At 40.8% G+C, this 59405-nt stretch overlaps 1 protein-coding gene across 24 annotated transcripts; it reads left to right on the top strand.

Moving 5' to 3' along the window:
• Window positions 1–1775: 1775 nt before the first annotated feature.
• On the top strand, window positions 1776–34915 carry LOC119155073 (activity dependent neuroprotector homeobox). Of its 24 annotated transcripts, none has more exons than XM_037403238.1 (10): window positions 1776–2136; window positions 3849–3923; window positions 4859–4908; window positions 7199–7321; window positions 10842–12503; window positions 13856–13901; window positions 15137–15443; window positions 27025–27137; window positions 28615–28707; window positions 30696–34915. In XM_037403238.1, the coding sequence occupies exons 6-10, from the start codon at window positions 13863–13865 to the stop codon at window positions 33834–33836; spliced, it is 3693 nt and encodes a 1230-aa protein (XP_037259135.1). In that variant the 5' UTR covers window positions 1776–2136; window positions 3849–3923; window positions 4859–4908; window positions 7199–7321; window positions 10842–12503; window positions 13856–13862; the 3' UTR covers window positions 33837–34915. The 24 variants fall into 24 exon arrangements, with proteins under 24 accessions (XP_037259135.1, XP_037259144.1, XP_037259140.1 ...); XM_037403239.1 differs by lacking the exon at window positions 1776–2136 and adding an exon at window positions 5459–5581 and having other exon boundaries at window positions 3329–3923; XM_037403245.1 differs by lacking the exon at window positions 1776–2136 and having other exon boundaries at window positions 3329–3923; window positions 10842–11517; window positions 12345–12503.
• The last annotated feature ends 24490 nt before the right edge of the window (window positions 34916–59405 follow it).

Raw genomic sequence — 59405 nt, forward strand, 5'->3', positions numbered from 1 at the left:
CATTTTGTTGCCATTTCCACTCAGGTGTAAAAGGACTCTTTCCCTGACTTACTGATTCTTAGCACCGCTAATGTGAAGACAGCATGAAAGTACCCGGTGAGATAAAGGCGTGATCTGCAGGCAGTGCCAAATGGTGTGCTTCCAAATTCTGCCAAACTACCTAGTCTTAAAGCAAGCTAACAAATACAATAAAATGTCACTAAATTCTTCATAAAAGCTATTTGTGTGAATTGTGAACGCAGCGGTGCACACATTTTCGGGCTATCAGTCACTTGAAAACGCAGGAGATCCTTCAGTTTTATGAAGTCTAAGTAATTTATGACAACTTTTCTATGCCTTTCTACTTCAGGTGATGATTCGGAACCACGCACTTAGTTAAGCCTTACAATACCAGGAAAAAAAGTGCCTTCACTTCTGGTTCACATGTCATCCTGAACCAGAAAGGTTTTGAACGCTGAGGATACAATTACACTTTCCTTTGTCCTTCTAGTGCTTGTGTATTTTTGAAGTAACAAAAGCCATCGTTCCCTTTCAGCTGCAGGATTTTTTACTGTGCTATAGAATTGGGCCCTGTTCGCTGAAGAGATCTCGAGCGTGTTTGTCTTGGCCCACAAGGAAGAGCCGCACGCGGAGCCTCGGCACAACCCAGACACGACTGCTCTGCAGCCACCCTCGCGCCGCCGACGGCCGCGTACCACACACGTGGGGCTGCGCGCGGGCACCAGGCTCACCGGGAATGCCACACGCGCTGGGCCCCTGCAGGCCTTCGGTGCATCGGGCCAAAATGGGAGAAATTCAGGTTTCGGTGAGCGGCGACGTGCAGAGTGGACCCGGCCTCGTCACCTCAGCAACCTCCCTCATTAGCCTCGTGGTGGCTTGTGCTACACCTGCAGGCCGCGGCCCCCACCAGCTGCTCACGGCAGCCGTCGCCTCATTCGAAGCCTCCCCGGCTCGGGCTGCAGAGGGGGCCAGTCCGGGCCGGGCGCGGAGGGGTGCCGGAGCCGGCCGCAGAGGGGGCCGGGGCGGGGCGCAGAGGGGTGCCGGGACACGCCGGGCCCGGGCCGCTCCCGGGCGGGCCGCCGCGACGGTTGAGGCGGCTCCGGCCCCTCGGGCTGCGCTGTCCATGGTGTGAGCGCGGTGTCCGCGGGGCGGGGCGGGGCGGGGCCGGGGCGCGGTCCCCGCGGGCTGCCGTTGCGCCGGTGGCCCCGCCCCGCCCCGGGGGCGGGCTGCGGCCCGGGCGGCGGCGCGGTGGGAGCGGGAGCGCCCGCCCTGAGGCGCCGCCGCTGCTCGCCGCGGCACGAGACCGTATGCTCGCGGCCGCGCGGTCACGTGCGCGGCCGCGCGGTCACGTGGGCGTGCGGCTCGCCAGGCGCGTGCCCCCGCCCCGGCGGCGGCGGCCCCTCAGGACAGGATGTAGTCCCGGCTGGGGGCGGCGGAGGGATAACCGGGCGGCGTCGCCTCCCTCTCCGGACCCAGCCGCAGGGCGCGGCGCCTCCTAGCGGGCCCGGGGTAGATCCCGCCGCCGCCGCCTCCGGCAGCTCCCTCCGTCCATCTCGCGAGAGCCACCCCCCCCGCCGCGCTCGGCGGGGTTATGTAACCCGCCCGCCCCTCGGCTGCCGGGGCGCGGCCCGCAGGGCGGGATGGGGGCCAGGCCAGCGGGAATCCACTGGGGCTCGGGCCCCCTCCCCCCCGGGGCGCGGCCCCCTCCCCTCCCGCCGGACAATGAGTCCCGTATGCTAATGAGAGTCTCGCGTCACTTCCGCTCTTTCTCGGCCGCCATCTTGGCCAGGGCAGGTTCTGGGCAGGAGGGACCCGGCTGTATTGTCTGCAGGGCGCCCAGGGAGCCCCCCCCCGCCCCGGAGCCCCACACCCCCCGCCCCGGGGACCGAGCCCAGTGAAGCCGCCGCCCCCGCCCCCCGGGACCAGCTCACCACAGGCCACCCCCCGCACACTCGCCCCCCTCCCTCCCCCCCGCCATCCAGCCCCCTTTGTCTCCCCCGCGCCGCCGCCGGCTCCGCTCCGCCCGCCCGCCCAGGGACCCGGGCGGCGCCAGGGAGGCAGCTCCGCGCACCCCCACCCCCAGCCCGCGGTGCCGGGGGAGCGCCCGCCCTCGCTGCTGAGGAGAGCCCCAGTCAGGTAGGTGTGTGCGTGAGTCCGCGGTCCGACCCGGGCGGGGGCAGCCCCCGCCCGCCCGCTCCCTCCCTCCGCCCGGAGGGGCCGCGGCCCCCGGCAGCCCTCGGCCCCCAGCCCGCCCCGAGGGGCAGGAGCCCCGCGCCTTGCCCGCCGCAGCCGGGCGGCTGCGGAGTTGGCAGGCGGGCCCCCCTCCCCCGGCCGCACACATGTTGAAGAGACTTGGCCGCCCTCGGGGAGGCCGGTGGCGCTCCGGCGGCTGCGGGCACCGCTGCGCCCCGGCCGCGCTCCCTCCTGCCCGGGGCCCGCGCGGCAGATGCGGTCCCAGCCTCCTCCCTCCCCCCCCCCCGTAGGGGGGACCGCACATGGATGTGTCCCGGGAGCGGCGGCGATGGCGAGGGCTGCGCTGGCGGTAAGGCGAAGCGAACGGGATGAAGAGTCGGCGAGCGGGTACAGCATCCCGGCGCTGCCCGCTGCGGCTGCCGGCCGCCGGGCCCGGTTGGCGCTGGAGCGAGCTCGGAGAGCGGCGCCGGCTGCCGGGCGATGAATGGGGAGCAGCCTCCCCCCGGCACCCGCCGTGGCTCTGCCCGCGGGAGGAGGCGCGATCTGCGGCCGCTACCCCGAGCCCAGCGCCGGCTGCGGGATGGAGCAGCGTTGACTCACCCATCCCTCCGCGCCCTACCCTGGGCTATAGTTACCGACACCCGTTTCTCAAAGGCGGGGGAATTGAAACCCCGAAGCCTCGCTCAGCCGCTGGGAGCTGCACCCCCCTGTCACGCACCCCCTTCACTCGGCGGCTGCAGCCCGGGGGCGGAAGAGGCGGGGGGGGTGGGGGGAGGGGGGGGAGCTTTCCAAAACAAGTGCCACGGCGTACGCGATGCTAGTGGTGCCCCCCTCGCCCCCCTCCTCCTGCCGTTAAATCGGTATTGTTGCTGCCGGTGTATGGCCGTGGAAGAAAAATACCAGCCCCCACCCAAAATGCACCGCAGCCCAGCCGGCGGCGCGGCGTGCGGGAGGGAGGCAGTAGGGGGCGCCCTCCCCGCGCCGGGCAGGGCTGCGGCGGGGGGGCGGCCGGGGGAGGGCCGGCGGCGCGGCCGCAAAGCGCCGTCTGCGGGGCCGCCCCCCGGGCAGCCCTGGCCCCCCGCGACCCCCGCCACCGGGCAGCCCGGGCCCGCCGGGGCTGGCACGGGGGCGGTGGGCGCGCATGGGGGCCCTGGAGCGGGTGCGCAGGGCTCTGCGCGGGGGTTCAGCACTTGTACCAAAACTTGGTTGTGGCTTGCGGTGCCATTTGCTTCATAAACTTGCATGGCTTTTCGCACACATGCGGAGCGCATGGCTGCAGCGGGGGAAACTTCTGGTGTGGGGCGTTGCTGAAGCATCGAGTGCTTTGTCTGGGGCCGTAGGCCAGAGTCCGGATAACTGGGCACTTCGGCGTTTTGATGTTCTTTGTTTATTGGGTGTATTTAAACCATTTGGTAGGTGTGAAAGAGGTTTTCATTCCTTTTAGAGAAATAACTTTTTTTTTTTAAAGGATGTTTTTACTAGCTACGCTTCTATTTTTACTACTATTTTCTATTTCTGTTTGGAGGTACAAGGTGTGAGAGATAATGGAGACGCATGATTCCTACCTGTCAGAGTAGCATGGACCAACCTTCAGTGGCTCCTGTGTAGCACAGCCCATATGTGCTGCAGGCCACCAGCATTGTTTCCTCTTGCAGGGTCTCAGCTACTTGGAAAAACTTTCACTTGGGGACTCTGGTGACTGTAATAATTACAAGTTGCCATCCTTCTAGGTGAGAAAGATGGATCATCCTGTTTAAAAATAAGAAAAGCATTCTTTTTTTCTTTTCATAACAAAACAAACCAAAGCTTGGTTCCTTTTTAGATGTGCATTTGCAGATGTTGGGCAGCAATTTGATGTCAGCAGATCAACATCTACCATGATGTGTGTTGAAATCTTAAAATGTGGAAAAAAAAAACAGAAGAGAAACATCCTGTTATTAATAAAATTGCACTTGGAGGCTGATGGGTTGTAACATGACTGTTACCTTTCCTGAAGATTGTTACAGCAAATACTTAAATAAACTTTAGTCAAAATTGAGGTGTCCTTTTTGACACGCGATGCATAACTTGTTCTCCAAAAGTAATACTAAGCAAAATAATTTTGTACTATTTTTTAATAGTAAGCAGCCCTTTACTAAAATTAGTATTATTTCTTAATTAACTTTTAAAAATGACTTTTTGGTATCTAATAGAAATGAGACGCTTCAGGTGCCTGGGGACAGCTCTCATAGTGCCTCATTATTAATTTATTATTTTTTTTAACTTGGAAGTGGTGGTCCATCAGACAGGTTTATAGAAAGTATCTCTGTAGGTTATGACTGTTTATGCTTCAAAGTATATTGTGTGGAACTACTAGAGCTTAAAAGTCATTAAGAGCTTGTGAGATCACTTGCGTTAAATTTTAGGAGGGAGTTACTTCGCTATGCAAGAGATGGGGAAGGTGAAAGGTGGCTGCCTTTGCCTGTGGGTTAGACAAGTGGTAAACAGTGTCTGCTGTTCAGAGTGCGTAGGAATGAAAAACCTTCACAGGAGAGGAACTTCCTGACTCTTTTGGAAAGTTCGTGCCTTAGTGTTAAGCATCAGCTGCACAAACAAAACATCTAGGAAGACTGTCTGTGCTCTTTAGAATGAGATTAATAACTTAATTTTTTTTCTGTATATGTAGGATAGAAGTTACCAGTTGTCAGAAGATGCCCATTAGCATTTTCAGAATTGGTATGTGTCACTTACAGTGGTATATTACAACAGCATTTTAATTAAGCTTTAATAGTATAAAGTATCATTTGCTAGGTACTTAGCAAACTAAACTCTACAGTTACTGAATTTGCTATTAAATTCTGGATGAATACACATACACATTTTCTGTGGAAGTGAGTTGCACTTCTGACACACTGCAGACTGAATAATAGAAGGTTATTCCCAACCCAGCTTTACTACTCCATAATAGTACTAAATACTGGAAGTAAATATTAAAATTTAAAGTAGCGTTCCTGGAATACAGAAACATATCAGAATCTTATCAGTAGTCAAAAGTCATGTAGTCAAAATGTGTATTTTACAGATTTTTATTAAAATGGCAGCTGATTTGATTGATGTAAAGAAATCAGAACAAATAATTTTGTGGGAGTAAAGACAGTGCTCATGGGTTAATGTATTCACTTGAAGGTGGCCACAAATAAGATTTAGCAGCTCGATAGGAAATCTGTTGGTGTTTTTTGTGTTTAAGGGTTCTGGTGGAGGGGGTTAATTTTTTTTTTTTTTCCAGAAAAGGGAGATTACCTTTGCTCCACTACGTGAAGTTGGTCTAAGAGAGACAAAATTTTATACACTGGGAATGAAGAAAACAGTATCAAATATGATGGGGATCATAGTCCAAGGTCTGTAGGAGGTGGGTGCCAGGAGAGGGGCAGTGAATAGCTATAGGACTGCAGTTGGTCACTGATTAGAGTGGTCCACAGGTGTGTGTCATTTGATCTGCTTTATTGACATGGGCAGAGATGGCATATTTTTAAAATTATTAGTACAGCTGAGTTTGTATATTAATAAAGCAGTTTGCTGGGATTTTTTGGAAGATGCATGTAACATGCTTGTTTTAAAAAGATAACACCTGACTATCTTGGCCTGCATCTAAACAAGCATTACAGTATTTTTTTGTTGTATTAAATTAAGATCTGCTCTGCGCTTGGATTTTTTTATATATACATAGGATTTTTTTATATATACATATATAGGGTATGTTTTTATTAACATAATTGTAACAGTATAATTGTTAATGTGGAGGCAGTCCTACTCATATAAATAAGTATTTTGATACAAGTGTATGTTTCCTAATGATAGTATAAGTGATGGAGATGAAATTAGAAGGTACTGGTCTAAGGATAATCTAATGTAAATGTCTGAATATGCATTGGAAGAAAAAACTCCTGATTATGGTATGTAAAAAAAAAAAAAAAAAAAAAAAAAGCCTATACCTTCTATGTATGTAGGTTTGTTTTGACTCACCTGACACATTTTGGCAAGAATGCTCTTGCTTTCTTAGTGAGGATGGCCAGGCTGACCTGCTCATTTTGAGCTTTCAGGAAGTACTTAGATCTGATACAAAAACTGAACACATGTTCTAGATTTGAATAAAGACATTTTTAAAGAGGGTGTAACTCTTACCTACCTGAGGGCCATATGCCTCAAGGAAATAGCTACATTGTTCAGCTTCGTTATAACTAGCTGGTGTTGAAAGGCAAACACGAGGCTTGAATTCAGTGTCTCATTCTTACTTCATATTAGTGCTTTTGAATGTGTATGATGGTTGATGGTTTTGAAGAAGAATGGAATAAATACTGGGTTTTTTTCTGCAGTGAGTCACTTTCAGTTACCATCATTTATATCCTTAGTTGTTTGGTTTTCTTTTTTTAAGGTGGCATTAAAGATTTGGATGAAAACTGATACTGGCTGTTGGGTCCTAAACCTGTGTGGGTGACTCTATGAACACATCACACCTGCAGGTTCTTGACTATCCACATGATGTGGCAAAACGTTTCATTTAAGATCTACTTCTCAAGGAATATCTAAAACAATTTAGGAGAAATAGAAACTAAGTAACTGTGTAAACAGCCTGTCTGCTGCAGTAATGCTCTTCAGCTCACATTTAAATAGGAAAGGGCATGCTCTCCAGCCTGGCTTCACTGTCTGATGTTTCCTCCCTACTCCCAGCTCCTCTTCTCTCTTTCAGCCCTCAGGCATTCTTTTTACCTCTCTTTACCTCTTCTGTGTATTGATTTCTGATGCGACTCTGGATCTGATAGTTCTTTGCTTGTGCTGCAGCTGGGTCAAAGAAGCTGTTAGTGATGCAGATTCATAGCAGCAACAGTAAGAGGGCAGATTGTCTCTTGAAATCTCAGTAGGCAAAATAATTGTCTTTAAATGCTTCTTTTCTCCCTAAAAAGTCAAACTTAAGGTTGTGATCTTTGTTTTGTTTTGTTTCCCCATTCCTGCTGCTGCTGCTATGAAGCCTTTTGAATATCGAAGGTTCCTGAGTCAGACCGAAGACAGCAGTAGCTGAGGTGGATTAACGCTGGAATGTAGTCAGGGACTGGAGCACTTGGGAGCTATGCTTAGACAGAAAGGGAAAGAGGTAAGAAATGTGAAGTGGTAAGACTGATTTTAAGCTCTTGTTTACAGACTTTACCCAATTGTGTAATGCCAACATTTGTGCCTAGCGTTCGTGAAGTGGTAAGGCAAAGGAAAAACAATTAGCGTCAGCCTACTTCACTATTTTTACACTTTTAATACTCAGATGCTAGCCAGTTGGCGAGATCCCTTCAATATCTAATATCTGCTATCCGAGAAAGCATGTATTGGCAGGGTTTTGGATGAGCTTGTAAAAGTATTTGTGTGCTCTCTTTTGTTTCGTTGATTTGTGCTGCCACTTATACCAGCATGCAAGCAATGCATTTTACTAGTTAGGACACGCTAAGGGATGCAGTTTCACTATTGGCTTAAATATATCTGTGTCTGTGCTGCCGCTGGAAGGGGTGGTATGAGCCACGCTTCCTGCCACCTTATTGTACCAGTCCTAGCACTTCTGTTTGGGCGAGTGAAGGAACTGCTCCTCCTGAAAAACACTCCTATTCAGTTGGATCAGGTCTCTGCCCTGGCTGTTGACACAGTGGTGATGTCAGGAAAACATGACGGAGAGAAGACAGGACTACCATTTTCACTTGCAGTCTAATCTGATTGCAGTCTCACAATCAGTGTGATCTGATCATAAATTATGTGTATATTGGTTACATGCTTTGTTCTTGCACGTTTTACAGAGTCTTCTAAGCCGCTTTGTTTATTATACAAATGGTTTTGTGCACTTTGGATTGATAATTTCAGATTTGTTCTTGATTTAATTTAAACGGTAACTGCTAATTCATGAAACTTGCTTATATTTCCAAAATGTTTTTTATTCTGGGATTGTTCATGTTTAGCTATAATCTAGATGAGGAATATTTTGGAATTGTGGAGCATATTCATGCAGCCTTTTTTCCTGATCATTGAAGTGTGGATATCATGGTGTAAGCTGATAATATCCTTTGTGCTTCAATGATCCCCAGTCTTGATTTCAAATTTCAGCAAGATGTGCGGGCTTTTATTACATTTCAAACTGAAATCTTTAAGAACAAGTGAACACAGCATATTCCGCATGTATAGTATGTATTGATTTCGCTGCACATACACGGATGTGTATAAACATTTATCTTTGGACATCTTGAACAGTCACAAAAGATATTATTTAAGATGGCAGTATGTGTGTAAGCCTACTTCTTGAGCTGCTAGTGCCTCTAATTTAAAGTTTCCTAGGCACTGAAGTATAGCATGCCCTAGAGAATGGATGCAATTTAAAACTGCATTTCAGAATGCAGTAAAGATTGCCTGTATTCATGTGGGTTTGATCATGTGTGTTGAAAAGATTGTTCTTTAGAAAATGTTCAAGTTTAGCTCGCAGCATTGTTTAACATACTTCAGCCGATGTCATCAAAATCAGAAAACCCAACAAATTCCCAGTGGAGTGTAGGGTAGCAGATTAGTAATAAAGAACAGAAATAAGGATTGTGGTTCCCAGAGCAATCGAAATTTGGCCATTTTGTATTTTATATTGGGGCATGGAAATTACGCAGTGTACAGAACTTTAACTACTAAATAGAAGTTGATAAGGAAATAGTTAATTCCCTTTCAGTTTTGCAGTTAGTGTACACACCCACCAGATGGAGCTTCTGGCATCAGTGGAAAATTCCAGAAATTGAGCAAGAATGAGAAGTGTGTGAATGACTTAGAAGATCCCTGTCTGCTGGATTGCAGAAGATACTTTTTTAACCTTTAGAAAAAAAAAAAAAAGAATGGGAGAGTAAGACCTATTAGCCTAACTGATTCCTTTCACTAGAACTGTCTTCCATTGAAGTTTTTCCTCTGATGGGAAGTTGCAGTTCTTAGTGCAAGAGTCACCAAGCTGAAGCTAAACAGTAAGCTCAAAAAAAAAAAGAGATAAAACAGTTTCATAAGCCCTTACTGAAAATTACATATAACCACTGAAATAGTATGTTAAAGTTTTTAGCCTAAGAATTTCCTCCAAAGGATTTTAAGTGTGGTTTGGTTTTTTTAGTACCGCATTTTAGATGGACTTACCTCCTCTCCTGAAGCAGTATTTACATAGAGTGTTCAAAGAAGTGGTGTGAAACTGTCCTTTTTGTTTGACGCACAACTTAAAATTTTCTTGGATGTAGCTGATCTACTCTCTGAAGTGATTTATAATTTTTGTGGGGTTTTTTTGTGGTTTTTTTTGACAAAAGGACTTTTAAGGAATCGACTATTTGATTGTGAGGAGTTGGAGTTCATGTGCACAGTGCTGCAAAAGCTTTACAATGCCGTGACCCCATAGTAAAATATATTCGTTGATTTCCTTTAGTTCCAGTAATCTTAGTTTTAAAACAATGTGTCGTTTTTTTTCCAGACAGATTGTTACAGCTTTTCTGGTCACTTTATACATTTTTAATGTGCCTAGTCCTGCTTTGGATATAGACACAACTTAAAGGACCATGGATATAGAAACAAGTGAAACGGCATGGGGGCTTGTGCTTGCTGATGTGCTAGCTTAAGGTTGAATTTAAGTGCTGTGTCCACCTTGGCAGCTGTGCAAGCAGAATTATCTAGATGGAGGTTGAGAGGTATTTGCTAGAAGTTAGCTGAAGACCATCATGTTACATGGGCAGAAGCTTGGTGCTGCAGATGGTTGAGCTGATAAGGCTGAGGAGGTGCTCTCTGTTTAAAATGTTGCCATGAGAATAGAGTGCGTGCTGTTACAAAACAGCCTCCATCCTAGGATTATAGCGGATTTGAAAAATGAGCCCTTAGTTGTCTGGCATTTCAGATGTGCTGTTACAACTGCAAATCTCATTACCTTCACAGGAGATGTGGGTGCACAGCCCTCTGAAAACCAGGCCAGAAAATGCTTAAATAAAGAGGAGAGAGAAGAGTTCAACCAAAGAAAGAGAAAATGTTTAATTTCCACCAGGGGTAGATGGGAGTAGACTCTTCATTCATTCAGTGCAGGGAGGGGAGATACCTAACTGCAACTCTTACCTTCTCAAGGAAGTCTTTGGTAGTTTTCAGCTCTTCCGACTTCTCTCTCTCCCTGATGTTTCTGCTCCTGGTGTTTTTTATATGCTTACACTTCCCTGAGGTACATTTCTGCTTCCTGACTACGTCAGCCTTGCTCAGCTGTCCTGGAATTTTCAGGTCCCAGAGTCCCAGCCTCTGCCTTGCTGCAGGGACAGGCCATCATTGTCCTCAAGTGAATATAGAATATTATACACAATCATGCTATCTAGCATCATTTAACCTGCATATGTGAGGAGGCTGCTTTTCTATTGCTGTGGGAACCATAGCTTCATTTTCTTGCGTATTTTTCTTGTATTTTAAGAGTTTTCATTCAGTGTTGTGCTGACAGCCTTCCTTGCAAATCTGTTTCGTGGCTGGCTTTTTAGAGCATGCTATTAAATGCAGTTAGCTGGGCAAATTGTTAAAAGTAGGCCTTGTTTTAAATGCGGTTGGAATAGGGAGATAAAAAGCACAGTACTGAGAAACTAACAATCTTGTTTCATTTTGTGCAGGAACATGCAGCTGCTGTCAGCTCTGATATATGCTATGTTGCGCAGTTATATGTAAACCAAGAACTTCTTCAACTTAAACTACTAGCAAAATAAGAGCTACAATAAAAGATTTTTGGATTATATAAAGTCAGAAAAATGCCAGATGCTTGGTGATTCTTGTCAGCAACACAATGCAGGGAAATGATACTCAGTCCTCAGGAGGCCCAGTATGGGATGAAGTACTTCCCTGTGCTCAGTATTCATATCTCCAGGCTGATACACTAATTTTCACTGGTCTGCTCTCAAGGCTGATTGGTGCTTATCCAGAAATGTGCTTTCTGCAATGAGGATTCAGTGGGAGAGAGGTAATTTGGACTTGATAGAGGCACAGGGGCGCAAATTCTACTTTCTAGTTAGAAAATAATCCTGTATGAAACAAAATAACCCATCATCCATTTGAAGACCAGTAGCCATTTCTTACTAAAGCATATGCAGTGTTCAGTTTTGCCTCAGTGTGAAATATTTTAATCATTTTCTCTTGCTGAACTTCTTAGAACATTTTAATACCTTCTGTTGAAACCATCCTCGCTGAAGAAAAACAATGTGTAGTTTTAAGTTGTGGAAGTTCTGTCTGATTAATCAACAGAGATTGAAATCTGACAATTTGAAACAGTAAACCCCCTTATTACTTGGAGAGGTAATTATAAATGACTCAACAAATTTTGCTTTCATAAACTTCAGATTTGGATGTGCCAGAATTCTTGATACTAATGTTATATCTTGTGTTTCCAGTCTGTTCAAGACTGAGTTTCTGCTCATGGGTGATGTGAGTTGAAGAGGTATCAGTCTTCCTACAGAAGCATAATCATTTACATGCCATTACCCAAAAGGGTTTGCTTCACATCCTCCTACTAGCAGCACTGCAACTGAAAATTTTAATCTGAATGCTTCCCAAATGAATGTATGTCCCTGGGGCTGTGGCTGATGGCCATGTCACCTGTTTGATCTCCCATAGTCTTGTAATTTAAGGTGGGACTGTGTTTGTATGGAAACCTTCTAGGAAAAATTATCTCTACAAAGAAGTGCTGTTGATATTTCACTAAGTGTACCTCATCTATACAGGGTGCAGCTATGCTGCTGGTTACTAATAGCTCAGATGAGGTGTAAATTAAGGGCCTTACCACTTCAGTCAAAAGGTTATATGAAGTATGAATAGGAGCTTTTGTCTGTGTATCCTGCTGGATTTCTGAATTGGGTAACTTAATTGAAATCTGAGCATTAAAATATTCCTCAGGTAGCATCACCCAGCGGAATCTGTTGTTTAAGCCACAAACCTGCTAAAACTTCCTGCAGCACTGTTAACTTGCTGGAGTGCATGCTACAGTAGCTCCATGTCAGTAAAGGTACCGTAAATGTGGTTTATAATTAGCTTTGGAGTCCTTCGCAATGAAACGTACGTTATAAATGTAAGATTGCCCTTATTACATTTCTTATCTCTTGTCTTTAACACTTTGTTTTGTACAGCAGGATATGATCCTTCTTCTATGTCCGGGCTTTGGCCTCACACAGTAGGTGTAATATAATCCCTGAGGTGGGCGTTCTGGAAGGAGAATTATTTTTGGAGGCTTTTGCATGAAACTTGTCCAATGAGTCTGAGACGCCCAAGCACCATTAATTTTGGAGGTAAATGCCTCATAATACGTACTGAATAGATTGGGAAGAGTTAAGATTTTCATTTGGCAAGGTATGGGCAAAAAATAGTTGAAAGGATAATTCTGACTGTTTACTTCTGACGTTTGGACATACTGAACTTAAAGGAACACCAACTTGAATTCTAGAAAAACTGGGGGGGTGGGGGGGTGGCTTTGAGCTCAATCAGTCTGGCAGCTCCACTACATATTAATTAATTTCCTGGTTAAATAAATTTTCCCCCTTTTTTGGTTTATTAAAACCAACAGAGGAAAAAGTGAAAGATTATTTTGGCTACAAGAGAAATGACAAGACTTCCTGCATTAATCTCTCATGCTGAAACTGGGGAAGAACCTATAACTTGTGATATGGAAGCTCAAAGATACGTAATTAAGTTGGATGTCCCTTTAAGTTATTTCTTGGAATCTGACATTTCTTATTTGAATCTCAATTGATACATTTAATTCTTGAAATTAAACTGAAAAGTTTTTCATTATATTTTCTATCATTTGTCTATAAATTGGTCTGTCAAAGTAGGCTGGGATATGTATAAAGGGAGGGGAGGGAGGAATACTGTTGTTAACAATGAAAAGATAAAGCCAGAGGGGGAAAAAAACTACCCAATAAAACAAAAAAAAACAGATGAAAGAAAATATAACAATTAGTCCCAAAAGAGCTTTTAAAAAATGACAGATTTTAAATGTTGGTACTTGGCTTCATGGGGAGGTGGGTGGGAGAATCATTTGCATGAAATATGATTTACTTAAATTTTATTAATGCTGTTGTTATTGGAATAAAATCAGGTTACTGATTAAAATTATAAGGATAATGTAAGTTTAAAAAGTTAAGTTTGCTCTAGTAAACAACAATATTGTAGTGCTGGCACACAGCCAATAGAGAAATTAAAACTATTTTAAAGATCTACAGTGTCTGGGTTGCACTGATGATGTTGATCCTGGATTCTCATTGCTTTCTGATTTTAATGGTAACTGTTACTGAGAAATATTTAATATTTAAAACGAGGCTGTCTCGTAGAGAGCTATCCTACACACTTTAATGAAGTAATTTTTAGCGTAATCTGAATTTTATGCACTAACTTGTTACCAAACTGCATGCATTTTTTTGATTGTGCTGTTTCACTCTGCTGTAGCCCTTCCCTTTTAGTATTATTATGGATATTAAGAAATGTGGGTTTGAATTATTGGAATGAAAACTATGGGATCATAATACATACCTAACAAAGGCAATGGACTAGAGTAGTGGGTTTAAGTATGTGGGGCGGTATATTGTATAGGAAAAAGGAACAGCTTTTAGAATAAGGGTTTGAAACATTGCTTTTTCTGTAGGAAAAAGATGGAGTATTGCATGCTGGGAACAAGTGCTTTCCATAAGGTAGCTAAACTTTAAAAGTACATTTGTTTCATTTTGTTTTAGGCTTTGCTTAAGTATTCTAATTTAGTAATTTTGTCCTTTCTGCAGTTTTCATTTTTAGTAGACCTCTGCAAAACTCTCTTCTAAACAAAAATTCAAAAACCAACTAAAAAAAAAACCCCAAACCTGGGCCACAACTGCAATGTTTGACATTTCTGAAATGTTGCTCAATGTGTACAGAAGACTATTTAAAGGATATTAGTATAAGTTCTTTCTGTGGTCTGTTTTGTTTTCCATGATTTCAAAATTGCAGATATTAACGCCAGTAAATTCAAAGATGCGAATGTGTTGGGTAGCTACAGAGAAATGACCGAAAGTAAACCAATTTGTAAAAGGTAGTCTTCCTTGACACCTCTTAAAATCAAAAAAACCCAAACCAACAAACAAAAAAACCCCACCCACCCACCCTCCCCAAATAAAACCAGCCACAAAACAACAAAACCAAAAAGCCCCACTCATCAGGAATGCTGTCGGCAAAACCTCCCAAGTAAACAGTCACATTCTCTTTTCCTTTGTTCTTGTGAATAGCAAGACATAACATACTTGGAGGAAGTCTGAGTAGATGAGTCAGGACTTACTAACTGCAGTTAAATGTTTTGGCCGGGTTTCCCAAGGAAACAAAGCTTATACAATTTTTCAGATTGTGGCTTGTCTCCTAATCCTCCCTGCCTCCTCCCAGCTAAGAAAAAAGCTGGCCATTTTCAACCAAATTTGGTAGAGATGGAGGTCTGAACAGATAAATAAGCACCTTTAAGTTTCATTAAACGTAGATGTCCAATAAGAGAAGAAACTGAGGTCTGAACATTCGCAAGTTTCCTTCACAACTCCCATCAGCCTGTTCCTTCAACTGGGCGCAGCCATGCCAAGTGGCTGCTAAAAAAAATATCTGTGGGAGGAGTTGCAAGGGGGAGGGGAAAGAAATCATCCTGCTTAGGCCTGGGATCTTAGGGGGTTGACTTTTCAACGCTGGTTGTGCGCCAGCTGCAGAGGTGCCAGCTAGGTGTTGTGCCTGGAGCTGAATATAGCAACTTGCCTGTCATTATTTAATATGGAGCTAGCAGAGGGTTATGAAGGAAAGAGAAGAAGCAGTAAATTACCTTGGCTCAGTATTTGAAGTATTCAGCTCCAAATGAAAGTTGTTGGTGCGACTGAGTGCATGTATAGTATATTATTCCATGGATACAATATTATTACAGGTACAGCAGCAGCTCATGATGCCCCGTAAAGCTTTTCTTTCCCAGAAAGAAAAGCAGGCTCGTGCCAGGGAAAGGGATATGTTAAAAAAGAGGAGGAGGCGACAAGACTATCTCAAAAGAAGCGTGGAGCCGCAGAAAAATGCAGAAACAATAAAATGGCACAGGGATGATGAGAAGAGGAGAGAAAATGAGCAAGTTAAGGACAAAGATATCAAGAAGCGGTGGAGACAGGATGAGAGAGAACGACGAAAGAATGTGGACGCTATGAATTGGCGCAGGGAAGATGAGAAGAGGGAAAATGAGCGAGGTAAGGACCAAGAAGGCCAAGAACCAGCAAAGAAAGGATGAGGAGGAGAGGGGGAGAGAATGACGAAAGGATGGACCTTTTGAAGCAGCAGAGGGATGATGAGGGGGAGAGGGGGAAAGAGATTAAGAACAGTTCCATTTTATAAGCATGTGCAGAAATAACAGAAAATATCGGTATCATTTAGTTTCAAATTTATAGGAAATCTCCTTTAATGAACTATAGTTCTTACAGAGCTAATTATTTTAATAAGACAAGATTGATCTGAGTATAGATGTATACAAACTCAAAGTCACAATGGGATAGAAAAGGCTGGGTTTACACATTGCTTATAAAATTGTCTGTTCTGCACACATGTTCGCAGTGAATACTTTTTCCATCAATACAGCTGATAATAACTGTGTTTCAGATCACCAAAAAGTTCAGGTTTTCACAGTCCTAAGGAGTAATGTGAATAAATGAGAGCATTAGGGAAGGAAGGGTCAACCAAATGTGTTCATAAAAAAGGTAAAACTGATGTTTTATGTTATTCTTTTTAATAACGTGCCCAAGAGATAGTTGTAATTGGATCCCCAGTCTTATTTGGAGGTGAATCTTTTAACAAAAGTTGTATGGAAGTGTAAATTTCACAGAATGTTTTTAGAAAGCAGTCAGTTTGAGATCCACTGTGTCATTCAGGATTTCTGTGTCATTCGATCTAAGGTGTTGGCATCAAATCAGTTGGCATCACAATTGATTTGATAAATTCAGCCAACACCTTGGCATCAAATCTAACAAAAAGTAGGTATTTACATTACAGTAGGAAGACTCCTAAAGTTGCATTTTTATTAAACTTTATATAGGATTTTTTTATCTGGAGCTATAATTTCTTTTTTCTGCAGTAGCCCTAAAACATTAGTTGTAGGCTACAGACCTGCAGTGGATTTATACTGGATGAGAGTCAAGTCCTTTGGAAGTCCTTCTAGTGGGACTGAGAAATTTGAGCCCTTAGAGTAAAATGGGTGGTGGTTCTGCACACATGATGATAGTTTGCTGCCCTCTTTACAGCTGGAGATGTCACAGCCCTTCTTGGAAGACTGGGCTTCTTTGCCTGCAGGGTGTTCACAGTAAACGTTGGGGAGAAGGGGCTGTTGCACTTAATCTTTGGTGAAATAGTGCCTCTTCTAAACGGTAGTAAAGAACTAGATGTCTGGAAATGAGAAACGGATTCAATTGTCTGCGTCTTTTGGATTTTCTGTGTTTAACATGTTTGGTTTAGGATTAAAGATCCATGCTTTTTTTTTTTTTACTCCATAAAAGTGTTTTGGCACCCCTTTTTGACTGATCAGTTAAGATGAGGCAGCCTAGAAAGACATAGCCGCACTAACAAAGAGTTGTGCAATTAATAACTGCTATGTGCCTGTGTACTGTGTGTAATGTGGCTGAATAATTTTATTAATCAACAAAACCAAAATGGTCAACATACTGAATATGCATCAAGCTTTTTTTTTTTTTTTTTTAGTGCTGATCCTTTCAACTGAGCCACAAAAAAACCCCTCTACAGTGTTTAAGGGGTAGGGTGAAGGGTAAATGTTGCTTAATATGAGTAACTATATTTCATTGTGAGGGGCAAATGCTCTCAAAATGAATTACCAGCTTTTCACCTCTATGTTCCTGTGAGGTTTTCATTATAGGTCTGGGAATCATGAGGTGGTAAAAAGATTGTGTGTCAAGAAAATTGATAAATGCATATAAAAAAAAAAAAAAAATGTTTCCAGGAGCCTCGTTTTTATTTGTGTAATGTTTTTCTTTCTTCTTCATTCCCAGTTTTCACTCAGTACTCACTAGGAAAGTTTAATTTTGTAGTTTTCCTTTTGTTGATTGACTGCTTTTTCTAACTATTCTTAGCTCTGTGAACTTAGATAAACTTAGAACTACATTCATAAAATTTCCAAAGGAAATAAATGGAATAGCCAGATAGTAACTTTCTGATTATTCCTCTAGCGTCATCAGCAATATTGACATCATACTTGTGTATATAAAAAAAAAAATTAAATTTAAAAAATCATGTATTCCACTGGCTTGGCTCCGCCAGCGGACAGGTATTTCAGAAGAATCAGTGGCCATTGTAAAGAGCATTAGGGTACCTACTTGTACAAGGGCCTACTTGTACAGCTTTGAGATGCTCAGATAAGAATGAAGTGGACTAGGGGGGTTTGTGTATAGCTTTTGGGGATTCCATAACTGTTTTTTACTTGCCATTTCACAGTGATGCTCTTTATAGACCTTGTTGAGCGAAGAAGTCTTCCTCAGTGAAACGTTTAGGATTGCCTACAATTCTGCACTTGCTTGTCATAGAAGGCTTTCTACAAACTGAGAGTGTGGTGGTTGAGAGATGGTGTAACTCAGTTAAGCATAAGGAGAAGACGACCTAGACTGGTGCTGTCTTGGCTCCTTTACACAGCAAGATTTTCCTCCAGATTATTTCTTTAGGTCTTTAAGCTATTTCTGGATGAAAACCACCATCTTACTAATGAGACACTGACATTAGGAATGTATTACACTTGCTGCTTGTTAGAACTGTAACAAAGCTCAAACATGAAACAGGCATAGTAAGCACTTTGAATAATGTTGTCCAAAAATGAATATAACATGATGAGGCAGATTTGTCATATTTGCTCAAGATTGTAGTTGAGAGAAAAAGACTGTCTTGCTCTGAAACTGATGCATCTTTCCCAGAATCAGAATAGCATTGTTACCTTGTGGGTCCTTCAAAGCTGTACACTGGAAGATCCTCTGTTTCATAGTTCTAGATGAAGTGGGCAGAGCCGAAGCAGTCTTAACATCTGTTATCTGCTGGTATCAAAGGTGGCAAGGCTACCTTTTGATGAGGTGCAAAATACAAAAGACCCACTGGAGAATTAAGATTTTAGTTATGCTAAAATAGAAACAGCTTTTGGGGTCTAAAGACAGGTGGAAGCTTTCTCTTTTTTTTACCACCTGTGATAATTTGACTGATAGGGGGGTTTTGCTGTTTTTCCCTCTTGTGTTCCTTACCCTCTTTCTCCTGGGCATACACCTTCCTGCAGGCTCACAGTGGTCACGTTGTGAGTACCGTGTGCCGTGTATGAGATCAGTATGTCCTTCATAAGGGAGGACCGTTTGAGAAAAATACGTAGCATAAGAAAATGTTAACTGTTGCAATATAGAACTTTAAAACAGGCATGCAATATTGTATTCTCCATTAATTAATTTTCCAAATAATGGCACAGTAACCTGTTTTTGTTTTCTCATCTTTTGACTCAGTTTCTAGGTGGTTCCAGTCCCTTGGTAACTGATGTGTTAGAGGGCTGAACTGCATGGCCATGTTAACTTGAAGTGCTTGAAGCTGGTGCAGTGAGGATAATTTATTTTTATTAAATGCTAAAGGTGGTTTAAAAATCACTTGGAGTAACGTAACAGGAGGATTTGTCAGACGGCAGGTTCTGGATGGTTTTTTTTAATACTGACTGCAACTGTTTCCATCTGGAATTTGACATCCTAGTAAGAGTAGCAAGTTGGTGAAGAGGTAATTTGGAGTTGAAAGTCACTGCAAGTCTTAACCTAAATACTATATCTGTTTTTTTTTTAAAAAAAGCGATACATTGAAGAATTTGGGGGTTGTCGAAACTTCTCTGACTCTGCAGTGGTTAATTTTTGGCCTAGACCTTGTTTCCTTTCTGCTCTTCTGTCATGCTATAAAAATTAAAGTCTTGATTTCCTGTGTCATAGATATTTGCAGTGTTAAGTTGCTAAAACTAAGCAGAAATTGTGGTTTTCCCTAATTTTTTTCATACTAATGCTTCGGAGAGCATTTCAAGGTGTCACAATTTAATCCTCTACTAGTATTTTCTTTTACCAGCTATGGCTAACAAAATTAGAAAATTGAGTAGACAGAGAAAAGCCATTTGTGGTGGAGCAATACTAACCTTGAAGTGAGGTCCCATTTTTCTACAGCAGTGAGCCCGAGTTGTTTGAAAACACTGAAGACAACTTTGATTTTTAACAAATGAGGGATAATGTTGTTGCCTCTCTTGGCAACTCTTGCCTCCTAAAATGTGGATATAATTATTAATTTATATCAGTCAGCCTGTATTATGTCCTGGCCCATTCCCGTTTCAGGATGTGATTCTGTCGAGTGAACTGACCTGCTGGTTCCTGTAGACTTCTCAAACTACAGAAGTCTTTGCAGTCATTTTGTCCCCTGATTTTGAGGTAGTAAGATGCACAAGTTGGAACTGTGCTTGAGATTAAATTCTTCCTGGGACTCTTTGAGCCTGTTGAAAGCCAAAGACAGTGCTTCAGTTCTGCCAAGCACGATACCACGTACACACTTGGTACACGGTATTGAGTTTTGTGAAGCCTATTAACTCCTGTGTGTCTGCTTACCCTGTGGATACTCCTTGCTTTTTCACAAAACCTTCCCTCCTGTTCCCCTTGAGATTTTTGGATGGAGGTCTGGAAGTGCTTCATTCAGGCCTTTTTGTTATCACGTGTGTGATAGGAAACTTGTCCTAGCTTTTTGTTCATGTTGTGCATAGTGGCCGTTACCCATAGCAGTGAAATAGGACTGCATGAAGTTTGTCTAAAATAGGTCTTTGCATCTCCAAAATGTGACTATGAAATGAAAACTGAAGTGCAGTGCTCCTAATTTAGTAATGATGTTCTGCTCTTATATAAGCTTGTCTTTTCTAGATTAGGCTACTGAATTACTCTAGGAATCAGTACCTGGCTGCAGACTAGACCTTTATGCTAGGTACTGCATAAATACAGAGCAAAAGAAGGTTCCAAATATTTCTTATATTAGTCTGCTTGCTTTACCGTTATTTTGTGATGAGTACAGTCATACCCTGTGTACAGCACACCAAAGATGAGTTGAGATCATCTCATTGAGTCAGTCTGTTTTCAGATTTTCTTGTAAATTAGTAACCCATTTCCTTAGGCACTTGAAGATACTGTGTGGATACTTCTAGCAAGGAGATTGTTGGTCTTGGTTTTAGATAATCATTTATTCTGTCCGCCCAGCACTGAAGTATAGATTGATGCGTACTCAACGTAAGAACAAGGGCTTCCCAGCGTATTTGTAGGTGGGACCCAAGTCTAGAAGTAGGAAACAGAAGGGCAGACACAAACTTAATTCTTACTGTGTGGAATCATGAATTTGAAAATAACTGGCTGACTTAAGAGGCAGATCTCATTATTGCTATTATAGTGAAGATAAAAAAAATGTTCAGGTTTATCTGTAGAATTATTTTTGCTGAACATATGTGGTCATCTTGACTTATTTTTCTGTGAATGTGTGTACAGATGCACATTCCCATACAAAGAAAAGGTCTATAATATATTAAATATGGGGGGGGGGGTGAGGCACTAGAACAGGCTGCCCAGAGTAGCTGTGGCTGCCCCGTCCCTGGAAGTGCTCAAGGCCAGGCTGGATGGGGCTGGGAGCAACTGGTCTAGCGGAAGGTGTCCCTGCCCATGGCTGGGGGTTCGAACCCAGTGATCTTTAGGGTCCCTTCCAACCCAAACCAGTCTATGATGATTTAATGAAATATCTAGCACTTGTGCAGGAGTGAATAGGATAGAGTAGAACCATACAGGAAAATAATAAAACTTATTTATGCCTTGGCTAATATAGAACAGAATACATGGAAGGACAGAATGTCCTGGTAAGTAGAATCCTGGGCTGGAATTGTCATTGACTGAGCGGTATCATCTTAGGATAAGTTAATTCCTACTTTATTTAAAAATAAAATGCTGATGAGCTTCTTTCGAAAGCTACTTTGAGATCTCAGAAGTTGTCTTGAGCCTATAATATTAGGTAAGTAGCACTTCAACGGTCAGGAATGGATAACTGATAGCTGTGTAAAGTTGTTCCTCCTAGTCTCCGCTGAAATGCAGTGTATTTAAGATGGTTCACTTTGGGCATTTCAGTAGAAAAAGAGTTTAATGCTGCTTCTCCTATTTTATAGAAGATAGAGTTGATCTCTGGCCCTTTATTACGGGCATCCTTTGCTGTGGGGGTTGCTGGATGTAGTGGTAGCTTCAGTGCCAGGTGAAAGCACTAGTGGGTTTTGTCAGTACTGGATGCTGCACTCCTTGGCATTGTGTTCTGTTAAAATAATTACTTTGATCACAGCTTCAGAGCTGTAAGAGTCAGCCCTGGCTGTGAAGAAGAGATGTTCCAGGTGTCCTTGCTTAAACAAACTTTGGTCAGATAAAGGATATACCTCATTTCAAGAATAGCATTAATGTCTACATGGTGATTTGAGATGCTTCTTAATTCCAACTCCTAATAGCCCCATTCAGGGATGTGCCAGCAGTGTGTTGTGTATATTGCAATTACAGTTCGAGTTACTTGTTTCTGTTTACTTAGTTCTATTTACTATTAAATGAATGGAGATGCTAAAAGCTCTTTTTGTAGTCACAGACTCTAATATCAGACTGTATCTGGCTCTCCCCTAATGATTAAATGGTCCAGAAACTTCCTAAATAAAATGAACTGTATTTGCTTAAGGATGGGGGGGGGGGGGGTGTTAAGATTAGGTGAGCTGGATTCAGCTCTCAAGCAGAATTTGCAAAGTAAGGTTGTTCTTCTGTTTTCAGATGTGAAGACCTAATATCCTCTATTCCAATGTGTTGTGGTAGGAGGATCTTGATAATTTCATGTCTTAAAGTGTTGAGTGTGAGGCAGGCAAAAGGGCAAAGGAAAGAAGGTGGTGCAGGAAGAATAAGGATCTTGTTTTCAGACAGTCCTAAATCACTTTCTTGATCACTTAGAGTTTATATATGTCATGGTATATTTGGCACGTCTAGGTATATTAGACACGGTAACTAAAAGAAAGCATTTGATTGTTTTGGCAAAGAAGTTGTTAGTGGCATTTTGTACTAAAATAAGCTATTTCATAATAAGCATTATTTTGAGACTTGTGGCTGGCTTTCAAGTTTACAAGTGATTATTGCCTAAAGACAAATGCTGTACTGACTCACTTTATAAGAAAAAAAAAATTGTTTCTTTTCAAGTAAAATGAGTATATTTTTTAAATGGGGGCTTTGGTTTTGAAGAAAACAGGACAGCTTGCTAAAAGCTTTAAAATGTAATGTTTTCATGCATTGATGTTTCTACAGTTGATATTAATAACAGGTTATTCTGGAATAAACTTAGTAGGACATTATCTCCTTGGATTTGAAGTTCACTTGAACATACTCATTCAGATCCTGAACATACTTGACTAGGCTGCTTCATGTAATTTTTGATGAAAAAACTGAGTATACCGGTAGCTACGAAGAAGCTACTAGAAGCAATAGTGAACCAACGCAACACAGAGAGCAAAGCTTATTCAGTTGCCTTTAGAGAAAAGGAATTAGTGGAGCCATGATTAATTTCTTGGCTGCATTAATATTTTTCACTCTGGCTCTACGAACTGCAGCAGCAAGGACTTTTAATAGATGGATGTTCTTGAGTTTTAAAAAAAAAAAATCTTGCTTGCTTTGAAAGCAAACTTGTGTTACTTTATTGTAACTCCGTGTTCAGAGCCATACTTTCAAATCCTGTTTAGGGAATAGAGGGAATAGAATGTTAAGGAAGTATATTTTCTTTCCAATTTGTGATCTGTGTTCAAGGATCTAAATCCACTTTGTGGTATTTTTTTTTTTTCCTATTAATGCAGTTCTAGTATCACACAAGTCAGATCTGTTTTAAGTCATGAAAAAAGTGACAGTGGGCTCAGCATTGAAAGCTATTTCATAGTGACTGGCCTAGAAGAAGAAACTGCAGGTTGGAGTTGCTTTTTCCATCTGGGACTGTTAAGCTTCACTTACTACTTCAACTACAGATCAAAAATAGAGAAAATGGTATGACTTGGAAATTGCAAATAGGACACAACTGTGATAAACCATTTGCATTAATCAATAGGCTAGTTAGGAATTGAAATTCTTAGGCAACAGTATTTTTTTCCCATTAGACTTTACCATCTTTTAAACTAATTTGTTACTAATACTTCACAAAATTGGCATTGCCGATGCTCAGCCCTGTTGTTAAATATTTTCAATTACTGTTGTCTTTAAAATGGACCTGGCTGAACTTTAAGCTGTATTAGACATTGGTTTTGCAATTGAAGCAAAATTGCAATCTTCAAATATCTTTGGTCAAAGAGATTTTAGTTCTGTTTTTTGAAGTAACTAAACTAATGGTAGTATTGCCCTGAAATACGTAAATGTACTTTTTCTGGTCTTCATTTTTTTTTCAATACAACAGTTTCTCAATACAAATTCCTGTTTGCAAGGTGAATATCTGTTACTATTTTCAAAAGCTTCTCCACCATTTATGTGCTTATACTTTGTCATAAATGGTATTATAATACAAATAACGGGATATAGCCTCTGCCCAGAGGTGCCTGCACAGTTGAACTGATACCATGGTGTGGGCAGGGATGGGTGGAAAAGCAGGTGGCACGTTAATGAAGTTACTTAATCAAAGCCTAATACACAGTCCAGAGTTACAAAATCTTACGTATGCTGAAAGTAATTTTCTTAAACTTCTCTTCAATGTGTGCCTTTAGAAATAGCTCTTAATGTAACAAAGAGGAAAGGGACATGTGGATAAATTCAGAATTAGATCAGAAAATCTGATGAAGAAACCATAAGCATGAATGCAGTTTTTCATAAACTGTAACAAGAAGTTAGAAACTCAGTTTCAAACCTTATTTCCTAGTCCTTTATGAGGATTAAGAACAATTCACTGGGCAGGAGTGGGCAGCGTTCTGAAAGGACAGCATGAATCACTCTGAACCATCACATTCACTCTTGCATAGAGAGAAAGAGTGTCTGAGGCCTGGATATTGTTTATAAATGCAGGTGAAGTATTTGATTATCAAAGAGTACAGATGAGAATGGATACAGCATAAAAAAAAGAGCAGTTCATGATTTCCCATCCAAAGTCCTAAGAGGCTTTAGAGGGAAGAGCTGGGAAGAGAGCAGTTTATTGCCATGCTCTGTTTAATCCTTGCCTTCTCTTGAGACAGCAAAGAATGCCTGTAGAAATGCTCTTTGTAGCTTGATTAGGGTTCATGTTATGAGTAAGTGAACCTACGTAGAAGGTATATTTCAATAGAAGGCTAATTCTTCATGTTTCTGAAGTGGGTTTGAGTTTCCCTAAAATGAAAGGTGCCAGATAAGATGCAGAACATAGATGCTTGTCATATGAACTTAATTCTAAATTTTTTCCAATTCTGATCCTTTTCACTGAGACCAGCGTGCTGAAACACCTCTGCAGTCACATAAATTCATAGACCTGCATTTAAGAGTTTTGTATGTGAAGAAATCAAGATGTTTTTGATTAAACTCTTAACAAGTGTTACTTGGAGGAAATTAATACAGAATATTGAAGTACTTTTTTTTTTTTCTTGACCATTGTTTGAAAATTACTATCACTAGTCACTTTATATGATGTGTCTAAGTAACTTCATTAATGCAGTTATAACTGAGTAATTTGGAATTCCTGAGATTTATAGACAAGGTGTAAACTTTTTTCTTTGGTTTAAGGATGTTAAAATGACACTATATTTGCTTTTGGTAATCTGTGATGGTGGCCAGCCTGATAAAAGTACCAAAATCCTTAATGATCAGCATTGCTTTGGTACTTCTGAAGATTTTCCTGTAGATCTTCATATAAACTCAGGCTTTTTTCCCCTTAGCTTCTAATTTATAGTTGTGGTATGAATCCTAAATGTCATGATAGCTTTCTACTCTTACCCAGTAGCTATTTCTGAATTCATTGAATTTGAGGAGACTAAAGCCTAGCAACACATGCTAGTAGCACTACTTGGTGATTGTGAAACTGGTTGAAGTGGTTTGTATTAGCACTGTTACATGCAGAACTTTTCATTTTGATTATTTCTGAAACTAAACAGCGTTGTTGGTGGGAATCATGCAATAGTAAGTTGTTAGTGACTGTCTGAAAGCATTACGTAGTAAAAGTTGGTAGGAGTATGAAAATAAGACTAGTGTGTAAACAGACAAGTAATACTTTAAGGAGTGTGCACGGTAGTGCATATAGAAGGGTTTGTTTTGCTTGGAGACACTTGGTTGGTTTAGTCACAATGCTTATCCTTTGTATTTTGAGAAAAATTCTTAGTAAGCTCTTTGTAGTTTAGCAGTTGCCCTTGATCTCATGATAAAGCAGAGAATTTTTGTCTAACAGATATTTAATGGCTGCAAACTTCCATTAACTCTGTATTCTAGACTTCTGCTTGAAAATGTTAAAAAATACTTTCAGGCTTCTAACAAAAAAAAAAAAAGTCCAGTTTTAGCTGATGTAGGTAGTCTTTGGCCATAACAGTGGATTAACTTGTTGCTACAAATCAAACCTTTTATTATCCAAACAAAGCAACATTTCTGAGTTGGCTTGTGGAAATAATGATCAAAAATGCAGCTTATATCTTCTGGGGGATATTCTTTATGCTACAGGCATTGGGCCATTAAAGCCTAGAGAACAAGATAAGAACTCTGACATTTTCTTGCTATTTAAGAAACTTCCTTCCCTTTTCCTTGAGAAAAGCCTACCTTTTTATTGCTGGCTCCACCTCCTCTCACTTCCAAAATAACTGTGCATTGTCAGGGACTTCACATTTCTGCCGTTTTGCACCTTCTTAAAGTGTAGGTGACTTGCTCAGCGACAGACCCATCATCAACCATAGCGGTAGCAGCATGCAGACAGAACTCCTCTATACACAAAATAAGACTAGGTTATTAGTGTTCGGAAGAAATCTTAGTGGTAATGCTTGAATCTGGGAATCCACATATCTTAACATTTCAGACTTCCTTTTAGCTGGAGAACCCTGATCATTAACAGACAGTTTAATTGGAATTAGCTGTCTGTGGGGAACTGAAAGGGAAGGTTGTCTTGTAGGCTGAAAATACCCAGCTACTGTACTCTTTCCAGTGATTTATGTCTCTGAAGAGCTCTAACCAAGCTTTCAGGTTCTATCTAAATAAAAGAATGCAAGCTTGTCAGCCATTTAAAGCTATAAATATATATAAAATATATATTTTTGATATATATAAATGGAGGAAATGGTATTAATTTCTTACCCTACCTACAACCGAATGCAAGAAACCTCTTTCTCACTGAAGAGATACTATTAAATCTATTACAAGACTGACACAAACCTTGAAGCTCAACTTAACAATTTTCAAATTAGTTAGGACACATGCACAAAAGATAAATTTAATTTTTAAGTACTTCAGTATAGGGGTAAATTTCATGTAAATACAAACACTCTTAAAAAAAAAAAGTTATTTCCAGATGCAGCTGATTACTCCTGCAATAGTTACTAGTTTGTTGCTTTAAATGCTCTCAAGTTTGTTAATATCTAGCTTTATGGCCAGCCTCATTTAAGAACAAATCAGACAGAAAATGTGCTAGTTTCGTAGTTAATGGTACAGCTCTGATACTGAGTTACATGGGTAAAATGAGACAGAAAATTGCTAATAATTAAAAGTGCAACATTCTGTCAGACCAAACACATTTGACTTAAACCTTTTCTCTTACTTTCTTTTTCAATAGAAACTATGTTCCAACTTCCTGTCAACAACCTTGGCAGTTTAAGAAAGGCCCGGAAAACTGTGAAAAAAATACTTAGTGACATTGGTTTGGAATACTGTAAAGAACATATAGAAGTAAGTATGATGCCTCCCAAGTGTCGTAGTTAGAGTTAATGCTCCAGAGTTAGTGGGACACTGAAGTCTTTGGTGTATGACTTTTTTGGGGTTTGGGGTTTTTTTGACCTGTTCCATGAAATGTTACATTTTTACTGTGAATTTCGAAGGAATCCCCTGTATCCTGTTCCCACACCACACGCTACTCTCGTCAGCTCCTAGAATGATTCCGGGATTCCATTTGAGCCTTGTTGTTCAGGCGTTTTTACCCCTGCGTTGCTTTTTAAGTTCCACACAAAGTAGGACAATAACTTGAGATAAAATGTACCTTTAAACACTTTTTAGAAGGTTTAGTGGAGACAAGATACACTTCAGGCTGTATGTGACTGACTTGATACATATTGAAGGTAGATTGTCCTTTGTTTATATTGGATTCTTACAAGTAGCACTTGCTAAGTGAACATTTAGGAATGAAGCAAGAACCAGGTGCGGTATAGGATGTTCTTGGGAGACGGAAGATGGTTCTGAGGTTTTCACGAAGTTTCTGTCAGTGCTAACAGTAGGTCATCAAGTTAGAATCACTTCTTCACCTGTGCTAGTTCCTAGAAGAGAAGGGTATTTGTGCTACTCCTCTGGATAAACTTCATAACTCATCTCAAAACTGCAGCTTTCTCTCCTGAACGCTAACTTTTGTACTGTCAACTCACGCAATTCAGCTCTTCGCCGTACTCTGCCAATTATGACTTGTTTGCTTTGGCTTTTCTGTTAGTGTCTCTTTAAAGAGCATTTGAGTGAGATGTGTAAGAGAAAGAAATGCCAGTCCTTCCTGGTGGAAAATTTGAGGGACAAGTATAATTTTTAAGGGTAAAATTCTGAACTGGGATAATGTTAACTTTCAGTATTCATTTCAGCGGAAATACTAATTATTGAGTCCTTATGTGCTGCTGATTTATATGCCAAAGATAAAATGCTAAAGTACTTCATAAGATAATTTTTTTTTAATAGGAATTGGGCTGCTTGACTTCATGCATGTAGTCAAACTTTCACTTTAATTTCACACAGAAATTCAGGTAATAAAACCCCCCAAAATCGAAACACACACACATATCCCTGCCCCACCCCCAAACCAAAACCAACCAAACAAAAACCCATACATCGAAGTTACAGCAACCGTGAGATCTTAAATGTTCAGCAGTAGCCGAGGAATACTTTTCTTCATGACTGCTTTTGAAAATGGGGCAGGGATGTAGTCACAGCCTTGGGTTAATTAGGAGGTTAAGTATTGAAAATAGTTCTTCAGGTGTTTTATGAGACTACTCACAACTTTTCACCTCCACAGAGGTGCATTTTAAATACCCACACTTCCTTGTATTAATAATATCTACTGTTTGTCAGCAGCACTTGAGGACTGCATGGATGCTTGCAAGAGTTGCTTAAGGGAGCAGTTGGTCTTTGGTTTTGATTCTCTGTACTCTCTTCCCGTCTTCCCCTTCTCCAGGATTTTAAGCAGTTTGAACCTAATGACTTTTATTTGAAAAACACTACATGGGAAGATGTAGGATTGTGGGACCCATCGCTTACAAAAAATCAGGTTGGTAATAGTTTATGTTGACTCGTCTGATTCTGAAGGTGGTTCATGCTAAAGGACGTTTTACAGATAGGCCAGGAGCTTTTCCTGCAGGTTTATTTCTTGATATTCCTTTGTTGTCAGTTTAAAGGACAGCAAAAAGGTGCACTCTTTTTAATTAAAAGTAATAATCCTGGCCTTTATCTTAGTAGTATGGATAACCAAATAGTGGAGAAGTGATTGGTCAAGAAATTTTACTTGCCTTTTGACAACTACATATTAGGAGCCCATCTGTTTTCAAGCTTAGCACAATTTCACCATCCTTCTCGTTGAAAGATCAACAGTTTTATACAGTTCATGATAAGCTTTTTTTACCTTTCATTATCTGTTTCATTACCTGTCTTCATCATTTCAGAAAAAGTTTAAATGACCACATCTAACTGCTGCTCTCTCTGCTATTGTTGTAGCTCTGTTAGCAGTCTGCCACATCTGAAGATTCTCATAATCTGACTATGAGATTTGGTTTAGGCACATACAGCTCCGTACAGAAGAATTAAGTGACACTGGAAGTCATACTTTGTAGATGTTCCTGAGCCAGTAGTAAAGGAAATTTTAATTGAGCTAGAAGTGGGGGGACGAGATAATACTTGGTTGTGATTAAACACATTTAAGGCAAGTCGTGTGTACTGCAGTAGCCTCTACTGATGGTACAGTATGGAGTAATGCCAGCACTGACAGAACAGTGAAAAGGTGACAGATTTCTTAGCAAAATAAGCCCTCCTTTAGCATCTCAAAGATCAGGTATTGCTCTTACAGGAAATGGGAACCTGTATTACGATGGATTCCTAGTGTAGTGTTAATCTAAAAATGCCCCTTTATTACTGTGTTCCATAAAATACACCAATGTTGTCCTTTTATTTTCTAGCTAATTCCAGAATAAAAATGTAACATAAAAGGAGACAGCTTTTGTTTAGTTTGTTTTGTTGTATCTTGTCTCCAGCCTACCAGATGTCTGAGGCTTCAGCAGGTGGACAGAAGCATATATTCCTACTTACTTACGCAGAGGGAGAGTACAATTCTCTAGCTACTAAAAATGATCTGTGTGTTGCTCGATGCACAAGACTTGTTTTGATGCTCATGATGAATGTAATTATTTGAATTTAATGGCTTACCTCTGAAATGCTAGATTGCGTGTGGCTGTCTTTAAGGTCAATGTAACTTTAGTTTCTGTTACAGCAGTTGACAAGAACTACATTGGCAACACGTTCTATTTAACAACGATAAAGGGTGCAGGGAAACTGCAATTGTGGAATCTTCAAATACCTCTTTTTCTTTATTTTTTTTTTTTCTCCTTCCCTCCTGACTCGATCGGTTTAAAAATCGGGTTTGTGTGTTGATCAGAAGGAAAAGGCTTGGTGGCTTTCAGGGCTTCTGTAGCCTTAGTATATGACTTGGTAAGCTTAAATTCATTTGTTCACCAAAAATAAGTTTTAAAAAGCATCTTTTATAATTAAGGTTTGTAAAGGATTAAGGCACTGAAATAGTTGGTTATATATCTGTCTTACCTATAAATGTTTGGCAGATTTTGATGGGAAGTAACTTGTCTCCTGGATACAGTCTCATTCTGCTCAAACAGTCGTGCTTGCCTTTTCCTCCTGGAATTGAGCTTACAGTGAATATTTTCACGTGGCTCAGCTGCAGGGAACGAGGCCTTTTTTTGACTGGTGGAGAAAGATCTTACAACTTAGCCTTGCCTGCTGAGTTAATGGTTAAACCCTTGAGGGACCTCTAAACTGGCACTTGCCACATGTGTATGTTCAGATGATAAAACTTTTTGGGGCCTGATCTGCAGGCCAAAAATGGGACAGAAGAAAATAACCTAAAGACCTGAGATTGTTGCAGGGGGTCTTGAGACTATTAGAAACGTTATTGTTTAGAGAAGATCATGGACGTTGTTATTCTAAAAACCTGCTTTTTCAATACTTAGTTTCTGCTTTGTTCTTTGTTTTAAGGACTATCGGACAAAGCCCTTTTGCTGCAGTGCGTGTCCATTTTCCTCAAAGTTCTTTTCAGCCTACAAAAGCCACTTCCGGAATGTTCACAGTGAAGACTTTGAAAATAGGATTCTCCTTAATTGTCCTTACTGTACTTTCAATGCGGACAAAAAGACTTTGGAAACGCACATTAAAATATTTCATGCTCCAAACGCCAATACACCGAGTGGAGGCATCAGCACTTTTAAAGATAAAAACAAACATGATAGCCTTAAACCTAAGCAGGCTGACAGTGTAGAACAAGCTGTTTATTACTGTAAGAAGTGCACTTACCGCGATCCTCTGTATGAAATAGTTAGAAAGCACATTTACAGGGAACATTTTCAGCATGTTGCTGCTCCTTACGTAGCAAAGGGAGGTGAAAAGTCACTCAATGGTGCAGTTCCGTTAAGTTCCAGTACCCGAGAGGAGGGTAGTATTCACTGCAAAAGATGCCTTTTTATGCCGAAATCATACGAAGCTTTAGTACAGCATGTTATCGAAGACCATGAACGTATAGGATATCAGGTAACAGCAATGATAGGTCACACTAATGTAGTGGTTCCAAGATCTAAACCTTTGATGCTAATAGCTCCAAAACCACAGGATAAAAAGCCTATGGGACTCCCTCAGAGGATGGGTCCCCTTTCCCCTGGAAGTGTTCGATCTCTTTCGTCCCAGCAGATGATGAACAGACTCACTATACCAAAGCCTACATTAAATTCCGCAGGAGTGAATATGATGTCAAATGTTCACCTACAACAGAACAATTACGGAGTCAAATCAGTACCGCCAAGTTACGTCGGTCAGCCAGGGGGAAGGCTAAACTTAAGTGGTAACGCACCAGTTTCTATTCCACAACAATCGCAGACAATGAAACAGTTTTCAGCAAGTGGAAATGGAAGGCCTTATACTCTTGGAGGGGAGCAGCGATCACAGGCCTCAGCCAGATACTCTCTTCAGTCTGCCAATTCATCTTCTCTTTCGTCAGCTCAGTTGAAACAGACGTCATTATCACAGTCACAGGCAGCTTCGAGAGTATTAGGTCAGTCTGGCTCCAAATCTCCTGTAGCTGCTACAGGTCCTTCCGCTGTCAATACATCATCCACACAGAAGTGGAAAATCTGTACAATCTGTAATGAGCTGTTTCCTGAAAATGTGTATAGTGTCCACTTTGAAAAGGAGCACAAGGCTGAAAAGGTGCCTGCAGTAGCTAACTATATAATGAAAATACACAATTTCACTAGCAAGTGTCTATACTGTAATCGCTATTTACCCACTGATACATTGCTTAATCATATGTTAATACATGGTCTGTCTTGTCCGTATTGCCGTTCAACCTTCAATGATGTGGAAAAGATGGCTGCTCATATGCGAATGGTTCACGTTGATGAAGAAATGGGACCTAAAACCGATTCCACTCTAACGTTTGATTTGACGTTGCAGCAGGGTAGTCACACGAACATACATCTTCTCGTAACAACCTACAACCTGAGAGATGCTCCTGCTGAATCTGTAGCTTACCATGCTCAGAATACCCCCCCGGTTCCTCCAAAACCACAGCCGAAAATCCAGGAGAAGTCTGACGTACCTGTAAAAAGTTCTCCACAAGCAGCAGTTCCCTACAAAAAAGATGTGGGGAAAACTCTCTGTCCTCTGTGCTTTTCAATCCTAAAAGGACCCATCTCTGATGCACTTGCACATCATCTACGGGAGAGGCATCAAGTAATTCAGACGGTTCATCCAGTCGAGAAAAAGCTAACCTACAAATGCATCCATTGCCTTGGTGTATATACTAGTAACATGACTGCCTCAACTATCACACTGCACCTTGTTCACTGCAGAGGTGTTGGGAAGACACAGAATGGCCAGGACAAAGGTACGTCGTCATCTCGGCTAAGCCAGTCTCCAGCTGTCGCGCCTGTGAAACGTACTTACGAACACATGGAATTCTCGCTAATGAAGAAGAGGAAAATGGATGACGATGACTCCCCCTCTGCCTTTGAGGAAAAGCCCGAAGAACCTGTAGTTCTAGCATTAGACCCCAAGGGTCATGAAGACGATTCCTATGAAGCCAGGAAAACATTTCTTACAAAATATTTTAATAAGCAACCATATCCCACTAGGAGAGAGATCGAAAAGCTGGCTGCCAGTTTGTGGCTATGGAAATCTGATATTGCGTCTCATTTCAGTAACAAAAGGAAGAAATGTGTTAGAGATTGTGAAAAATACAAACCTGGTGTGCTGCTTGGTTTCAATATGAAAGAGTTAAACAAAGTCAAACATGAAATGGATTTTGATGCTGAATGGCTGTTTGAAAACCACGACGAAAAGAATTCCAGAGTCAATGTTAGTAAGACTGTTGATAAAAAAATAAGCTTGGAAAAAGACAATGAAAGTTCCTCAGACAGCTATGAAAATATAGAAGAGGAGTACAATGAAAGTGGCAGTCCGTTTGGTCAGCACATTTCTGACATGGGTGGGAAAACCTCTTCTGATAGCATAGTGGAGAACCCGGAGGACAGCATATCCAAGGAAATCATTGAAGAAAGTACACTGCAGTCTCCAGAGAAGTCTGATCAAAAACAAGAGGAAAGTGCTAAGTACGAAGAGATTATTTCTGCTGAAGAACCAGCAAAACTGGTAGGTGATGTTTCAGATAGCGAAGGTGACCAGGATGATCAAGATGATGCTGTTGAATGGAAAGATGGAGCCTCACAGTCTGAAAGTGGGCCTGGTTCTCAGCAGGTTTCTGATTTTGAAGACAATACGTCAGAAGTAAAGCCAGAAGTGTGGACAGATGAATCCTCCCAAAGTGAAGATGCCGGCAGCAGTAAACCGACAGTTGAGACAAAAGAGGGTGGATCTGAAAGTGATGAAGAGCAGTCAAAGTGGAAGAATCGTTCCTATGGAAAAGTAGAAGAGTTTTGGTCTAAGGACCAGTCACAATGGAAAAATGCATCAGAGATTGAGGAGAGCTTGTCGAATCAGCAGATGGAATGGCAGAATAGCACAATTGACAGTGAGGATGGAGATCAGTTTGACAGCGTGACTGATGGAGTAGCAGAACCAATGCATAGCAGCTTAACTGGTGTAGAGCTGAGCAGCCAGCAAGCGTGAGCTGCTCGATGCGGAAGTGTCAGTGATGTGATCCAATCTACAGCTGTCTCAACACTTTCATTTCAGTATGACTGCTGAGCTTCGATTCTAATTGGTACTGCCTTTCGAGTGCTAGGGCATGGCGTGTGGTGGTCGTGGCCGCTGTTACTCCAGTGGTTATTTAAGGATGCTGTTGGCTAATCTTGCTTGAGAATACCTGCTGGGATGAGCACAGTAACTTAATGTGAAAACGGATAAGCTGGTGGCTCCAGAATGCACACAGAGAAAAGCAGAGGTTTATTTTATCTGCATTTTCAACATTTATTTCACTCTTGTACATGTTCAGTTGTATGTCTTTTTAAACATTACCCTTTTTCACATGGTAGTGTAGGGCCAACCATACAAGCTACCAGTTCAACGTGTATAGTAGACTATGGGGAAATTGATTTTTTTTCATGTATCATTCTGAATAGTTGAAATGTATATTTGTACAGTCTTTTAGACCTATTCAAGTGAAGCTTATGAAATTGTTCTTGTGTACCCATCATAGATTTGTTTCTCTTTTTTAGTGTTGCCCTGCTGTGTAATAAATGCTGTATCTAGTTTACCTAGCAAAAGCTTGAAACTGCTATAGTATGAATTTTGACAAACTTAGTTTTTGCACATAACCTTGTACAATCTCGAAACAGAGGCCAGCGACATAAAAAAATATATCTGGACTCTATTGTATTATAGAATTTTCTTGTTCTGAATATCCTTGACATTACAACTGATGACAAACGTATTTCAGAGCCATTTTCTGAAATCTTTTAAGCTAAAAAAGAAAAATCACATGCAAGAAACAAGTTTGCAGCTACTAATTTTGACACCTTTTAGATCTGTATAAAAGTGTATTGTGTTGAAGCAGCACACTGAGACAAAAGTGCTGTGTTTTGGATATTTAGTTTTATCTTTAGTTAACACCAACAAGGTGTTGTATTCATTTATACCATCTAATATATGACACACTGTTGTAGTATGTATAATTTTGTGATCTTTATTTCCCTTTGTATTCTTCATTTAAGCATCTAAATAAATTGCTGTATTGTGCTTAATGTAAATATTTGCTTTATTACATGCAAGTGCTACATTCCTGTTTGGTAAATCTCACCTTGCTCCATTCATTTCTTTTTTTTTTTTTTTTTTTTTTTTTTTTTTTTTTTCCTCCCTATCTTCTCCCCCCGTGTCCCCCCCCGTCCCCCCCATCTCTGCTGGGGCACATATGTTTAGTACTTTCTTACTGAATAGACTGATCTTCAAGGATATTGAAAATCCTACAAACTAAATTTGCCTGAATTTGCCTTTACTATTTAGCATTCTAGAACACTAATTTATAAATAGGATTGTAGTGCTTTGCTTGTTCTGCATCCTGGAGAAACAAGGTCTACGAATTACTTGCATTTTTCATCTTTTTGTACTGATACCAGTGAAGGTCACTTTCACATTTTAAAAAGTTATCTAGAACTGTGTCTCTCTGAAGCACTATGTATTGAGGGTAAATGATAGCAAAGGTATTTGAGTACTAACAGTTTAAAACATAAAGGAGCATGCCTTGCAAGCTACAGACTTGGTTTGGCTTTGAAGAAAAAGTAATTTGAATATTAAAAAAAATACTGTGATTTGGTCAAACCAGTCCTGCATTTTGGCAAGTGGGCAGTACAACAGACAATGGCTGCATAACCAGAAGTTCATTGAGATAATTTACTAAATCTAATTGTGACGGGAACAAAACTATTCTTAATCAGAACAATTAGTTCAATTTAGGCATATGTCTGCTTTTTGATACAAGGACTAAATTGACCTGTGAACCTTTCATTAATGTTGTAAAGGAGGGAATAGTTCTGTGTTCTTCAACATTTTAAAACAGCAAAACCCTTTCACAGAGATCTTGAGAAAACACTCGTATCTGCGTAGCAGCCTTGGGTAGGTATAAACCACACTTTGACTGACTAGTTTAACAAACAAGCCAGTATGTAAGCCACGGACAAGAATATGTGTGTGCTCTCATGTTCTGCAGCTAATTTGTGCTGCTGGTGCCCTTTGGAATGAGCATTTCTGGGTTTTGTTGAACAAATTATGTGTGTGAAGTAATGATTGAAGACAGCTACCTTTACATGAAGATAATTTATCTTGTTCTTTTCCCTGTGCACTCAAGTGGTAGAAGATACAGGAAAAAATATATTTTACATTTACAGCAGCAGAAGAGCTCCTAGTGTTTCTCTGCCTTAAAAGAAAACTTGAGCCTCAAGTCATTTGTTAGTCTGGAAAACCTGCTATCTGATTGAAAATAACTTTTCAGTCAGCCAGGTGAAACTTACAGATGTCAATGGGTTGGTAATCTTTTCTTTTTCCCAAAGCCAGGCTCTTGAAGTCCTAGAAAAGGTTATTCTTTTCTAAGAAAACTCGGTTACGTTCCTTTCTCCCTCTGTAGGCTGCTCTGTTTCGCAGGAGGCTACTGTCTGAAAAGTTAAGACATTTCAGAATTTGTTTCATGTCATTTCATCTAGGCTTTAAGGAGGTTTACAAATACATTTTTAAAAAACTTAAACAGTTTAATGGGAGTACAACCACATTTATCTGTTAAGCAGTGAAATAAAGGGTATCATCTTATGAATCTGCATTGTATTTGTCTCAGCATCTGGCGAGGTTAATTTAATTAGCGAACTCTGTAGTTAGAAGTCAAATTTCCCCATTCTGAGCTCAGTGGATAGTAAGACTATGAAATGCAAACTCTTAGAAGTGCTTCGTTTGCCAGAAATTTCCATGATAGGAAATACCATCTTGCATAGTGATTAAATTAAAGGTCTTGCACAAGAATAGTCTGTCTTACCAGGAGTATCAAGAAGGATTGAGGATGGTTGTTTTAAGTTTTGGCATAAACTTTCCAGTATTTGAAACAATGCTCTTCAATCTGGCTTTTCGCCTAGGCAAGAATTCCTGCCTAGATTTGAGGCTAACCACACATTCTTGAGGAAGTCAAAAAGCAGAGGAGGTAAATGGCGCAACAAAACTGGAGGAACCTTAAGCCCAATTTGTATAATCTTAACATATCGCACCATTATAATTTTATGAGATGGAAGTTAACCAAATTTTACATACGCTATTACAGTTCTGCGGCAGAATTTTAGAAACGTGCCAGCTGTGCTTGCACAGTAGCCAGCTCAAGATGACATGTAAATTGCGCTGCTGTATTCAGTAGGAGCTCCTGAAATCACACCTCTGCCCAGGCTTTGGCCAGCACAACAGAAAAGACAATTAAGATTCTTCTCTAAAGAATTTGTTTCAGCCAGTTTACCTGAATTGAAGCGAAGTGAAGCATGTTTTCCTTTTTAAATACACTAGCTGAAATCAAAAGGTTCTCACAGTTGCAAATGAAGTAGGAGGTTATTAGCATAGACGTTCTTTCTAGACTGAAGACAGCTTTATACAACAAAAACTCAAAGCTGGTGTGACCTGCAATTTGACTTTTGATGAATACTGGAGAGTGCAAGGACAGCGTGAGACACTTAAGGGTAGCTGCATTTTATATGCTACTTCATGGGTGTTCATACAGGCTTGGAATAACTTATTTTGAAGCACTGTTCATTGTGCTGCGCTGCAGCCAAGACGTAGTGGTTCAACAAGTATGCTTCTCCTCCTTTTAGTATGCTCTCCTCCCTCCATCTCCTCGCTCCTGGAAGCACTGTTGCAGCCAATAAGCTTTCCTCCAAACTAAACAGTTCTTTTCCCGCAGGGACAGGCAGACAGCTTTTGCCTCATTCCCAGTTTTCTATCCAGTGCATCATACGCTAAAGTCCCACTTGATCTCAGCATTTTCCTTTGGGTACTGTGACTTAACCCTTTATCTACACTGGGGTTTCTACTCAATCAAAGCCTTTTACATGATGTTGCAGAAATACCTGCATTGAAGTTTTATTTCACAAGCTCTTTATCTTACTGAATGCTCAAGTGACATTTAGTGCTACTACCATCCTCTGCTCAGCAGTAACGTTTCTGTAGCAAGAACTTGCCAATTAATATTTGACACTTTGACATGTATTTTCAAGACAGAAACCTGAATATTCACCCAGTATTTTTATAGGAGAATTCTATCATTCTGACCACCAAGAAATGAGTAGGTTTCAAATACCCACTAACACAGATACAGTGAACAGTTTGCCATTTTGTAGGACATATCTTTCATACACTGCTATGGTAATAAAACAAGTTTATTTCCATTTTTATCAGAACCAAAAGAATTCAGGAATATATTGTGTGTACTGTCTCTTCATTTCTGTTAATAAAGAAGCTGATATTTGGATAAACAGGTTGGTATAACTAAGAGTATTTTGTTCCTTTCATAACTAATTTGCCTGTCTGTAATACTAGCTCATTTGTAATAATCCGTTACAATAACCTGCATTGCAGGTGTAGACACCAACTAGGTCTGCTATTGCTTTATACTTTAATTCGACTCTTATCTTTCACCATCAGTCCCACTAATAAATATGAAAAGGTGGAGATTTATTTCTGCATCAGAAAAGCATTGGTCGCCATGGTTACTCAAAGCCACGTAGCTTTACTTTCACCATAAGCTCTTTTTTTTCCCTTTACAGAATTTGCATTGGATCCTCCATCTTCAGTTTTTCCACAGGTATTTTGAAAACAAGAGCATTTATTTCCATTTCTCCATATTGTACTGTATACAGACCCAGTCATCTGAAAAGCGTATAACCTTCTCTTCCTAATGTTCCTTTATTCAGAGAATCAAGTGGGTTTTGTTCCCCTAGACCCATTCTGAAGTCCAAAAAAAAAAAGCTACAGGTGCGGATATGAACTATGCTGCTCCTGGTCCTGCCTAAATAGCATCTGCCTTATAAAACTGCACATCCAAAGGTCCATTGCAGCTTTGCAGAAAGTTTATTTATACCATTCAAATTATATTACACAACAGCTTGTAAATCCCTATTCCTGGTTTGAAATAGAGTGCTGGAAGCTTCAGCAGTTTATTGCATTTTAAAATTTTGACATTGAGTTCACGTTCTCTTGTAAAATCATTTGTGCCTTTGTGAAGCTGGCTGTATAGCACGTTACTTGACAGTTTTAGCATGCTATACTAGAGTACTCTTCAACCTCCTGATCACTTAAAGTAAAAAACGTGTAGGAAAACGAAGAGAGGTTTTGTACATTTTTTTCATTCATTTAGGAAGCTTATCGAGTAAGTGCAAACTATTGTGATCAAATCTTAGAATAAACATTCCAGCCTCCATAGAGCTACAATATGATCAGAAATTTTTCACTTCCCTTAGAGATACTAGCCAAAGATCTGTAACAGTTGCTTATTCCTAACGTCATAAAGCATGAACTGTAAGAATAAACTCCGACAGCCTTTCCTAAAAAACTTTTGGTAGTGAAAAATTAATTATTTTGATACTTAGTACCTACATAGTTCATAGGAAAAAAGTCTTCGGTAGAGCTTTGGCAGGTCATAGGGGCGTGCTGCTGATCAAGGATGTCTCTGAAACAAGAACAGGACAGAAATTAATCTTATTGTTAAGGAACAGGAAATAATATTTTAGAGTTGACCATCTAGAAGAGGCAAGGGGACAGGGGAGGAATCAGCATCCTGGAACTGAAGTTACTTTCCAATACAAGGTAATTGGCTCTGTAAACAACACTGAAAATGTGAAGTTGTTTACTTTCACACCTGATTCTACAGACTTTGCAATCATCTTAGCTGGATTAATACCGAACAGATAAAAATAGAATAGAACACAGGGGAAATTAGTTTTAAAGCATAGAAAAATGCAAATGAATTAGCAACAATGGAACATACTGACTACAGAAGAAATATAGAAAAGGATTGGGTTTTGCTTCTGGGGTTTTTAAGAATTCAAGTAATTGATTAATCCTGAACTGAGGAGATAAAAGTCATTTTTCTGTAGTGCAACGATTCAAACCTCTAGCTAAAATCACAGTCTCAATGGAAAGTGAAGAACCTATCTTTCCCATAAAGCTAACAGTCTTCAGGCTCTAAACATACTTTGAAAGACTAGTTCGCTATTTAGATGTATTTATTTGAGTTTAATTCTCATTCATGTGTTTCAAGCCGTGCATCTGGTTACAAACATTTCTTGAGAGTATCCACTGCTAGTTCTTTGGAATAGATACTGGTTCTCCATATACATCCAGGCACAATTTAAGACATAAATAAATATTCATGTATACTGTGACCTAGGTACTGGCTACCCAAACTGCACTGAGGTTGTCGGAACAGGCAGGATGAGTGGAGGTTCTGCTGACAAAGTCTTGATTTGCACATCGCAGAGATCAATACCATGTTCTCAGAGAAGGGCACTTGCTAGCTAATAGAATGTACAAACTTTGCTGCAGGGAGAAACATAATGTAGTGATAATCATCAACAGATGCACATGGGTTTGAAGGTTTTATGTGCAGACCCAAGCAGAAGGAGATGGGTTCCTTTTAATGAGCAGAATACTAGAATTTTAATGTAGCAGATAAATTTTTTTCATCTAAGATTGAAAATCAACAGTCACAACCACAAAGTAAGACAAGATGAAGAATCTGAATTGATCATGTAAGAAATAATAACGAGGTTCACATCTGCAAAATAGAAAGGAAGAAAAAAACCTAAGAAACTGTAAAAATAACCAGCTGTAACAGCTAACGGTGGAATACTAACATTTTCTGTATTTCCCCTAAAATAGAAAAGTTAAAAGTGACTCCGATTTTCAGAGTAAAATAATCTGTCCTTTGTTTCTAGGGCAATATTGCCAGTGGTCAGTCACACCAGGAGAAAATAAAGCAGGAATAGTGTTAGAAATTACAGTAATTAAAATTAACAAGCTGGGTGATAACCTGTCTGGAGAAAGCCCTGATCAGATCAATCAAACTTAATTAAGGACATGAGCCTCTCAAACTAACTTTAAAAGTAGGCTCAGGATTTCCCATAGCTCATGAAACCACTGTCCCACTCCAATTTGTAACCAGTTATTTCAGAACTGCTTATTAGCACTTGGTATCCAGGAATTCCTCCAAACAGATGATGCCATGAATGCATCTTTTTTTTTTGAGTTCCCTGCAATAGTAATCTGATGCCTTGATGTATTAATAACTGATTACTTTATATAGTACTACAGGTACCTTGATTCACAGATATACTTGGCCCCTTCTGACCCAAAGATACGATATGTTTTCTATATGCCCTCTTGACATAGGTAACTCTTTCGGGTGACCTCCTGTAATGTGCCATAAATTCTTACAGAAGTGACTCCTCCTGTTTTAGAGCTACCCACGCCAAACTCATCAGGGAACACTCTTGTTACCAGCTATGCTAAAGAAACTACTTCGGTATTTATTATCTTAAAGTATAGCTGCTGAATCAATATTAAATGAGAGGCAAAGATACCAATCCGTATGATCTAATGGTATTTTATGAGGAAGGGGGCTGAGAAAAGCTTTTTTTCCACAATGGTACAAATGGCACACAGGGTTAAAAGACAAGGGCATGAGGAATCTCTGTGCTGTGCACATCACAGGGACTGAAGATGAAATAATTCCTTTGTGGTCAGGCTGCTGTGAAACTTAAAGGACAAGCGATATGGCTGCCTGCTAAGGAGGCCAGGGCAGGGGGGCAAGAGGGAGAAAACGTCTTGAAATTCCAAAGCCTATTGAAGTCATCAAAAGAGAGAGGTTTTAAGTAGTAGCAAATAGCTTTTCACCTCTAGATCACTTGATTCACGTGGTTCACAATGGAATAAAGACCAGATCGTGGCCCTTAGAAAGCAGGTGCTCTCATTAGGATGGCATCCATACCATAACGTACAACAACCAGTGGTGCTGACTACAGCAGTGGTTTGCCAAAGGCCAAGCAGCCCTAAAACTAAACTGTGTTTATGTCTGATCCAGGCTATAAAGGCCTCGGGCAAGGTTCTGTCATGTCACTGGTGTCTGTCGGCACCTATTCACTGCAAATACCGAAATGGGGTTTTCTCCTCTGAGCTCATCCCTTAGGTCAGGCAGAGCACAGCATCGCCAGCTTACATCGCACCTGAAAAACAGGCTGGAACAGACCACTGTTGAGATGCCCTGTACCCCCTGTATTCTTTGTCCCAAACTTGGAAACTATTAATTAACTTAAAGAGCCAGCAATGAGTGAATAAACAGAGGAAATAAAGATTAAAGGAATTACAGGGGAATTTAGCATTTGGAAGGCAGCGTAACAAGAAGCTAGATCAAATAGTAGAAGTGAAAGGATTAAAAAACATTTGCGAGAGCTTTGGAAAATAAAGTATGCACAACTCCTCTGCACTTGCAGGCAAATAAAAGAAATGGCATGTAGAATCATGCCTGAAAGATTAAAACTTCTGGTGGCAGCTTTAGAGACCTCAGTCAGTTGCATTTTAACAGGCAGCCAAGTTATCCAGGGAGACAAGTTGTGTGTCAAGAGTATCTAAAGCACCAAAAGCACCCCTTAAGAAATACAGTTTGAAGCCCCTGAAAGCCAGGCCCTCGGCTGATAAAGCTAAATACACAAGAGCAGTAAAAAATTTACCCATTTAAGAGCACAGTGGTTACTCTGACAACTCCTAGCCAGCATCAGAACAACAAAGCTGGGTCAAAAGGTGATCGCTTACAGGTTGTATCACATCCAGAAAACAGCTTAATTCACAGAGTTAGATTCTACCTTCTATTGAAAAAAAAAACCAAAAACAAAAACAGAAATGCTGGACTGAATGTGCTTGCTTGCTTTGTTTCATTTTCACGGCCAGGCTTAAGTCAGCCTGCGCAGCAACGTTACATTTAAGGCAGGTGCTGTAAGAATTGCTGATGAGGACACAGAAAATTGTTTCCCTTCTATCCAAGTATCTACAAGATGGTCCAGAAATCCACTTTGGTACTGCTTTTATAACGCAGATGTAGGGCATCTACCCCTCAGGGACCATAGGCCCAGCCCAGCTAGACAATTCATCTGTCTGTTGCTGGCTATTCCCTTTTCCAACAGCCTCCCAAACAGATCGGGAACTGGCAGCACTTCACCTGCTCCCATGTACGATAAACACACTCCAGGAAGCAGCTCGGCAAGCGCAGGAGGTACGGCCTCGGTGGCACAGGGGCACCGGTACAGCCACCAAGTGCCCCAGCAGGAAGGTTTGGCATCGTTGTAAGGACTTCTGACCCGATTCCAAGCAGTACGTTTATCCAGGCTATTTGCAGTGTGCCTGACACAGCTAAAACATCGAGCTATTCTCACAGGCTGAGAAAAAGAGTAGATTACCTGAGAAAAGGAGGAGGGATATTATTTCACAAAGAAAAAAGAAGTTAACCTTCCACATGCTGTGTCTTTGGTAACATGAACCTTACATGCTTAAGCTGACAGCAATTATTCCAGATCCACACAAAAAAACCCAAACCAAACCAAACTGAAAAAAAACCAACCACAAAACCAAAAGGAAAAAGTTTTCTTTAAGGCTACCAAATTTAAAGCCTTGGTAGTTCAACTTAGATGTATTTACAATAACTGTACAGGGGTAGTTATCCCTCCAAACTGAGCTCCTGATCAATTCTGCTGCTTCAAAGCACAGAAAGGAGCAATAATAAAATATTTTGTCCATGTTGCTGGGCTGTGGTAATGACTTAAGTCCTATCCATGTTTCCAGAACTCCTGAATCCCTTTCTTTTACATCTGCTGCCTACCACCTGAAGCAGCACTAATACACCTTTCCCCTGACACCAATAAACATATTTGCGTCTGTTAGTTTACAGTGAAAGACTGCCAAGCTTGCTGGAGTGGATCGGCACTGCTGCAGATACTCAAAGAAAATGAAGCAGCTCAAGGAGCACTTCCCTACAGAAACCTGCAACAGAAATTTGAACTCTGCTATGAAAGACAAAAATGGATTCTTGGCTATCTGCCAATAACTGTTTTTCAGATTTGGTCATTCTTGCAAGTATTAAAATCAGTATCTAGGCTGTAGAAATCAAAACAGGGCAAAACCTGAAACCTGATTCTTCAGCAGCTCCAAAATCAAGCAAACATTCTCACTTTTGTCCAGCAAAATTTCAAAAATGATGATGTAGATTCCTCTGGATCTTAATTTTTTAATATAATTTCATACAACACTGGTAAAATAATTTTCATTTCTATAAAAATAGATTTAAAAGTACAACTTCTTAAAAACCCATCAACTCTGACTTTTCCAACCAGCTGCCTTTTGATTGCTGTCAACACAGTGCTACTAGACTCTTGAGACACACTTTTGGGAAAAGTATGAATTAAAGAATCAAAATGTTCTTCACACATCAGCTCTGCTGCTAAGCACAACAAATCCTCTCTCACACGTTCTTCTCTGTTAAACACTTGCTATGTACCAAGAAAGTAATTGAATATGGATGTTGTTAAAAGAGAACAAGGGGCCTGATGCCCACTACTGCCACATCAGAGACCTCTTTGCCTTACGGCTGGTTTCCATAGTAATTCTTATCTCCCATTTGTGGGGCTACCAATACCACTGTGCCAACACAAACAAAAATCAGTTCTTACATAAGCGTAGGCTTATTTTTATATCTATATTTATATATATAAAAACATATGCTTAAATATAAACATGCCACTAAAGCTGTAACGTAGCATGTATCTATGCAAGTGGGAAGAAAGAAGCAGCGTAAAACCAGTGTTAAGGCTTATCTTTAGCTAACTAACAACTCAGAAGCTTTTAATGCTTCTCAAAAGTTTTCAACCAGTGTCAAGGAATCGCCTTTTAATTAGCAACTTCAAAATAGACTGAAGATGAGAATGAATCCTGACAATAGCCTTACCAGCTAGGCAAACATGACTGCACCTTGGGAAACCAAGGCAGAAAGGTTGCGTGATAACGTCCCAACAGACAGCAAGTCATGGCAGAGCCCAGATTTAAATCAGGACTGACAGAGGAATTCTAGCAGAGCCTGCAGCGCTGGTTTAAAACTTCACCGCCTACAGCTGTCCTCCCCATTCCTCCCCCAGAGGTTATTTTTCCCCTCCATCAGCAGAAGGAAATGTGTCACCACATCACAGCCACCCTAGTTCAGTCTGGCACGCTACCTTAAATCACTGATGAAAGTAGGTGCCTAAGGTGCCAAAACTATTAATTGCGGCAGCCAGAGTACAGGCACTAAGTTCTCCTCTTCAGGACAGCAGTAGTTTTTGTCCTAAGGCAAACACAGTAATGTCAAACCATTCCGATTTTCAGAACACAAGCTTCAGAGGCCAATTTTTGTCTCCCACAGCACATATATTTTACTCAGCATGACTTGCAAGAGTTGGATTCCACTCTCGCCTTCACACGCACAGCATCTTTACTATCTCAGCAAGGTAAAGAAATCCATCTATCATTCCGTAAACCCAGAACGTGACCGGATGAGTAGCACAAGCTGCAGAATTTTCTTCGTGAGAAAATACAAAAATCCTTTCTGACTCCAGTACCTGTGTCCATCATGAGCTGCAGCCAGCCAAGCTGGACATCTGGCCTCACCCACAGCACTCACAGAAGTTTTCAGTAACAACCTCTCCAAATTCACACTCTACAGAACTCTGTCTCAAGAGCATCTTACCTTCCCCTTTTCCTTCAAGCCTACGGGATTGCTGTGAAGGCTTTCCAGATAATTATTGATTCTTGCATCAATTTTCTTGTCTCTGATTGACTGATGGATTGGGGGCGGGGGGAAGTAAAAAAGTTCTTTCTATGGTGGTCTGTTCATATAGTCCTCTAATTAGGAGACTAGTAACTTTGAGGCATACCCTTTCCAAACATAAGGCAATCATATCACTTTCTAGTATTATTTATAGGTCTCGAAAGCACAGTAAATAGTTCACAGACTGACTGTGCAGGTTTCTCTCGTAAAACCACTTGTGAAGTAAATAATACACAACAGAAATAGGAAATTTACTGGGTTTTTTTTTCTTTTTTTTTCCTGTTCTTCTAAATATTCTGTGTAAGCACTTCAGAGCAAGGCCAATTCCACACAAGCTCCAGAAAGCATCATATATATCCTTTTGGCTGAAATTAGTCATTAACTATAACCTTTCACTGATGACTTAGGACTGGAATCTCTTCAAGGGAAGGATAAATCAGGCTTTGCTTTGTGAAGTACACTATCATGAAAACATGTAAAAACTGTCAAACAGCTATTTTCATCCCATAAATAGTAATGAGATACATTAAGTCAAGAGAATTTAGAAAAGGCACTTTTTTTAAAAAAAAAGAACTTTTAAAAAGAGAGAAAACCCACAGCATCCCCTTTTTTCCCCTCAATCTCCTCAGGAAAGATCTGTTCAACAGCTACAATAATGATCAGTGCACAAATCAATAATCTTGCTGAAATGATGGGAAAGCACTGTTTATTAGCTGTTCAGTAAAGAGACAGAAACATAAGGATGCAGCAGCTCTTCTTCTGCCAAAAGAGTGTGGGATGCAGAAGAGAAGTGACAGCTTTGAAGAATCTCACTGCAAAATGTGTTCTACATGTACAGTCTAAGATTTTGTGCTTAGGCATGTTATCCACAGGCTTTCTTCTCTTCAGTGATGGATCTAGCTTCTCACTACTATAATCATTTTCCCGATACACTGCCAGAAGGAGCATGTCCTTTAAAAAGGAAAGTCTGCATTTTGGTTTGTTGTTGCCATTTGTGATCGGTCTGACAGTCTGTGTCTATGAGGCTTCCTAAGGCGGACTGCCCTGCCTTCAGCACTCTCAGTCTCTCAATATATTTCTTAACAAGAAGCAGTAAGGTATCTGGGGCTACTCCTCATGTGTTCATCTTCAGGAAAGCCAAAAGGGAACAGGAGTGAACGAAAGAATGAGAAAAACTAAGATAAATAATAACAATACCTAGCATTTTGACCTGCAGGAGCACAATAAGCAGAAACTGGCTGTTTGACCTTCACAGTATACTTCTAACACAAGTATCCTCATTTTACTAGTAAGATAACTCTATACATTCTTTGCTTTGGTTTTTACTGCAAGGTGTGCTCCAAGAATCCCCAGGTCCCTGCCTAGTGGCACAATTTAAGAAGTGCGTAAGACAAGGGCAGATCCAAACGGAGGCTATTACAGCACACTGGTTAAGGAAAAAAAACATTAAAAGACCCAACAAAACCCATGGGGCTAGATGGATGCATTTGAGGATGCGGAAGTTGCTGGTTCACATCATTGTGAGGCAGCTGTCAGTCATCTTAAAGGTCAGGGTAATCAGAGCATGTTCTTAAAGACTAGAAAAAAGTAAAATATCATGCTTATCTTCAAGAAGCCCAAGAAGGAAGATACAAGGATCTACAGGATGTTCAGTCTAACCTCAGTCCCAAAGAAAATATGGAGCAAATCCTTTTGAAATCCATTTCCAGCACTTCAAAGAAAAGGAGGTGATTGAAAAGAGTCAGCACAGATCTAATAAGGGCAAACAATTATTAGCCAACCTAATTAACAGCTGGCTAGAAAGCAGCTTTGCAGAAAAAAGTACTGGTGGTCCTCAGAGACAAGAAGCTGAACCTGAATCAGCAGAGTGCTCTGGCAGTGATGACAGTGAACAGCACACTGCGCTCAGTACAAGCACAACCAACAGACCAAGGGACGCAATCACTTCCCTCTAGTTTGGCACAAGACTGAATCTTGAGTACTGTGTCTGGTTTTGGGCTCCCCAGTTCGTGAAGGATTTACTGGACTGACATACTTGGAGCAAATCCAGCAGAAGAAAACCAAGATACTTGGGGGCTGGAGCACATACATTACGAGGAGAGGTTAAGACAGGCAGTTTCTTCAGCCTGAAGAACAGAAATGCAATTTAGTTGATGTCTTCAACTATCTAATGAATGAAGACAGAGCTGCTTGTAGAGAAAACAGAGCTGGACTCAATTCAGAACAGCACAGCAAAAAAACCCACCCCACACCTACAGGCAATGAATAGACATTGCCAAGAGGAATACCAGTCAGTCAAAAGGAAAAAAAACATTGTCAAAGACTGGAAGAAATGCCCAGAGAGGCTGTAAAATCTCCCTTCTTTGAGATGTTCAAAACTTGACTGGACAAGACGCTGGGCAGCCTAGTCTAACATCAGTTAACCCTGCTTTCAGTAGGGTGCTGGACCTGATAAACTCCAGAAGTTCTGTCTTCTATTATTCAGTGATTGCAACTTCCCTTCCAACCCTGAGCATTGTAACTGAGGCACAGAGGCAATAAAATACTTGAACTCTGCCTGTGGTTTAATTGTGTTAACCCTAAGCTTTAAACTCAGCATTTCTGGGCTACTTATAGTATTCCCTAACTGCTGAGGAAGCCCCACGTGGCATTAGGTTTAGGTAGGTTTTGGTTAAGTAGGTTTTCTGCCTTTTTGCACAAGTTAAATTATAAATCAAAAAAAATGCCGTGCTGCACTTGCATGATCCAGTGGCACTCCATGTAAAATGTGCAAAGTCCAAGTCAGCTGCTATGTCTGTTACTCATGTCCAATACTCAAAATGAATTTATATATTACTCACTAATGTATCACTTGTTGCCAGCCTCAGTCCAGTTCCTAGGGGACTGACAGTTATATCCACAGACCTTCAAAGCAGATGTGACATACCTTTTTTCACAAAGGTGCTAAAGCAAATGGCTAGGGAGTCTCAGCTAGGCATCTTATCCTGGCTTTCAGTCTCTCTGAAGCAATGGAGTTAAGGCATCAGCAGCAGGCTCCAAGGCTGTCAGTCCTAGACTTTTATGAGCAGGTTTTTCTTTTTCTTTATTATTGTACTGTCTGAGGCAAGCACATACAATACCAGAATAGTAACAGCCTCAAATTATGGGTCCCTTTGCAAATCAATTCATACTGACACATTTTCTCATCTAAGACATTTAAACATTTGGAGCCTCTTGCAGATGGAACAGCAGCTGAGGTCCCCAAGGAACAACTCAAACTGCTTTCACTTTCTGGAATACCACAGAAAAAAGTAAACAAAAATAATACCATCCATCTGAAGCATGAGGCAGCATTATATACAGGAGGAGTCTGTAATTATAAAAGCGAACAGATAAGGCTAATAAAAATATAGATCGACCAAATAGCCATGGCAAAGCACAAGGAGTTCACACTCCCTTTCTTAACCTGGTGAATGATTCACTCTGAATCAAAAGCAGTAGCTAAGACAAGGAAAGAGCCTGCTTCCCAAGCTTGCTGGCTGGTTCAGTATTATCATAGTACAAAACAACCTTCCAACTCCTGGTCTGAGACTATGAACAAGCAATCAGGTAGAATGGATGTGAGTCAAAACTGAGCTCAAGTTCATACCAGAAAGGTACCTGGATGTAGTCTAAGTGACTCCAACCAAGAGCCTTTACAGTTTCTGTACTTTGGTTCTGTAAAATGGGTGCAATGAAGAAGTATGAAACTTCATACGTAAACTCACTCATACGTAAACTCACCAATTTTATTACACTAGGTCCAGCAGCACTGAAGGAATGGGTGAGGCTGTCAGAACATCCCATCGTAATATGTGACTGCTGTCTCCCCTTCACCTGTGTGCACCTCACTAAGGAACGTAGCTTCACCTTCTTGGAAAGTTACTAAGCACACTGGAAGGCTGCTATTATGTCCCGGGTAAGTTTTCTCTTCTTCATGCTGAACATGAAGAAGGTGTCTCAGCCTCTCTTCACTGATCATGTTGTTCAGCCCAAGCATCTTGATGCCCTCCCCTGAGTTCAATCAGGTTTATCAACATCTTTATTGTACTTCAGCCCCCAAAACTAGATGTAGTATTCCATATGAAGTCTAAGGAATGCCCAATTAAAAAGAATAATCACTCCCCCCAGTCACGCCTCTGCTGATACTGCCCAATCATCTGTTGACCTTCATTGATGGCACACTGCTAACTCATGCTTACCTTAATATCTAAAAAAGATCCCTGGGTCTTTTTTGGTAGAGCTGCTGTCCACCCAGTCAGTCCCCAGCCTGTACCACAGCGGGGTGTTACTCCATCCCAGGTGGAGGATTTAGCGCTTGTCCATGTTGAATTTAGTAAGATTCCCATGAGCACATCGCTCTGGCCAGCTGATGTCCTCAGAAAGGCAGCCCTGTTCTGGAGCACACCCCTTAGTTCACTGGAGCCCACAAACTTTGAGGAGGGTGCATTCTGTCTCCTCCAGGTCACTGATAAAGATGTTAGGCAAATGACAAACTACACCTGTAACTAGCATCCAAGTAGAGTACAAACCATTAACAACAACCCTTTGAGTCTAATGACCTAATCAGTATTTTCACCTACCTAGCAGTCCACCTATCTAGATCGCAACATCCCACTTTGGATACAAGGATGCTGTGGGTGTCTGTACCTAAAGACAAGGTACAGGAAGGATATCGACTGCTCTCCCCTTATCCGCAGTTACACAATAGTCATATCATTCTTGATGACTTCACGGTTCAAAGAAGCTCAACATTCCTAACAGATAAAAGTGCTAGAAGTAGTATTCCTAAAGGAAAAGTATTAAAACAGGTAGATCCTAGTCCTACTATATTTCCATGTAAGACAATGGGAATTGAAAGCCCACATCACCTTGGACAAACCAGCAGGTACCAGAAATGTGGCAAAACCAAAAGCCTGACAAAATACACAATATTCTAATGCTCATTGGGAAGACATTCAGACAAACACAGAGACTGAACCACCCACAAGTCATAGGAGATGGAAAATTATAGTTTCCAAGAGTAATACAGGAGGAAACAAAGATCAATGAGGTTTGGCTTGTATGCCAACCTCTAGTCAGCAGCTGTAATGCTGTTCTACAGTAGTACAAGAAGAAATCTGTCCACAAATACAAGAATAGCCAGCGTGCCTACACTGTCAAATCAAAGCTTAGTAACTTGTCTCCAGCTGAGATCAACAGCTGATGCTTAGAGTATAAAAACAGGGCAAGTATGCAGCATTCCTGCCTTGAATACTCTCCTAACCTACAGGAATTTGCAGCATATGGGTTCCTAGAAATAGAAAGGTAACTTTGCTGAATTACTTTCTCTGAGTGAATTTAACATACATAATCTTCTTTCATTTAATACAACTGCAACAGTGAGTTCCAGTGGTGTATTGCATGAAAAAAAACCCTCCTTTACTTCATCTTGAGACTATTTGTTGGTAATAATTTCTGCTTACTGTCTCATGCAATTTTAGATTTCAAAGAACTCTAGTGCATTCTTCTTCAGTGTGGAAAAGAGAAGACTAAAATCATAGTCTGCTTAGCTGATTCCCAAAGGGATGTGGTTCCCAACTCTGTTCCAGATGCCTTTTCTAGTTCTGCTGCAACAGGACCAGAATTTCAGTCAGTATTAAAGATGAAGCCACAGATTTACAGAGGGGCACAAGAAGATTTTTATTTTCTTTCTTGGTACTTTTCCTAATAATTTTCCTAATAATTCCTAACATTCAATTTTCTTTCTTGCCTGCTATTGACCTGTGAGCTGAAGGTTTTCATGAGGCCACCTTGATCACTCCATGATCTCTTTAGTGAAAAATGCTAGCTCATAGCTCAATACCATACACATAAGGCTCACTCACATCACCCCTGTTTGCATCACCTTATATTTATTGACATTTCATTTTGGCTACAAGTTTTTCCACTCGGTCTCTCAATGTTGCAAGATCTGTCTACAGCTCTCTGCAGTTGGCATTCACTTCCGTGATCTCAAAATAACTATGTCAACAAGCTTTCTCATCTCATTGTATGCCTCATTTTCTAAATCATTTGTGAACACTGAACAGCATGCTAAAGATACAGCTAACATCTGAAAGACTTCTTTCCAAGTCTTTTGCTCAGGAGAAGAAAAAATCTTTGGGATCGCAACAGGATGAGGGAGTCAGCACTGCACTTGTATGCTTTGGAACATATGTGAATAGTGACTTTTAGCAACCTGACACGAGCATAGCCCCGGTGCTTAAGTGGGAGGAGAAACAGTCCAAAATAAAAATAAAGTAAGAAGTAATAATAGTCCCACCACTGATAAAAGCCTCCATTTCTTTTTTTTCTGTAAATAGAAATACAGTTTTGTCTTAGTAACAACTGATACCAAAATTGTTGTTACAGTCTGGAAACTACTGTAATAGTTTGGATTTACAATCCCATATGGTCCTGCTACAGGGGGCAATCTGGAAATGAAAGAGTTAAGCAGGAACATTGTGGGGTTTGCACGGATTAACCAGACCCTCCTGGAAGAGACACTATGGGTGAATGGTCCTCCTTCAATATGGTAAAGCTGTGCCAGCCAGCAGAGAGTAAGACATTCTGTGTGCGAGGAGGCATAGGCAAGGCAAGGTGCTTCGCACGCCCGGGCGCGGGGGCTGCGGGGCTGGGGGAGCCCAGCCCAGCCCCACCGAACTGAAGCCCAGCCAAGCCCAGCCAGAGCAGCAGCCGTGCTGCCGGGGTGATTGCCTGGCACACACACGCACACATTTTCTGCAGACTGTCTTGCGTTTTTCTTCTTGGCAAACCAGAGCAGCTTGGGAAATATTTGCAGGTCTGGCTATTTAAGCAGAAGCAGCCTAGCAGGGAGCACGCAACAATCGCCCAAGACTGGCTCACAGCGTAACTGCTGCTGGAGGAAAAATCGTTTCCATAATAACTGTTTTGCAGCATACCAGCTACACTTTCTATAGCACTTCGCCACACAGCTGAATCACAAAAAAAACCAAGGGCAAACATGCTATTTTCATACCTTTTTTTCCCCAAGCCATATTGACACATGGACTCTGCGACAAAATGAATGCTACTGAAGCCCAAAAATATCTGCACTGAATATAAATATATTATGAAATAGGTTTTAAACTCTGCCCTAAAGCACTTTCTGATTGGCTGCCAATGATGTCACACGTCCATAAAGCCCAATAAAGCGCATGGGCTAACAAGTCTCATTGCTGGGTATGAACTGCATGCAGCGGGAGCAGCGCTCCCGGCCCCGCAGCGGGGTTACCCTACCATCATCTCTCAGGTAGCAAAAATCCTGCCACCTCCCACCTCCTCAAGCATGCTGCACCTCTCGCTGTGCGCGGAGGTACTTCACTAAGCGCTGTTTACCTGAAAGAGAAGCCTTCCTAAAGCATATGATAAGTCACTGTCAGTTTTTAGGTATTAAAGATACACTCGCCCATATCCAGAGCAATTAGTTCGGTCTTACCTAGCAGTTGCGATCTTGGTATTTCAAGTCAAAGGTGAACCAAGTACAGGGATTGACCTTCAGGCTTGTTTGAATAAACTGTTACTAAAGTGAGTAACATTTTACAAAAGCCCTAACAAAACTAAAATCTACAGTTCTACAAAACTCAGAAACCAATGGCAGAAATAGAAACTAAGCCTTTTAAATACACAATTTTAGCACTGATTGCTCAAATAGTAAACTATGTTAACTCTTTCTGTGCACTCATGCTTACAGGTTGCCTGACAAGAAGTACTGTTTTGCAGGTTTAAGGGTTTAGATAGTTTTGACGAATGGAGCATTCTATGCAGAGAGAAAATTGCTGTGTAAAATACTAAGTGCATATGATGCTCAATTGCCAGCAACCAATATTTGTTTCTTACTATGAATACAATTCTTGGAGCTGGCTTAGTTTCAAATGTTATTAGGTAGATATCATGTGGTGGTGTAGTAAGAAGTCTTACGCATGAACTGAAAATATACTGAATTTGCTCACCCTATTCTAGGCAGTTTTGCTGCCAAATGTGGGCTAATTTATATATAGCAGCCGATTTAATAGTTTGCACTCATACTTCCAAAGCAAGCTTGGAAGCAGACCACACAGAAATATGAAAATGTTGCCTGATTTGCTACATAAAACCCCATTTGTTTTTTAAATCCTTATCTAAGGTTTAGGAGTGTTCAACAGAAATGAAACTGCAAACTACACGGTTCAAAGATGGACCTGCTGTAACGTAAGGTATCCCTGCAGTGCTCAAAGAAGCATCACAATATAAAAGGCTGTCTATTGCTGTCTACTATGGTTCCTTCTGCCTTTCTTTTTTAGTTTCATATTAGTGGCAAAAATGTTAAAATCAGTCAAAGAAAAAAACCAACCACAAGCTCAGTGTCTAGAAACCTCATGCTTTCCTCGATTACTCCTAAAAGATCCCTTTACAGCTGAACCTTAGCGCATACCATCAAATATTTCAAGTGGAACAAATTCATTGACTTGTAAACACTACTTAACTAACTGAAAGCCAGTGACAGAAACCTAGAGCACTGTTAAATCAACTTCAGGCAGACACTGCATTTCATGTGTTAATACTTGCCATCTGCTCATGTTGCATTTTTTACCAGAAGAAAAAAGTGTGACTGCTGAGTAAAGACACTTCCAAAAAAAAAAAAAAAAAGAAACCGGAGAAACCTGACCGCACTTAGCCATAAACTATGGGGGTTTTTTGGGAGTTTTGTATTTAGGGGGGGAGGGGAGGGGTTGACACATGCACACACACTCACTCGCTGTCTCACTACTAAAACCAGAAGAACCTGTGTAAAAGTCTTTTTAGCTATTGCCTTATAATAACTACACTAGGAAATCTTAAAGAAAAAAGAAACTGCCTGTGCATGTTTGGTACTCCAGACAGCAAGAAATTTGCCTCAGGGAGAAACACTTTGAAAAAGAGGTGGGGGAAGGGTACTATGTTGGTAGACAGAGCGCATAAGGGAACCAGTGCAGGAGTGTGTGCGCGTGTGCCTGAGTGTGTGCATTCGTGTTGGAGGCTCTGAAAAAAAATGTTAGTCACTACGGCTCCTAGAGGCTCTAGCACAGCAAAGCACCTTTCCTGCTACACAACCATGACATCACGCACAAAACTGCCTGCCAGCCACAGAAAATGGCCCAGCCAGGAAGGGATGGATACCAGCAGATAGAATGCTTCTCCACTTTGTGCAACATGCAATTTTAAAACTAATTATTTTCAAAAGTTACCCTTAAAAAAAAAAAAAGTCCAAACTTCTTACCTCTCTGAAAACTAAATGAGATCAGCATTTTGCCCCACAAGTTGGGCCTATGACTTTGAGGATGCCAAGACATGGTGGCATAAGCTTCGTTTCACTTCTGGCCAAAATGGTATTTCATTTGACATTGTGTGCTTCTAGTAATAATCCTTACGAACATGCAAGCACTTCAGTAATCCAAATGAAAAGGAATTTGCTATGGTACCAGGTCACCAAGGAATAAGTATTTCTGAAGTTATGTGCCATGAAGTTCTGCTTAGCTGTTGCCAAGGGGGAAAAAAAAATTGCCAGATCTGTGTTTGTGCCTTCTAACAACTGTCATGTTTTAAATGGGTGCTTCTAAAGCAAGCATCTGATGGACTGATCTGATGCATGACACCTACCACCAACATGCCAGACACACTCACCAGCAGGTCCTGACCTAGATGGGCAAATGCAAATGCAAAAGTAAGTTTCTTTACAGAAGCTGTCAGGGAGAAAAGGACCTGTGATGATGGTGCATGAGGTGGAAACCTAACCACTGGAAGCTGGACAAAACATTTTCACAAAAGTCACTGCACAGTTACTGTGTACAAATACTGGCTCCTAATACATGCCCCAGTTGTAATGACAAAGTGGGTGCATGAAACTTGAAATTGTGGCTTCTGGCTAAAGATGTATCTCATCCGTTTTCTATTACTAGTCCACAGAACTATTTTACATTCATAAAACTACAATACAGTGTAATTTCTCCGGATGTTGCCTTTCTTTGCATGTTTTCCCAACATTATGTACCATGAAACCTTAGTATCTGCTGGGTCCTATTCCTGATGACTGCAAATAGTGGGGGGAAAAAAACAATAAAAATAATACTGTGGTCATAACCAAAGTAAACAGACAACAGCCTATGTCGCATACAACCGAAAAAAAGGACACCAACAGGATATATTCATGCCACAAATATTTGAACACAAGACATTCTTTAAAGTGAAAAACCCCTCATCTGGTCCCAGATCCTTCATGCTTAACTCATGCCTTTTTACTTCCACCCCAGATCTTTCACCAGACCTTTTCTCTTCACAAAGTAGCCCAGGTGTTTCTTGAATTCACTTAGCATTTCCAACACTTCACTCATTCTCACATTAATGAAACCCATATGTTTAAGTATTACTATCCCCATTTCCTTCCTTACCACTCTTTTCCAGAGCTTTGAATTCATTTTGTGAGTAGCTTTCCCAGTACTAAAAACAAGTTGCACAGATTTTTATTAACATCTTTCATAATTTTAAAGACTATTGTAAAATTGCTCATTTACGTGAGGCAGATTTGATGCTAGGAAACAAAGATGTGCCTCTGTCCTGTTATGTTATTCAAGTTCCTACTTTCAAAACTATATTGGACCAAGATCACCCCTTTTACAGCTACCCATTTAAGAGCTATTTCAAGAACTGATGTGGCAGACTGCATATATTAAACTGAAAGCTCAAAGAGAGAGCAGCTTGCGTTGAGAGTCACAGTGATTTTCAACCCTACTTGGCTTCTCTGCCTCTTCTCCAGTGTCCCTTCTCTGCACTCCAGAAGCAACCGCTAAACTGCCCCAGTTAATAAATAGCCCAGCGCATGAAAGAAAATGAAAGTTTGGTTTCACTTTACTTCAACATACCAAAGATCCAGCCACTGTTCTCTTCATCACAAGAGCTTGGCACCCACTTTACCTATTTGACTTCTAGTTATTCCCATTTCTCATTATTGCCCTGTAATACAGGTATTTATTCTAAATGCTTTTAACAGTTCCACATGCTCCTAGATTACATGCAATTCTAAAAAAAAGGTCCTGAACAGAATCCCAGTGAACAGCCATCAAGACAGGAATGTCACCATCAGGAAAATGACTCACAGAGAAGGCCGGTAGAATCCCCCAGGAGACTTCCATATGTGTCAGTCTCACACAGAAAAGGCAGAGGCACTGAAAAATAAGTTGATAAAATACTTCTAAAAGCTGGTGGGTGTCCCAAGTAGGAACATCTATGTGGCAGCACAAGGAGATGGAGGAAAGAGCAGAGGAAGGGGGGAGTTAATTGGACATCTGTGTGAAGCTGGGGGAGGGCAGACAGGAATGCAGCAATAAACTCCCTAAGCAGAAGGTGTCACAGGGCTAGAGTAAGACTCCAACTTTACTTGGAGCAAGGAAGCAAACCCCACATTTGTCAGAATATGCCTGCGTAAAAGTTATATCGCCTTCTAACAGACCTTGCTTACCCAGGGCATTTTGGAAAACAGGCAGTTTAGTAATGGCAGTGTGGCCTTTAGCAGCACCGTGGTCATTTGGTAAAAGGGAGAGAAGAAAAAACGTCACCAGTGTCTGAAGCATCACTTTACCTCTCACCTTGTACATAAATTATCCCAACTACTTTAGCGAAAGCTAAGATTCAGACTGATTTCCAAACTACCACCATTTTGTGGATCACTTTGCATATGAATTGACAGCTATATATATATACCTGTGGTTAACTTTATTTGAAAGTATTTATACAGGATCAAGAACTTTATTTCCCAGCCTTCATATTTCATTCATCTTAATCTATAAACGTACTTCCAGAAAAAGTCAACCTGATTTACAGTAACAGTGATTTATATGAGAGTTGCTACTGTTTGAGTATCACTTTAGAATACTGTGAAAATCCACAGAAAAAATCCTTTCCAAAATTTCCTCACGACAACTTCATCCAAATTTTAACACAGAAATTACTCTGTGTGGAGTATCTTGAGTGAGGATTTTTCTGTTTAAACATTTTACTAGCTCATAGTATCTTCTTGGGTCTTGTACTAGTTTATCCAGTCGTAAACTGGATTCCTTGTTCACTTGTCCTTTTTTAATCCTTTAAGACAGCCTTCAAGTGGAAAGCTTAAGCACTATGATAGTTCAGCAAACAAGTTTCATGCAGAGAGTTTTCTAGTCATGGTTCTGCAGACACTTCAATGTAGTGCCAGGCCATACTGTGGATTTATGGTAGCACCATAACAAAGTCATATCATTTCTGTATGCCTCCAGTTCCCGTCAGCAAGATGGTGCATGTGTTTCCTTTTGCCCCTTTGTTTCGTGTGTTTAACCAGAAAGCAGTTTGAACCTGGAACTACTGTCAATCATGTGCTTCAAGATGTAGCACCCCGATCTCAGTTAAGCCATCTAGCCCCCAGTATAAAGGGTGAAAAGTTTTTTTTAAGTAAAATGTTTGTAAACAGAAAATCATTTTAAAGGTCAACTTTTGTTGTGCAGAATTAAAAATAGGAACAAAATAAACAGAGAATTTTTTTGCTTTTGTCACACTGAGACCACAGTTTCTAAAGACATTCCTCTGATGAGACACCATTACAAAAGTATATATTACATGGTTACAGAAATAAGTGGAGGAGCATACCATGCTGTGGAAACAATAATCCACAGAAATATGGTAAAACAAAGTTCCCAACAAGCTCACCACAACTATGGCTGGCAAGAAAATAATTTCTCAATGTATCACAATCCACTTGAAGTGTTTAACCCTAACATCATGTAATCTGCAGTATGTTTCTTTGTCTCAGCTAGAATTTAAAATATAGGTGGCAGAGCATAAACTGAGAAAAATAGTATAACCAAAGAAACCTTTAAACAGGGAAAACAGTCATCCTTTCCTAGTAAGAAAATTCTAATGTTTTGGAAAATGTAGTTAATTTCTCTTCAGACCAGGAGTATAAATGGCACACCTGTAACAAAGAAACTGGGATGTTGTCAGAAAAATCCAGACAAGTAATCCTACAAAGAAAGGGACCTAACAGCATCTTTCACACCATCCTGCTCTGCTGGCCCTAGGGCATTCACGCTAGAGACACAGAAGCCAAGTTTTACCTTATATTATGTTATTGCTTTTGGTTTTTTAAGACTCGACAGCAGCACAGCACAGGTTTATGAATAAGAACCTGAACCACTGGGATCGTGAATTGTATTTTACATGCGTTGTTTTGTAACAATGGATGCACACAATCCTGTTTCACAATGTATATAATGGCACAGAGCCTCACACGGAAGGCAGAAATGCAAGTACAAACAGAAAATCTGATACAACTGAAGACATCCTATATTGCCCCAGAAGACAGGCCAGTGTAGAACTGCAATGTATAACATGCAAATGCTTAAATCAATAGTGTGAGCAGTAGCCACTGCTTGCTGCATTCCTTACAGGAGCAGCCAAAAGGATAAGAAAAGGGGAAGGTGAAGAGACATTTACTGCTTATTTCACTGGCATCAGCTAATATCTTTTCTGTAACTAATTCACTTTAACTCTGCACAGGGAAATGTTATATAAAATATTTCTGAAGGAAGATTTCTTTTTCCCCCTGCCTTTCAGAAGCAAGCATCAAAGCCTAGTAAACCATGTACTGCAGAATATATTTAAAGCTCGACGATACTAACCAATAGAGTCACCGAAACTGCACTCTGGAGGAGGAGCTCTTTACATGCAGAGGCTGGGTTTCTATTTTCTGGCACAGATTACACCAGCTTACAGAAAGGCAGTATTTCACAAATCTTTACACATGTAGCCAGAAGCTTTTGTCAGTGAGATGC

Source organism: Falco rusticolus, chromosome 10, assembly GCF_015220075.1.
Source record: "Falco rusticolus isolate bFalRus1 chromosome 10, bFalRus1.pri, whole genome shotgun sequence".
Lineage (NCBI taxonomy): Eukaryota > Metazoa > Chordata > Aves > Falconiformes > Falconidae > Falco > Falco rusticolus.

What these genes read in the sequence shown, in the direction of transcription:
- LOC119155073 (XM_037403238.1), top strand. Translation starts at nt 13,863, where the DNA reads ATGGAGTATTGCATGCTGGGAACAAGTGCTTTCCATAAG. An exon ending in GAAGAGGGAAAATGAGCGAG is followed by an intron (nt 15,444 to 27,024) that starts GTAAGGACCAAG and finishes CTTTTTCAATAG; the next exon opens with AAACTATGTTCCAACTTCCT. An exon ending in ACTGTAAAGAACATATAGAA is followed by an intron (nt 27,138 to 28,614) that starts GTAAGTATGATG and finishes CCCCTTCTCCAG; the next exon opens with GATTTTAAGCAGTTTGAACC.